We start from the raw sequence: 54,563 nt of genomic DNA on the forward strand, positions 1-54,563 counted from the left end.
CTCCTCTGGGGTGGTAACTGACTCCCACCACTGTAATGCATCCCCAACTAGCTTGAAAGTAGCAAACATCTGCTTCTGAACCTCCGTGCACTGAACCAAATGAAGATGACGCTCAATATCCTGTTTCCACTGGTGAGCTGCTCTCGCATCGGTTGAGCCTGAGAACACAGGTGGACTCTCCTTTGTGAAAGAGCTCCTAGCCTTTCCCCAAGAATCTGTCTGAACCACTGGTACTGGTACAGGTGCCTGCTGAACCTGTGGTTGGTTCCAAAGTGCAGCTGTTACCCCAGCCTTTATAGCCCGAGCAACAAGGTCATTGAGGTGTGGAGGAATCTCTGGATCTCTGACCCGACCCTGAGTTTGTTGAACTTCCTCCTGCTCCTCCTGAAACCCTGGCATTTGCTGCTCTTCTTCCATTTGCTGACGTTGTAGACGTTCCTGCTGTCTACGTGCCGCGCTCCTCTGTCGACTGTTCATGTTCTATCCTCTTCCAGTGTTAACCATGCTGTTAACATAGAAAGACAGACATCAGTACGAGTTTAAACGAACCGTAAAAGAATTCAACGAATCCTAAACATGAGCTCTATATATAAAAAAAATGCAACGCGGAAGTCTTAATACGAAACGTCCTAGAGACACTTGAACCCGGAGTGCTCTGATACCAACTGTGATACCCCTCGGATCCGAGACACGGGTTGATCAGGCCCAGGCCCAAACTCGAGGGAATATCAAACAATTAAATTATTTTAAAACGAAGACAGATGATAAAAAGAAATAATAAAGATAGAATAAAGCTGAAAGAAATAATAATAATAAAACCCTCCATGTGTAATTGAATAATAAAACTCCAATCCTCCCAAAACTTCAAGGTTACAACTTGGGAATCCACTGGTGGACCCCTAACCAAAAGTTCAACTGAAACTGAAAACTGAAAATAGATAATGCTAGAAACGTCGAGAGAAGTCCTACGTAATCAGATGAATGTGAGACTGTCCTCGACAAGCACGATCAAGCTCTAAGGCTGGAACCGTCCTGTACCTGAAAAGAATAATGAAGGAGTCGGTCAGACCCACGAGTAAGTTCTAATCTAACTGCAATCCATACAGTGACCCGATACGCCGATACGCAGATACACCGTAGACACCTCACAATATCTATCTAGTCCATACGTATAAATATATCCACACTAAAGGACATTCATTAGTCTATAATAGGGGTCTCAATTTGAATAGAAGGCAACATGCGAATACGCACCCAAAGGTGGGCATGAGTACCTAAACCTAATAGGGTATACCTCAACCTATTATAACCAGCTATGCATCCACTGCATATACGCACCCTAACCAACAAGTCTGAGACTCAAGCTCAACTCGTGGTACCATAAACATATATATAAAGTCCGTCCAAATCCAGGGTATGTAATTCAATTATTTATTAAACTGACATACAATAAACCAACTAGTTAGTCACTCAACTTATTCAGTTGATATGACTTAACTACCATCCGTTAATCCAGGAAGTCATCCAACTTGGTTACAGCTGATCTGACTTGGTCACAATTAGGATTCGATATCTTTCAATCCATTCCATTAATCCATTAGGTTAGGTTTATGCGTTTTGAGCTAAACCGTCCCTAGTATGTCACCGTCCCATACCGGTGCATACAATCCTCCATGTCCAGATAAATTACAATGTATACATAATGAACAAGTAATTTACAGTCCAAAACCACCATCCAAATAATTGCAGAAAAATATTTAAGATTTCAGCAATTTAAATCCCAGAATTAAACCATGTAATTGCAGGAAACAGTTTAATAGTTTACACAACTAGCATCCAAAGCATGCATTGACCAAATCCAATATATCAATGACTCTATCATGCATTTAGAACAAATTCTATAATCCCATTATAGTCCAACAAATTGCTAGATTAACCTAAACAATTTATTTCGTCCCATCCTATAACAGTGTACTAAGTCATTTGCTTTTATACTGTTTTATCCTTTATCTTAGAGACTTAAACCATGCATCAACTAGTTTAATCACACTTAGAATCAAGTAATTAAATCCTCTGAAAAGTCCCCACAATTCATTAGAAGCATCCCAAGGCTCAAACAGTGTCCAGAAAACCAAACAGTGCCTTAAAACTAAAAAAAAATAAAAATTAAACGTATATTGCAAAAGGGAGCCTGCTCCAAATTTTGGGAGCAGGCTCTTTCAGCCTAGAGCCGGCTCTAGGAGTCCTTAGAGCCGGCTCCATGGATGTGGGAGCCGGCTCCCACAACAAGTAGAGCCGGCTCTAGGCTGAAAGAGCCTGCTCCCAAAATTTGGAGCAGGCTCCCTTTTGCAATATACGTTTAATTTTTATTTTTTTTTAGTTTTAAGGCACTGTTTGGTATTCTGGACACTGTTTGAGCCTTGGGATGCTTCTAATGGATTGTGGGGACTTTTCAGAGGATTTAATTACTTGATTCTAAGTGTGATTAAACTAGTTGATGCATGGTTTAAGTCTCTAAGATAAAGGATAAAACAGTATAAAAGCGAATGACTTAGTACACTGTTATCGAATGGGACGAAATAAATTGTTTATGTTAATCTAGCAATTTGTTGGACTATAATGGGATTATAGAATTTGTTCTAAATGCATGATAGAGTCATTGATATATTGGATTGGGTCAATGCATGCTTTGGATGCTAGTTGTGTAAACTATTAAACTGTTTCCTGCAATTACATGGTTTAATTTTGGGATTTAAATTGCTGAAATCTTAAATATTTTTCTACAATTATTTGGATGGTGGTTTTGGACTGTAAATTACTTGTTCATTATGTATACATTGTAATTTACCTGGACATGGAGGATTGTATGCACCGGTATGGGACGGTGACATACTAGGGACGGTTTAGCTCAAAACGCATAAACCTAACCTAATGGATTAATGGAATGGATTGAAAGATATCGAATCCTAATTGTGACCAAGTCAGATCAGCTGTAACCAAGTTGGATGACTTCCTGGATTAACGGATGGTAGTTAAGTCATATCAACTGAATAAGTTGAGTGACTAACTAGTTGGTTTATTGTATGTCAGTTTAATAAATAGTTGAATTACATACCCTGGATTTGGACGGACTTTATATATATGTTTATGGTACTACGAGTTGAGCTTGAGTCTCAGACTCGTTGGTTAGGGTGCGTCTATGCAATGGATACGTAGCTGGTTATAATAGGTTGAGGTGTACCCTGTTAGGTCTAGGTACTCATGCCCACCTTTGGGTGCGTATTCGCATGTTGCCTTCTATTCAGGTTAAGACCCCTATTATAGACTAGTGAATGTCCCTTAGTGTGGATATATTTATACGTATGGACTAGATAGATATTGTGAGGTGTTTACGGTGTATCTGCGTATCGGGTCACTGTATGGATTGCAGTTAGATTAGAACTTGCTCGTGGGTCTGACCCACTCCTTCATTATTCTTTTCAGGTACAGGACGGTTCCAGCCTTAGAGCTTGATCGTGCTTGTCGAGGACAGTCTCACATTCATCTGATTACGTAGGATTTCTCTCGATGTTTCTGGCATTATCTATTTTCAGTTTTCTGTTTCAGTTGAACTTTTGGTTAGGGGTCCACCAGTGGATTCCCAAGTTGTAACCTTGAAGTTTTGAGAGGATTGGAGTTTTATTATTTCAGTTACACATGGAGGGTTTTATTATTATTATTTCTTTCAGCTTTATTCTATCTTTATTGTTTCTTTTTGTCATCTGTGTTCGTTTTAAAATACTTTAATTGTTTGATATTCCCTCGGGTTTGGGCCTGGGCCTGATCGACCCGTGTCTTGGATCCGAGGGGTATCACAAGAACCGCCCGACTGAGCAGATCAAGCGGAACCAGAGGCCGAACTGTAATACCCCTAATTTTAAAAGGATAGTCTCGGTATTTATTTATTTGTTTTAATTGTATTTTTAATTATTTAAATTATTTGACTAATTGCTTATGTATTTAATTGAATTAGGTATTACTTGATTATTTGATTACGTGTCTATGTATTATTTGTATTTGTCTATGTGTTAATTGTTTAATTAGATTATGTGCTTAAATGGTGTTTTAATTAATTGTAAATTAAATGTTTTCTTTTCTTTTATTATTTTATTTTATTTTTCTTTTATGGTTATGGTTAATAGTAATGGGCCAACCAATTGGGGTCCTATGGACTACTTGGATAGGAGGTTGGATGTGTATGAATTATTATCCATGGATCGTTATGTATGTATATATATAGATATTTATTATATACATATATACAAAGGAAAGTAATTTATTAATTACTTTTATGGTAACTTAGGTAGTAATATTTAATCTGATGTATATGTTTTGTATTTAAATAATAAAAATATACGTAGATTTGATACGTGTTATGTTTTAAGTTACTTTATAATATTATGGTAACTTAAGTATTATTGGATAATCCATTAATAAATAATGGAATGTGTATAATTTATTTATTTAATAAACATATACATAAATTATATACGTAACATATTTTACTTACCTTTTTAATATATATAAAAGGGAAAGTAATTTATTAATGTAGTAATATTTAATCTGATGTATATGTTTTATATTTAAGTAATAAAAATATACATAGATTTGATACGTATTATGTTTTAAGTTAATCTATAATATTATGGTAACTTAAGTATTATTGGATAATCCATTAATAAATAATGGTATGTGTATAATTTATTTATTTAATAAACATATACATAAATTATATACGTAACATATTTTACTTACCTTTTTAATATTTTAATATATATATTTTTTAAGTTGACTTGGATTGGGAAAAAAGGTTAGGGTTATTTTATTTAGCCTATAAATATATAGCTATAGGTTGTAAAAGGGGGTTAGAAATATTCACGTGATATATTCTAGAGAGAGAGTGTTAGAGAAGGAAGGAGGAAATGGAAGGAATGAGGAGAAAAACCCTGCAGAGAGAAGATCAAGGAAGAAGAAGTTTAACTTTCGATCCGAAAGTTTAAGGCAAGTTCTTCTTCTATCTCTTTCCCTTTGATTCGTGTTTCTATACATGCCTAGGAAATTCCAGAATTTATTAAACACATAAAATTAAATAATTATGCATGTTTAATTGGATTAGAACATAAGTTTTATGAATTTTGTTCAAATCTGTTCTTGTGTTATGAATTGATAAATGCATGATTTTGATTTGATTTCCGGTGTGAATTTTTACATGTTTAAATTATGTATTTTTCATATCTGTGGAATGATGGAACGTAGAAACATGCCTAGGATTCCTGAACATTAAATAGGAACTAAGTTTGGGTTTAAATAAATTTAAATAGACTCAATCATAATGATGCTTGCTATTTGAATATTTTAAACAAACGAATACATTTAATCTTTTAATATGTTTTAGCAATTGAGATTAAATGTGTAGGATGAATTGGATATGGAGAATGCTTATTTGACGGTACAATAAAATATCATCATATATATAAGAATCAGTTAATGTAGGACATATGATATAGGAAGCTTAAATAAATAATAAGTCATTCCTATTTTGTGATAACTTGATATCATATTATCATAGTTATTTCTGGACTGTTTAATGTATTTCCTTAATCGTTACATTAATTGTTGGATTGTGTGGTTTAATGCACCGATATAGGACGGTGGCATTCTAAGGACGGATTAACTTATCAGTTAAGTCCTACTTATTTTATATAAGGGAATGGATTAACTAAAATATTAAGTCCTACTTATATTCAAGTCAGATCAGCTGAACAAGTTGAATGACTTATGGAGGATTAATTTATTATATAAGGGAATGGATTAACTAAAATATTAAGTCCTACTTATATTCAAGTCAGGTCAGTTGAACAAGTTGAATGACTTCTGGAGGATTAATTTATACTGGATAGGATGATTACTAGATTTTATATATATAAGTATGGTGCCATGATATGAGCTTGAGTCTCAAGATCAATGGTTAGGGCGCGTATATCGCCAGGGATGTGTAGCTAGATATGGTGTAGTTGTGTACCCTGGTAGGTCTAGGTACTCATGCCCACTATATGTGCGTTTTGCATGTTGCCTACTATTCAGGTTGAGACAACCCTATAGTCTAGTGAGGTTCCTTTAGTGTGTATATATATATATACGGACTACTAGTTACTGTTGGATTGACTAGGATGTATACGTGTATCGGATCTCTGCTTAGACTGTAGTAGAGTAGAACTTGTTTGTGGGCCTGACCCACCATTATTTTTCAGGTGTTTGTCACGAGTAGAGGTTGTTCGTGCTGAGCGGGGATCAATCTACTTCATTCTTCTGATGCTACATAGGAGGTCATTTATGATTCAGTTTCCTGTTTTAGATTACTGTCATTTGTTTAGTTTGGATTTTCTAGGGGTCCACACAGTATGGATTCCCGAGTTGTATTTTGGAGGATCAGTTGTATCAGAAGAGTTTATTAACTAATGGAAATATATTCTGAGGTTTATTATTAGATTATCATTTTAGTTTCTTGTCAGCATTTTATTTATTCTTCTTTATTCTTTTGTACTCTGTGTTCGTTTATTATCAATTTGTTTTGATATCCTCGGGTATTCGGGCGTGGGCCTGGCCAACCCGCATTCAGAAATCCGGGGGTATCACACGAACCCACACAACTCCCAGCCTGTTCGGATTATAAATGCAATTCATGGCCGGCCTGAACAAACAATTGAGTCAGAAGAATTGCTCAGAACACGGTTACGCCAGACCCAGTTGAAAAGGAGGATTGGCAGTGTGCATACTTTGCACCAGCAGAACGCGTTCACACCGATAAAGTTTGATAGAATGGACCTGCTACGTGTTCAGATTCCTCATGAAGATTTATTAGTAGTCAGTATGACGGTTGCAGAATGCCTTGTGCGAAGAGTTCTGATTGATCCAGGCAGTAGTGCGAATGTCATGCCCAGGGTGACGTTCGACCGACTCAAGATCGAACCCGGAAAACTCAAACCCACAGGAAATCCGTTGCTCGGATTTGATGGGAAGCGAGTGGAACCCATTGGAATGGTCGAATTGATAGTACAAGCTGCTGAGCGAGTTTTGACTGAAAGTTTTGTGGTCGTGGAAATTCATCCATCTTACAACCTTTTGATGGGCAGAGGATGGATTCACCGGGTTCAGGGCGTTCCATCAACCCTGCATCAAGTGATGCGATGCTTGGGTCCAGATGGGACTAAGGTGATAGACCTACATGGGGACCAGGTTACAGCTAAAGAATGTTATTCAGTGACTTTGAAATCTGCTGGAAAAGGGAAAAATCCCATCCGTTCTGCCAGTCCAAAATAGCAATTACAGAAACCTCCTCCTAGCAAAGAGGGGGAGGAGGAGCCACCAGTTCTGATCACAGAACCCCTTCATAAAGTGAAGATTGATCATGAAAAGCCGGACTGAACAACAAGAGTGGGAACCAGCCTTACTGCAGAGGAAAAACTAGAGTTGATTGATTTCTTGACTCGGAACGCAGATGTTTTCGCATGTAGCCATTCAGATATGCCATGGATAAATCCTTCTGTATCCTGCCATTCCTTCAATGTGGACCCGAATGCAAAGCCAGTAAGGCAGAAGCAGAGAAGATTTGCTCCAGAACGAAACCAGATTATAGCTGAGGAGATTGATCGGCTGCTTGAAGCCGGATTCATCCGAGAAGTTCAGTACCCGGCCTGGCTCTCCAATGTTATTGTAGTGCAGAAAAAGAATGGGAAATGGCGAGTGTATATCGACTTCACTAATCTGAATAAAGCTTGCCCAAAGGATAGTTTCCCATTGCCAAGGATTGATCAAATGGTAGATCCCACCACAGGATACGAGCGATTAACCTTCCTGGATGCTTATTCTGGTTATAATCAAATTCCCATAGACCCAGTTGACGAAGAGAAAACTTCATTTGTTACTGAACGAGGGACTTATTGTTATTAAAAAATGCTGGAGCTACTTATTAGAGGTTGATCAACAAGATTTTCAAGGGCCAAATAGGAAGCACTGTCGAGGCTTATATTGATGATATGGTGGTCAAGAGTAAAAAGAAGAGCGATCATTTAGCGCACCTGCAGGATGTGTTCGATGTGTTGCACCAGTATGGGATGAAGAGCAGAATGACAGAATGCTAAGGTTTAATCTCGATTTGCTTGAGGAAAAAAGGGATACGACAGCAATAAGGCTTGCCTCTTATCAACAGACGCTTGTGAATAGCCACAACAAGAAGGTAAGGCACAGAGACTTCGCTCTTGGCGATCTGGTTCTGAAAAGGAAGGTGGGGATAGTCAAAAAGATGTTCTCCCCATGGGAAGGTCCATATAGAATAGCAGAGGTCATAGGGAAAGGGGCGTACGTCCTAGAAACTATGGCCGGAAGGGTAGTCAATAAGCCATGGAATGCTACATCCCTGAAAAGGTACTACTAGTAAAAGTAAAGTTTAATTTCAAGCAATATGCGTGCTTTAAATTGCATACTTGCAAGTGTACGAAATTCCCAAGCTTTATAAGAAGTCTTTTCTTTGCTCAAAAATTAATTGACATCCTTCCCATTCAGCAAAGTTAGTGGCAGCTGGCACTTTAAGCCGAACGCCAAACACTTACTCAAAAACAAAAATAAAGCCAAGTGGCAAGTGACGTTCAAGCTGAGCGCCAGGCATTCAGCAAAGTTAGTGGCAGCTGGCACTTTAAGCCGAATGCCAAATACTTGCTCAAAAACAAAAATAAAGCCAAGTGGCAAGTGACGTTTAAGTTGAGCGCCAGGCATTCAGCAAAGTTAGTGGCAGCTGGCACTTTAAGCCGAACGCCAAATACTTGCTCAAAAACAAAAATAAAGCCAAGTGGCAAGTGGCGTTCAAGCCGAGCACCAGGCATTCAGCAAAGTTAGTGGCAGCTGGCACTTTAAGCCGAACGCCAAACACTTACTCAAAAACAAAAATAAAGCCAAGTGGCAAGTGGCATTCAAGTCGAGCACTAGGCATTTAGCAAAGTTAGTGGCAGCTGGCACTTTAAGCCGAACGCCAAATACTTACTCAAAACAAAAATAAAGCCAAGTGGCAAGTGGCGTTCAAGCCGAGCGCCAGGCATTCAGCAAAGTTAGTGGCAGCTGGCACTTTAAGCCGAACGCCAAACACTTGTGAAAATACACAACAAAGCTGAAAATGGAAAACTTGAAGCATGGAAGTCATGCTGAACAAAAGCATTATCATTCATTACAAAAAAGGTCTTAAGGTACATAGCTCGATACATGAAGATAAAAAAAAAAAAAAAAAAAAAAAAAAAAAAAACTGCTTCAGGATGTTAGTTCTGATGATCTTCTCCAGGCTGTAACCTGTCGTTCTCCCCACCATCATCCTCTGGACCATTGAGGTCTTCTCCATTCTCAGCTGCCCTATCATCCTTAGAGGGGGAGTCAAGATGAATCATTCCCTCAGCAGGCATAGGTCTGTCAGCAACAACTGAGGAAGAGGGCACAATGGTAGAAAGGGGAAGAATGTTCAGGGGATGAAAGGGTGGGACAATTCCTGAGGATGCAACCTCTATGCACTCGATGAAAATATTCTCAGCCGGGTCACAGGGTGGGTTTTGATAATTATTTGGGGGGTGGATATCCAGAGAAACATCTAATTCATCTGGACCAGTACAAGAGCTTGATTAACCTTCAAGGGGAGAACGGTCAATAAAACCGTCTCTGTACCCTTCAGCATACCGGATGGCACTAGTTCTGGTGAAGCGAGCAAGGAGAGCTTTCATACCCCCTTCGACTTTGCCGATCATGTTCAGCAAGGAAGACCGTTTGTTTAAGAGCTTCTCTTGTGAGTTCGCATGAGACAACCGTTCAGCAATGAATGAGCGCTGAAGGTCTCCTTTCTCAGCTTTGAGAGAGTCCTTTTCTGTCAGAGCAACACTCTTCTCAGTTTTCAAGACATCAACCTCATCCTGAAGAGAATCCCGTTCAGTCTTCAGGGTATCCCGTTCAGCTCTGAGGGAATCCCTCTCATTTGCCAGACCATCCCTCTCTGCCTTTAAGTCATCAACCCCCTTTTCTGACTCGCTCAGCTTAGACTCCAGCTCAGTAACTTTGGCCTCAAGGAGATTCTCTGCTTCAACAGACCTTTTAAGGCCCACAGAAAGGGATTTAAGCTTTTTGTTCAGAGTTTCAATGGTTTTTTGGAAAGTAAACATCCCGAATAAAGTCTGCATGAAGAAAGAGAAATTCAGGTTAGACCAGCTACTAAGGAGTTATAGCAGAAAAGAAACGTATTTCAATAAAAAGAAGAGTCAGCTCCATAGCAGCAGCTGGGAACCGCTGGAACATTTCACCAAAGGATAACTTGTTCTGAATCTCAAGGTCCTTGGGGGTCTGGAAACCCTTGTAGAAAGCAAAGGAGGTGAGGGGGTCCTTGTATATTGAGTCAGTGGAGCCAATGGTCGATCCATCTTCACGGCTGAGCAAAGGTCGCCATGGAAGAACAGATGGAGTCGGACCAAAGGTTCTGGCCGATTCGCCTTCTGGAATGAAGAACCGGGCAGGGGGCAATGGTTCAGTAACCCTGAAGGAAGCCATCCTGATCCTCCGGGCTGGTGGGATATCACTCCGGTCATGACCGCCCTCAGGCATTGGCCTTTTTCCTAAACTTTTTTCTGACAGACCAGCATTAGCTGACCCTCCATTGTCTTGCGAATTTCCAGCATCCTAAGTGCTCTCTGAGGAAGTATCATACGAGATGTTGGAAGGCATAATGATGGGAGCAGCAGGACGGATCTCAGCAGTATGGCCCACAATAGGGTTCTCAGCATGAGTGAGCTCAGAAGGCTCATCAGCAGAACGGTTTATGACTTGAGTCACAGTTGGAACAATCATAACTTACTCTGGGGCAGAGACAGCAAGGGAAGACGATGTGGAAGCAGGTGTAGATGATGATGTGATAGCAGGAATGTTAGAAGGGGTGGGAGCAAGACGCCTCCTCCTGTTGAAAGATGGGATCTGAATGTTCTCCATTGTAGACCCTAAAAGAGAGATGTCAGAGAGATTGTCAGATGTAAGCAAATCAGTAGCTGAAGGGACATTGTTTAGCACACTATCTTGCAAGGTGTCTAACCTAGCCCTGCAGACGCTATAAACTAGTTCATCATGGGGAATTTGAAGGCATTTACAAAGAAAAGTGCAAAACAACTTTCACAGTGGCATTCAGTAGGATGTGTTTTCAGCTTTTTGTAGCCAGAGACAGAGCATGCTCCAAAGGAAGAAGGGATAGAGCAGGATTAGCAGAGCGAAGTCTGCCAATTCCCACTAACCACAATTAAATTTCGTCTTCAGCCTTTTTCAAATGAGTTCTTATCAGTGCAGATCGACCGTTTGTCAATAGGGAAGAAGTGATAGTACAAATCATTTTGTGAAATCTTATTAATCCGATAGCAGAGGAGAAGGCCAATAATGTCGAGATTGAGACCCCTGTCATGATTCAAGAGTAGGAGGACTGAAATTACCCTAAGATAATTAGGGTTAACTTGCAGGGGGCAGAGCCCCAATTTGTTGAAAGCATAACAAAAGAATGGGTGTAGGGGGAACTTAATGACGTTCAAGTGAACGGCGGAGAATAAAACTTCCCCAGGAAGGAGACCCTCACCAAATCTCCCCTTTAAGTTTAGTGGATAGACTATGAGGGAAATATCGCAAGGAATGCAATTCTTGGATCGAATGGCGTTCAGATTAAGGGGAGACATGGAGAAGGGGAAGAGTCCTAGGCAATAAAGGTTTTTTTTTTTTAAAAGAGATTTAAAAAAAAAAAAACTGACCTTGAAAGTTTGTGACGAACGCAGCAACGGCACAGTAGCTAAAAATCGAAAAGGAAAAACTCGCCGGAGAAATTGAAAAAGGATCGCCGAAGTGTGCAGGAAGGCAGCGGAGAGTAGAAACGAGATATAAGAAGAAGGGTGAAGGTTGAAAGACCGGAGTTTTTAAAGAAGAAAAGTAAAGGCGACATGGAACTCAAAAGGTCAAGGCAAAAAGTGGCGCTGCAGATCTCGAAGCTTGGGTTTTTGTGCCAGCCGTTCGATTCCTCGTGTCATTGCTCCGAGCCGTTAGACCAAGATCGTGTCTTTTCAATAATCTCACCCTCATTAATGAGGGGAGAGATTATTGGGGGCAGATGAGGACACCAAAATGACCCAGGCTTGGTATGATCCGTATTGCAAAGGACGGGTCGAATATGGATAGACAAGGTGGAGCAAGTTCACGCTGGATGGGCCCAGATTCATAAAGTTATTGCAGAAGCCCATGTTAAAATGAGAGAAGTTGAGTCCAGGCAAAAGGGAGCAGATAAGGCCTAGGCTAGAGGAGGTTGTAACCGTCTATAAATAAGGGAGATCGAGAGAGAAAAGAGGTTAGAAAAGATTGGGAGTGAAAAATTTCTCTCTGTAATTGGGGGAAATTCTTTGTACTTTCACTTACACTTAATGATTACAATAAATTGTTAAATCTACTATTTTAATTAATCAATTATGTCATAAATAAAAATTATTCGGTTAGGCAATTCACTGCAAGTGTTCGGTGTTAGTGTTGCCCATTTAACATTTATTACTTCCTTTGATTTCTCTTAAAATTGTTTTTTAACATTTATGATTTTCTTCTTAGGGTAATATTTTCATAACAGGGAAGTGTAGAATTGTCATTTCATAAAATTTTGTGTAACAGATTTCTTAGAAAGCTGTTGGCAAGCCAGGATTTTATTTCAGGGTATAAGAAAATCAACTGCGCCATGCTTTTCATTAATTTAATTAATAATAGTGACCAAACATCAATCAATTTCATAAGAAACATGGAAACTAACAATGCAATAAATCACAAATCCAAATATAGAAGTGTACCTTTCAAAATATATATACAGAGAGAGAAGTGCAATAACAGTGCATTAATTATTCACAAAACTATTACATTAAAAAAAAAAATTCAAAAGTATAAATACACACATAGAGTTCATAAAAGTTAAAAAATAATAATAATAAGGAAGAGGAAAAAATAAAGAAAAGAAATTTTTTTAGAAGAATAAGGAAAAAAAAAAAGAACAAGAAAAAAAAAAAAAGACTTTGAAAGGAAAACAAAATTAGGGTTTAAATAATAATAATAAAAAAATAGAGTCGGTATTCGCACTCCATTTTTCTACACTACACTCTAATTCTCTTTTTCTACAACATAAATGACAAAAAAATTCATAAACTCTTTAATGCATCACTTTTCTTTTATAATACCATAACTATCCTTTACAATATGAACTTTCTGTTTGTTTTTTTTTTTTCCTTCTTTATTTACTACAAGTAGTACTTTTTTCTTTCCTTTTTTTTTTTCTTGAAAAGAGAATTTATTCAAAACTCTTTGACAGCTATTCAAAACAAAAGTAAAGAAAATGGCTAAAAAATTACTGGAGATAAAAACTAGTGAGACAATGTGCTGATGAAAGATTAAAAAGAGAAGAAAGCGACAACCACTTCAATATAAGATACAAATATATTTTTCAAAATATGGTTTAGTTTATTACTATAACACAATATAATACAAAGATTTTATTAAAGGGATATACAAGCTAAAATATACTTGTATATAATACTCTCTCTTTCTTTCTCTCGGTGTGTTATTTTCACAAAATATTTGTTTTTTTCTTTTCTTATCAACAAACTTCAAGATTCAAAGAGATTCCAAATTAATTTTTAAAAATTACATGAAGGAAAAAAAAAATTCAATTATACCAGAGACATATAATACAAAAATAAAAAAAATAAAAAAAAATTACCATTACCGTTAGATGAAGTTGATTATATTTCTCGTGCTTATTTATGACATCAACATTGTTACTTACAAAGATTAATGTCAAATCATAAAAAAATTATAGTAGAAGTGACCAAAACATTAATCGGAAAGAGAGAGGAAGTCTGGAAGAGGAAGATATCTTTCCATAACTTAAAAAAAGTCATTGATAAGAAGAGAGAGAATTGAGATGAAAGTGACCAAAAACTTTTTAATTCATAAGAGAGAAGAAGACAAAAATAGATTTCCATAACTTAATTGGCTCGACTCTGGGTGTTGTGTTGTTGAATATATATCTTTATAATATAAACATTCGACTAATCTTGTTATTATTTTATTGTATATTGGTAATATCGTAAATCATTAGATTCTATCTCATATGAGAGACAATAGTCCTTGCCAAACCATACCAAAAGTGTTTTTTTCTATATAAACTGCTATAATAGATATATTAAAACCAATTACTCTGTCTCCTTAGCTGGGTTATGTCTCGCCAAAGTTTAAATCTTATTCGTTTGATTCTTATTGTTTAGACTCGTATGTGATTAAGAATAACCAAAACTCTAATATAATTTAAGAGTTATCTTGAAAAATAGCAGTTGGTGAAAGAGGTTCTAACAGCATTTCTAATATTCATTCCAAAGATTCTTCCATTGAAACTGTTGAACCCCCAAAATGGATTTTATTTGACCATGAAAACATTGAGTTGGGTCGCCTACCCCATCTGGACAAAAGGATATAGAGTAATAAAAAAAAACAAATTCTAGAATATTTCGTGAGTATCATATCCGCAAGTCTTTCAGTAATTGGATGTGGTGGTGGACTTCACGTGATGAATTATTCAATTGCCCTAGTCATTGGATGTGGTGGTGGACTCCACTTGATGAATGATCGATATGAGAAACCCCAAATTACGATACCCCGAAGTAATGTAGAAGCTGCATTGACGATCACATTTGTAGATGCCACTAGCTTCATAGTGTGTCACTAACACCCTCGCATGGTTCTACATGTCAATTTATAACACCAATTGCAACTATTACCATAACCACAATCACTATTGCATACAGTTTCCATTATAGGCTGCCAATTGCCTGTGCCCCATCTGCTGCTAGTAAACATATTTAATTACTATATATGGCAAGTCCACAACATAATCATTCATTGAATATGTACATAACAGCTACGCTCAGTATAGTTCCTACCATGGTTATGACAGTACTATATATATACACACATATTTTTATTGCCAATATTGTTAACAAATAGAAGTGGAACTATATATATAAAGCTGAGTAATGCTTCAAACCACCATGGTTGTTTTGTGTGACTCTTTTAAGTAGTGTCCAACTGTCTTCTTAAAGAGTTTATCTCACTTTTCATATAAAAATGTTGGTCTGTCAAACATCGCATTAATTATTTCTACATATGATAATGGTAAAATTTCACCTATCGTCAGCTACATATATGTGGATTATCAAGGCGCGCAGTTGTGCCATTACCAAACAACCTTAATAACTAGCTATGTCGATGTGATATAATTTGTATCAGTTTCTATATGGGTTATTGTTTAAGTTGACACTGTAGAAGGGTCTTTTCGTAACACACTGAAAGTTATGTAAATGGTGATATCTATGAACACAAATATGAGGGATCCAAAGAAGGAGATGAAAGAAGGAAGAGGAATAGATTGGTTAGCGAGCTAGTGGAGATAGGGATGTGTACTACTGTGATGACATGAATACTCTCTTTTTTCTACCTTTAATGCTTGCCCTCAGCTCTTATATATAGCCCTCGGACGTTTGGGAAATTACCCTGTGGTCTATGTCATGTATCATGGCTACCTAGGTAGTCATGATCACACTAGGACTTTAAGAGGTCACTTCCTCTTATCGAGCCGTGGAACCTGCTGATTTCCATCCATTGCATTAAATGCATTTTGCCATTTTATAATTGGTGGTGACTAAGTTAATTATGACGATGCCAAAGCATTAAATGTGATGCCAAATTTCTCCGTCGCAATGTACTTTTACTGTCTCACTAACCAGGCTCGTTCCAGAGCATGTTCTAGTTTCTCGTTCATCAAACCAAAATCCTTCTAAATATCCCAATAAGAAAAACTTCTTACTAATTGAGAAGACCTTATCTTTATCTCGAGTAGTTTGAGCACAATGTTTTTCACGTCTACTTCTGATGTATACCTTAAGTCTCGATGGCTGGTGCTGTTGATTAGTGCAGACTTATGAAGTGGTGGCTTGGCCTAGCGCTAAGGCTTGGTAGCTCGATGGCGAGGCCTTTCGAGGTTTTAAGTGACCTAGCATAGTGCTAGGGTTTGGTAACTCGATGGCGAGGTCTTTCGAGGTTTTGAGTGACTTGGCACAGCACTAGGGTTTAGTACCTCAATGACGAGGCCTTTCGAGGTTTTGAGTGACCTTGCATAGCTCCAGGATTTGGTAACTTGATGGTAAGGCCCTCGAGGTTTTGAGTGACCTGGCATAATGACAGGGTTTGGTAACTCGATGGCAAGGTTTTTCGAGGCTTTGAGTGACCTGGCTTAGCGCCATGGTTTAGTAACTCGATGGCGAGGCCATTGGAGGTTTTGAATGTCCTGGCATAGTGCCAGGGTTTGGTAACTCGATGGCGAGGTCTTTTGAGGTTTTGAGTGACTTGGCGCAATGCCAAGGTTTTGTAACTCAGATGGCGAGCTCTTCGAGGTTTTGAGTGACCTGGCGCAACGTCAGAGTTTGATAACTCGATGTCAAGGGCTTTCAAGGTTTTGAAGGACTGCCACAGTGCCAAGGTTTGATAACTTGATGGCAAGGCCTTTCAAGGTTTTAGTGACGCCAGGGTTTGGTAACTTGATGGCGAGGCTTTCGAGATTTTGAGGGTTTAATTGTTCTTTGACCTGCAAAGTGGGACTATATGACTTTAATACACTGCAGATACTAGACATACATGGGAGTATATAGATCAGTTCTTATTAATAAATTAGTAGTATAGCAAGAAACACATAGTTACATACATACATACAATTGTGTGTGTCAGTGTGTGAGGCAAGAAATTTTGCAGACCATAAAGAGCAAACTCAAACTTGAGATTTATGTATGTATGTGTAGATTTTATATACAGAATCAGTCATAGTTAAACAAAATGTCTGGAAGGGCCTTTATGTGGTTGTTCATGGGCTTGGCTTTAGAACTGGACTTACTGTTGTTTTAGTTCAACATCATAGAGTTCCATATTATGGCCCAAAATGTTTCCTTATACCCAAAATAGAACATATCATATAAGAAAAAATATCACACACATTAAACATTTATTTCCACTAAAACAAAACCAGGAAAGGCATAAGGCCTCATAAACTATGATCATAATGATTCAATAAACAATAGATAATTTATATATTCAACTAATGTATCAATCATCAACTACGTGCCATTGAAGAATTTTTCTTCAAATTATACAAGTCAAATTTAATTTCCTGTTAAGAATTATTCGAGTAATCTCCTAATTTAAATTCATTATAACAAGTGTGGATTTCATGTTACTAAAATTTTATATATGTACCTTATGTACTATTTATGCAACACAATCTTGCTCATATATGGCTCATATTTGAGAATCACTAGTTATCAACAATTTATAAGTACCTTTATTTTCTTCAATAGTTATCATAATTGTTTGATAAGGAAGTGGACTGCATGGATTTTTATTAGAGTCCAAATTTCTTATTCCTGGAGTTGAAAAATGTTGTTCTAAGTGTGCGTATATGCTGAATCTAAAGCGCATAAAATAGAAAAAACGGGTTATGTTTATTTTTGACGACGAGTTTTTGTTGAACTCTATCCATTGAAATCGCTATAATAAATGTCCATCACAATCATGCTCATATATGGCTCATATTTGAGAATCACTAGTTATCAACAATTTATAAATATCTTTATTTACTTCAATAGTTATCATAATTGTTTGATAAGGAAGTGGAGTGCATGGATTTTTTATTAGAGTCCAATTTTCTTATTCCTGGAGTTGAAAAATGTTGTTCTAAGTGTGCGTATATGCTGAATCGAAAGCGCATAAATAGAAAAGATGGGTTATGTTTATTTTTGACGACGAGTTTTTGTTGAAGTCCATCCATTAAAGTCGCTATAATAAATGTCCATCACACAATCTAAATTAAATCCGAAAACGAAAAATAATTCAATGATAAAGACTATTCCCTTCTGAGAGGGATTGAAGCTTGTACAGAAAGTTTACTCTCTCTGACTCTTGAGTCTTGAAACTACATTTCAAAGCTATACATGATTGGAAACAGAAACATCATTGATTGAAGTGGTGGACGAGTTTCTAATGATTGTTTGATCTCATAATCTACATTGACACAACTTGTTCTCTTGCAAAGTGAGGAAAAACTTTATTTTAATTCTTATCATTTGGTGTCAATAGGAATTAGACTTGATAACGCTCTGATAATGGAGTATTTCCTAAACACCTAATGGGAATTCGACTTGATAACTTTCTGATGACAATGTAATATTTCCTAGATAACTTTCTAATGACAATGGAATATTTCCTAAAACACCTAATAAAACGACAAATGAGAAACAAACATATCTTGTTATTATTATTATTCCAAATCCAATTTTCTTTTAAATAACCAACTAAACATTGAGCCAAGTCTATCCTCCCTATCTTCCTCTCTCAAATTAACTCATCAGCAGGTTTATAAGTCCCGACTCATTAGCAAGTTTATTAGTCCTGACTTGTAAAAACAAGAGTGGTGAGCCCCACACTTGTGGGACTTGTGGAGCCACCACAATGGTCCGCCCTAATCAAGGGTGGAGTCAGGATCTAAATTAAGAGGGGGCACAGTGAAAAAAAATATAAAAAAAATAAAAAATTAAAGAATTAAGGAATAGAAGGAAAAAGACAAATAAGAAGAAAAAGGGAAAGAAAAATGATTGGACTTTGAAAGAAACTGATTAGATCATGCATGAATAAGGAAAATTTGACTTTTTTAAAAAGAAAATTAAAGAAATTTAAAAAGTAAAGGAAAATAGAAAAGGAAAAAATTTAAGGGGGCATAATATACAAATGTCTATATAAATGTACAAAAATTTATAAAAAAATCATATATATAATATAGGGTGGCCAAGCCAGGGGCATGTGCCCCCCTAAGCATATACTAGCTCCGCCCCTGGATCTAATAGAATAGCTCATTTGAAATTTGGTTGGGCAATCGAATTTAGTGAGATGAGGTCAACCAGTCCTGATTCGCGGCGCTCGATTACGGCTCTATATTTATGAGTGTTTGACAAGCACGAGTGACAATTATCTAATAACCACTGCTCTCGAGGGTACAAAGGCCGCATTAGTTTTTCACCTTTTTTTTTCATTTCGTTTCGTAAGTGCACTTTACTCACTCTTTTCATCGCACCACTGACAACAGGTCTTTATTTGCATCAAAAATAAATATTAGGGAGTTTTGAGAACACATAGGAGGTGGGCAACCCTTGATATTATTCGAGATCCATTTTTCTTTTACACAACCAACTACATTGAGCCATTATCTACTACTGTGATAAATGATGTTCAACAGTTGATTTCATGAAATAGTAGCTTTAAATTGACGTGGGCTCCTAGACAAAGTAATGGTGGTAGCTAATGATTTGAGCAAATGGTCCCCCCAGTACAAAATGCGCTGATCTGCGGTGGGATGTTTGCACTTCATGACTTTCCTTCCCCTCTCAAATTAATTCATGAGCAATGTTACAAATTACTGTCACAAGAGTGGTGGGCCTCACCCCTCTTGTGAGAACACCAGACGGGGCTTGTGGAGTCCACCACAATGTTACAGGGCCTGGGCTAACGTCGGCCCCTAATAGCACAACTCATTTGAAATACGGTTGGGCGGCCGAATTCAGTGAGGTGAGGTCCACCAGTCCTTTTTTGCAGCCATTGGCTACTGTATCACGACTCTACATACACGAGTATTTGACAAGCATGAGTGACAATTACCCAATAACCGCTGCTCATGGCCTGCCTACTGTGTGTTTAGTAGGATTGGGGGGGTCCGGGATCACATGTATGGACATGTGGGTGGGGTTGTTTAGGATGAGGCGAAAACAGAGCCCACCACCCATCTCTTTGCCTCTCTCTTTGGGGCAGATGATCTGCTGCAGGTAGATATGCCTTTCGTACATTGAACACTACAATGCCTGCCTTTAATTTAAGGCCCAAAATTAAAGAAACAACTATATATTTTGAAACTTCTCAAGTCTTAAATAATAGTGTTCCCTTTGGAGACAAGGATAAAAATTAGGTTTTTACCTAAAAAAAAAATATGATAAAAAGTAGGTGGAAAAGAAGGTTGAAATTGAGTGGAACTTGACCGTTCTACCAACTAAGTCAATGATAAGATATAACTTACCTCTGTTCAAGTAAAATAAAGAATGAAAAAAATTAGAAAAAATGAGTTTAATTTTACCCTAATATCCATACATATTAATATAAGGGTTTAGTTTGCAGTGCCAAATATAGGTATACCCTACTTCTGGTCAACTCTCCGAATAAGTGTGTTTATGTTCGAGTCCTCCTCCTCCCCTAATCTGATAGATTATATAAAAACAAATGAAAAAAAAAATTTAAAAATGATATTTTATACCATAATGTATTTAATTTTACCCTTATATCATTATATACGAACATAAAGGTGTAGTTTGGACTGCCAAAAGTGTAAAATAAACTCCTACAATGCAAATTCTAAATGATCCATCTTATCATCATCTTTTCTTCCTTTTTTGAGCAAACCTTTTTTACATCGAAGACTCTCTTCCACTCCTTTTATTTTTTACCGAACAAAACCTAAAAACAGAGCAAAATATAAGGAGACATAAAGCACGTGAAAGAGTTCAGTACTCACTGTCCTGTGGCCACACCTGGCCCCAAACAGGTCATTAATGTGTCAAAAAAAGTGGATTATAAATGTCTCAGCCATGTGTTAGAGAAGAAATGAGGACCCTAGTCTTATTCTGTTGAAGATTTTGCATAAATAGTAAATTTATGAGCTTTTAAGTACTGACCATGTCAGACGCTCTCTAATTAATGACAGAAAATCAATTTAAATTATGCTAGCCTCAATAGAATACGTAGTACATGACTAGCTAAAGTTGCAGTGATACATGGGTGGGGGTGGTGGTGGTTTTTATTTTTTATTTTTTTTGTTGGTTCGTTGAAGGCGTTGGTTCGTACAAATCACCCCTATTGCTACTTTTCTCTTTTCGGTGATTTTCGTTGTTGAACTATAGTTCTTTCTTAACAAATTTGAAACTTGTTCTTCATTTTTCTTATTTTGTTTCATGATTTGTACGTTTCTATACTGTTATTGATGACTTGGCCTTTGTGCCTTTGCAACGATAATAATAATAGTAAAAAACTAATACCATAATCCATGGTTAATTAATTTAAAACTAAGATTGTGCATAAACAAATGTTACTATACTCGCAGGGTAAGTAATGTACTTTATCTGCTAGGTTACGGGATGCATTTTATATAGGTTTCTAGTATACCCTTGTGGGATTCCTGTTGAAGCATATATTCGGGGGTGGGTGTAGGTCAACTCTAGAACATTATGTGACATTAATCTTAACATTGTGTTAAAGTGATATCAAGCTATGTATTCAGACACTCCACGGTGTACTTTGAAGCATATATATGAATTGTTCAATTTCGACCTATGGTTCGCAATTGTGATATTGGTAGTGATCGCGGTATAATAAATTCGGACGAATATCAGTATAACCCGACTAAATCGATCGATTTATAAAAATGTATAATAGTATCATACCGTTAAAAATAAAATATTTGTCCAATTAAATTGTATGATTCACGTATCGATCATGCTAACCGTACAGTCTCACCGGACGAGAATTTACCAGTCTCTTTGATGAAATCATTCATTTTTGGAAACTTTTCGTTACTCAAAATTAATCTTGAAAGAAACGAAAAACCTGCCATGCCTGGGGTGATGGAGAGAGAGCTCAAGTGAGGACCCCCCTCTTCATTGCTTTGCTGAGGCATGAAATAATTGAAATCCAACTGTCAAATGCTAGTGTTGTCCAATCACATTGGAAGGCCACGTTGGCTTTCGGGTATCGTGTGTGATAAAAAAATTGCTACTGTATTCAAAATGGGGAAAGGTGGGTAAAATAGCCTTAAACACTACTCATAGCAAAGCTTACATGCTCCACTCATAACCATTACTACAATTGTACATCAAAAATGGATTATTAGCTACTTACACCAACAACACACATTTAGGATCCATTTAATCCAGCAAACTAGCACAACTAAAGACATTTTGAATACGCAATCTTTCCAAAGAAACCTTATAATGAGACACTCTTATATAAACTCGGTATAATTACAAAATTAAAATAATATTAAAATGCATCTTTTAATTTGACTATTGAACTTATAAATATCCACGTGTGATAGCATTAATTAAAATATTACAGTAGGACCCGCTTAGTTTATAACTCTGAAAAATTCAAATAACAGAAAATTATTTTTATAAAATTATAAAAGACAATTATCTGAAAACATACTTTTTTTACAACTGAGTTTACAGAAAACAATTTTCATAAAACTGAACTAAGCGAATTTTTTTGTACAATTTTCTCTCATCAATTTTCTGAAAACAAAAAATTGTTCTCAGAATTATAAACCAAACATACTCTATGGTATCTCGTTTTAAACAGTGTTTCCCTATATATTAAAAATTTTCAAGTGCTTTAATCCTTTTGTTTTAATAAATAATTATTTCTTAAATGGCGTATAACTTTAGTAATATATCAGATGATCAATTCTAATTCACTTTGTTTTTTAAAAAAGTGCAACTATTTATGAAAAATTAGAGAGCAACTAATAATGTAGCTCATGTGTCACATCTAGCATCATTTCATAATTTATCATCTAAAATGTTAATATGTGGTAGCTCCACCCAAAAATTATCTTCAATTTCTATTTAATACACTTTAAATAATATTTTTCAACACATTTATTTTATATTTTAATACAAAATTAAAATATAAAATAAATGTGTTAAAACATGATTCATATATGTTAAAAAATAAAAATAAAAATAATGTTAAAAATAAATTTTAACATATTTATCCTAAATTTATAAAAAAAAGCTACATGTATATATTTAAGGGATATATAAAAATGCAAATGTTCATCTTATCTGGTTGGGGACAGCAGTTGTAGATGCTGTTTGCCTGTTGGCTCCAATCCCCGTCAACACTCACGAGCATTTCATCTCTCTCTATTATTATTATTTTTTACTATTATTTTCTCTCTCCTCCACCTCCTCCTTTTTTTCGTTTTTTCTTTTTTCTTTCCTTCTGTGAGCTGCAATTACAAAGAACTGATAGAGTGGTGAAAAACCAAGCAAAGCTCACCCAATCCCCGATGCTCAGATTCTTCACCTATTGAAACCCTCCTTTGATTCCCGAGTCCATCACAAACCCCAACCAACCAACCTCCCCTGCCCAATACCAACCATATCATGAAGCGAGACCACCGTTTTCCTCCTTATCAGGAACAATCCGGCGGCGGCAGTTGTTCTAATTCAATGGCGGCGGATGGAAAAGCTAAGATGTGGGGGGAAACTGAACAAGACGATGAGCTTCTGGCGGTTTTGGGTTACAAGGTCAAGTCCTCAGACATGGCTGTGGTGGCCCAAAAGCTCGAACAGCTCGAAGAAGCCATGGGTAATACCAGTGAACAAGATGAATTGTTATCTCACCTGGCTTTGGACACAGTTCACTATAACCCTTCCGATCTCTCTTCTTGGCTCGAATCCATGATTTCCGAGCTCAACCCTCTCCCTCTCCCCAATTTCGATTCCATTCCGTCTCAACTTCGGGCGATCGATGACCCATTTCTAGCCCCAGCCGAATCATCCACTATCACCTCACTCGACAATAATAATCGCTCTCCATTTTTCGAAGACCCATCTTCAGATTACGATCTCAAAGCGATTCCAGGTAAAGCGGTTTACTCCCAAATCCAATCGTCTCAATCGCAGACGTCAAATTCAAACAAACGGTTGAAACTCTGTTCTGGGTCTTCATCCTCCACTGCTTCTTCGATGCCGGCGGTGGCGGTTGGGGGCTTGGGTTCTCCGTCGATTGAATACAATACTCGCCCAGTAATCCTGGTTGACTCGCAAGAAAACGGTGTCCGACTCGTCCATGCTCTACTGGCCTGTGCAGAAGCTGTTCAACAGGACAAACTCAAACTCGCAGACGCACTGGTGAAACAAATTGGGTTTCTCGCCATCTCCCAAGCCGGTGCTATGCGAAAGGTTGCTACCTACTTCGCCGAAGCTCTGGCACGACGAATCTACAGATTATACCCTCAAAACCCTCAGGACTCAACCTTCTCTGACCTCCTTCAAATGCATTTCTACGAGAGCTGTCCCTACCTTAAATTCGCCCATTTCACAGCCAATCAAGCTATCCTTGAAGCTTTTGCTAATAGGAAAAGTGTTCACGTTATCGATTTCAGTATGAAACAGGGTATGCAATGGCCGGCTCTGATGCAAGCTCTGGCTCTCCGACCCGGCGGTCCTCCGACGTTCCGGTTGACCGGAATTGGGCCTCCTACTCATGACAACACAGACCATTTACAGGAAGTTGGGTGGAAATTAGCTCAATTGGCCGAGACCATTCACGTCGAGTTCGAATTCAGGGGCTTTGTTGCCGCCAGTTTAGGCGATCTGGAAGCGTCGATGCTTGATCTCCGAGAGGGTGAGGCCGTCGCTGTCAATTCGGTGTTCGAGTTGCATCAGTTGTTGGCCCGACCCGGTGCGATCGAGAAGGTGTTGTCTGCAGTGAAGGAGATGAAGCCGGAGATAGTGACGGTGGTGGAGCAAGAAGCGAACCACAACGGATTAGATTTCTTGGACCGATTCACCGAGTCGTTGCATTACTACTCGACTCTGTTCGATTCGTTGGAGGGTTGTGGTGGGTCGTCATCTCCGGTGAGTAATCAAGACAAGGCCATGTCGGAGGTGTACCTGGGGAAGCAGATCTGTAACATTGTGGCCTGCGAAGGGTCGGATCGGATTGAGCGTCACGAGACTCTGACTCAGTGGCGAACTCGGTTTGGCTCGGCCGGGTTTGAGCCAGCTCACCTGGGTTCGAACGCGTTCAAGCAGGCGAGTATGTTGTTGGCTCTATTCAATGGCGGCGATGGGTACAGAGTGGAAGAGAATAGTGGGTGTCTCACACTGGGTTGGCACACTCGCCCACTCATTGCCACCTCGGCTTGGAAACTCAGTTAGCAGCTGAGCCAACCCAACTCACCAAACCAAACCAAACCCTAGGCCTTCGCTGGGTGGGGGCCTTTAGTTTAGTGTGAGGGTGAGACCCACCACTAGTCCAAAGCGTGTCTCCTTTCTTTTTTCACTGTGCCAGTCTTTTTTTTTTTTATAATTTGTTTCTTTATTTGGGTGGAATCTTGTAATTTTTGGGTGAATCTAAAAAGGTCAATGTGTTTATATATATATATATATATGGTAGCTTTTATTTAATAATAAAAAAAAAGACTTTATTGGAATTTGAAGTGGAGACTAAGGCATGCATGTACTTATTTTTAGAGAATATGGTGGGGGTACGTTGAAAAGTATCAATGAAGCCTACTACTCTATTTCAACCTTTATATATATTAAACTTATACACCAAGCCTTATCAAACTTTAGGACTTCACACAAAAGCTTAAAATTAAATGCGCGGTGTAATCTAAGTCAAATAAAGCGCAAAGTGAATTAAGTAACATAAAGTGAGAGTGAAAGCAAATTTAAGAATGGGAGTATAAAAATGGTAAAATTAAATTAGAAATAATGAGAATTCGAACGAGAGTCAGAGCGTGAAACCGAGAGTACACTCGGAACATGAAAGTTAGAACGCTTTCGTAACGTGAAAGCGACACCTAGTGAAAATAATTGTGTGACCTAGGGTGTAATATTATTATTTTGAAAATTCGATACCTATACTTTAAAGATACATGTTTATGAATTTTTTTTTTCTTTTTTTTTTTTTCTTTTTCGAATGGTAAAGTAAATACATATCATTTTGTTTATGTTCGGGTTCGAACCCTTCTCTTCTTTTTTGATGATAGAAAAGTTATATCGCTATATCAAAGTCTACGATGTGAATTATGAAGTTATCTTGTAATTGTAAATTGTTTTTGCATTTCATGACTTCAAATTACCTAACATGGTCTTTGATTATTTATATGTGTGGAATGGGCCATGTGGAAGGAAGGTGCCTGTAAGAATAATTGTTAGTATTTATAACCTTGGAGAAATAATATAAAAACTTTTATTGAGTTGAGTTGAGTTGAGACTCAGCATGAAAGCTACATTGATTTAAGCTAACTAAACTTTAAGCTGATAATAAATTAATTTTAATTAATTGGATGGCGATATGGCCGGCGAGAGATATTTTATAGTAGATTATAGGCTCCCTTTCACCGAAGAGTTCTATATTGATACGTTTTTTAATAATTGTTATGTATTTAGGAGAGATATTTTCTGGTAGATTATAGGCCCTTTAAACGAAGAGTTACATATTGATACTTTTTTAATAATTATTATGTATTTAGGATTACCGAATCAAATTTAGCTCAAAATTGAAAGTGAAATTTCTCAAATTTTAAATCTAAGGTGCCTATACAATAGATGTGGCAAAGTTTGACACCATCCGTCAACACGACTTGAATATGACACAAGTTAAACGAATTTGGGTTGATTTTAAATGGATTCGGATTATAAATGGGTCGACACAATTAATCCGTTTAGTTAGTTATATCGCGTTTGAGTTGAGGGATTTAATCCGTTTATACCCGTTTAACTGTACGTGTCATAAGCAAATTTCCATTTAAGTTTCAAAATAACTATCTAAACTTGTATGTTATAATTTATTCTTTTGTAGATAAAAGATTATTTAGTAATTTGGTTGGATTGAAACTTATATTTTTCTAGTATTTAATGTTTGATCTAGTATTACTAGTAATTTAAATATTAAAATATTTAATTTTATTAAACAGGTCATTAAACGGGTTACACGCGTAACCCGTTTAAAAAATAGGTCAGATTAGTGTTAAGGGTTTCTGACACGATTATTAAACGTGTAAACCGTTTAAAAAACAGGTCGAGTCAGTGTTGAGGTTTCTGACATGATTATTAAACGGGTCGTATTCGGATTAAACTGTTTAATAGAATATTTTTATATCAATACGACACAATTACGACCCGTTAACACGAATTGCCACACCAATATGAGTGTACAATACTCCCAAATATAGTCCAATTTTTTTTCTTTCGATTTGGCAATTCATATGATATATAACTTGCATATATATGAGCAGTGTATTTGCATATAATGACGGTAAAACACGGACACATCTTATATGCAACAAATATTATACTAATTAGCTAATTTATATGTAGTACTTGTCTTAATGCATAGATTAAGACATATATATATATATATATATATATATATATATATATATATATATTTTAAACAATTTGGGATCAGTTTAAAAGTTGATTCCAAAAAATGCTTAAGAAATGGTCAAAACTCACTCATATTATATATAAGCTTTGTGTAACAAATTAGGAAAGGATAAATTACACTCACACCCCAAGTTTGGGTTAACAAATTATGAAAGGTAAGTTTACAATTTAGAGGCTTTTTGGATAATGACACCCTCAAGTTTGGTAAATTAAATAAAGACACCCCAATCATGATAAAAGTACATAATTGTCATTTTACTATTGAATTGACCGTGTGAATTATTAAATTACCTTTATAACCTCCTTTTAAATGACCAAAATGACCTTTAGGAATGTATACAATCTCAACCACCTACCCATAGTGCTGCCGCCACCACCTCATAGCACCACAAACTCTTCATTCGTCGTTTCCATCTCTCTAAAATATATAAACACGCGTGCGCGCGTGCGCACACGCACACACATATGTACACACGATAAATATTTGCAAACCTAAACCCAGCTCTTCAAAATCTAAACATTGCAAGAACTTAAAAGGGCCATGTCCAAAGAAGAAGTTAGCGTCACGGGGAGAGAAGAAGGTGAAGGCCTCATCGTTGGGATCTGGTATCAGAGGTGTTGATTGAAATCGTGTTAATGCAGTGGCCATTGATCGTATTTATGTGATCGCATTGCGATCACCGTCGGTTTGAAGTTATCGACGACGAAGAAAATGAACCGCACCAGCAACGTTGAGCTGATGTATGTGTGTATATATACATATCTCTGTCCATCTTCATTTTCCAAATTAAACGCACCAACAACAATATTTACACATACATACACCCCTTGTATCTATCACCCACAATATGGTGGATTTAGATTTGAAAACCAAGTTGGTGCCCTCCGATTTGCCTAATAAATCACCCAAACTCTCGAATAAACTGAGAATTTTAGCACTATCTCTATTTTGTGCCACCGATTTGCCGCCGGTGTGCTTTGGTTACGAGTACAACAGTTTTTCACTCGAATTGCTGAGAGAATCGATTGCAGAGACTTAGAAATAGCTTCAATCAACTGTTTCTTACTCGAAACGATTTGAAAACTTTTAGCTAAGATTGAAGATCTCCATTTGCTGATGGATCTAAACAAATTTCTCCGATTAAAGAACCAGCTTGCCCTTGGTTAGTACTATCGCCATTCCTCTTCGATGCTGACGTCGCCGAAGCACTTCGATTGCTTATGCTTCATCGCCCAAATCGACGACTCCTTCGGTTACAACGTGAGGGACTACACCGTCAAAATTCACTACGGTGTGACCACAATTATGGTAGGAGAAAAATTAACTCCCTCCAACTCACTCAACGGTCGATTGTTGTTGAGAGTTAAATCCCTCTTTCATTACACACAGTGAAAGTATCATCACATCACATCAACACAAGCATATATAGAGATAACAATCACACATATCCACGCACAATACAATATTTTACATGGTTCACCCAATTCTAGGGTTACGTCTATAGGAGAGATAAATTTTACTATTATGAATCAAGGAAGATAATATACAACCATATGTCAAAACTTCACTCACTCACTTATCATCTCTTTTGAAGTTACATGTATATACTCGGGAACTAAATATACTCTCTTATTTCCTCACAACACTCACCCTTAAACCTGTTACATCTTTTCTCTCTTCTCTCTCTCTCTAAACCTTTCATACCCATCTTTATTTATAAAGCCTTTAAACCCAATTCCTTGTTGGAAAATGATCAACTTGCTTATAAGGAGTTACCATATCCGTCTTCAACTTTAAAATAGCAGGTACAATTTCTTCTCAAAATCTTCAGCCTTTTCCCCAAGTCTTCTGACTTCCAAACCTGATTAGGAAACTATTTCCCGCAGCTTCCAAAAGGAGTTGAACCAGTTCATCAACACTTTAACTAGTTCAACTTTGTTGCCCAAAAGTGTTACAACTCACTACCTCACTTGAATTAGTTCAACTAAGGTAGTAGTCAAAGTCCAACTCATCACTCCAGTTAAATTGGTTCAAAGTTCTTGAACGAGTTTAAACATACCAGTAGCTTAGACTCCACCTCGAATAAGGATCTCTTCATAACTCCACCTCAATTAAAGATTTCTCTACCTCAAATAAAGCACTATGATGAACTTGAGAAACACTTTAACAATCTCTACCTTTTCTCAAATTCGTCATTCTTCATTTTTTTTTTTCTATCTTCTTTATTCATCCCGTTGGTGTTCAATTGCTCACGCATGGCAACCCACCAATTTTTAGCTCATCTTCATTAATTACTTTTCTGACTTAAAAATAAAAAATAAAAAAAACCTCTCATCTTCACTTTTCATATTCCTCTTTACTCTTTATCGGACTTAAAGTAAACCCCTTCATTTTTCATACCCCTTGCCACATCTTGAGAACTAGCACTCACTCTTGGCTTGTCCCTAAAACTTGTTCCTCGTGGGCTTTTACTCTATCACATTTGCTCCATCTTGAAAACGAGCATCATCCGGCTTGTCCTAAGACTTGTTCCCCATGGGCCTATGTCTTCACACCATTTATCTTCTTTATGTCATTATCAACTCTAATTGAATCTCCATAGCCACCTTACAATCATCCTCTGCCTGACAAACTTCACACCAATTTTCTGGACTGATCTTTAGGACCAATCACAGGCTCTGACCTACCATCGGCTCTGATACCAGTTTTTGGAGAAATTAACTCCCTCCAACCCACTCAATGGTTGGCTGTTATTGAAAGTTAAATCTCTCTTTCATCACACACAGCAGAAGCATTATCACATCATATCAACACAAGTATATATGGAGATAATAATCACACATACGCACGTACGTACAACACAATATTTCACATGGTTCACCCAACTCTATGGTTACGTCTATGGGAGAGAAAAAAAATTTACTATTATGAATCAAGGAATAAAATATACAACCACATGTCAAAACCCCACTCATTCACTCATCATCTCTTTTGAAACTACATATATACACTCGGCAATTACATATACTATTCCCCCTCCTCACAACACTCACCCTTAAATCCCTTACATCTTTTTTCTCTTTTCTCTCTCTCTGTAAACCTCTCATACTCATCTCTATTTATAGAGTCTTCAAACTCAATTCCTTATTGGACAAGGATCAACTTGCCTACAAGGAATTACCATATCCGTCTTCAACTCTACAATAGCAGGTACAACTTCTTCCCCAATTCTTCAGCCTTTTCCCCAAGTCTTCTGGCTTCCAAAACTAATTAGGAAACTATTTCACGCAGCTTCCAAAGGGAGTTGAATTGGTTCAGCAACACTTGAACTAGTTCAACTTTGTTGCCCCAAAAGTGTTGCAACTCACTACCTCACTTTAATTGGTTCAAGTGCTCTTGAACTAGTTCAACTAAGGCAGTAGTCAAAGTCCAACTCATCACTCCAGTTGAACTGGTTAAAAGTTCTTGAACTAGTTTAAACATGCTAGTAGATTAAACTCCACCTCGAACAAGAATTTCTTCATTGCTCCATCTCAAGCTCTTCATAGCTCCACCTTAACTGAAAGTTTCTTCACCTTAAATAATGCACTATGATGAACTTGAGAAACACTCTGACATATTATGGTCAGAGGCGGTGGTGATGTGATGAAATTGTTGTTGGATGAGCAGGTGGTTGATGTGGGTGAGGATGTGAGACAGAGGAGGTCCGAGTAGGTAGATAGAAAAAGGTTTAGAGGTAATAATAAATTAAAAAAAATGCGGTGTATATTGATTGAGGGTAGTTTGGTCATTTTAGGTGGTTGATATTTTTGAATGAAAATATATAATATGTTATTGTGGGGCATATTAGACATTTTGTATCACTTAATGCAGTGTTTGGCTCCATATTTATAAAATGGGATGTCATTGTTTAAGATTGCAAACCTAATAAGGTGATTGAATTACACTTTTCCCAAATTGTAAATAAGTATTTTTAATCCAAACATAAGGGGGTGTGAGTGTAATTTATTCAATTATGAAAATTGTCATTGTTTAGCTGGTGACGCAAATTTAATTATAATCCCAAGTGCATTATGGAATTGGATTAGGAGAGCCAAGAATTATTGGAGAGAGTAGATTCGTCAAGATTTGCCAAGATGGAAGGGGGAGTTAATAAAGCGTTCACTGACCAGTAGATGAGTGAATGAATGAAAGAAGCAAAAAACCATATTAGTCTATACAGATTGGGCTATATTATATTTTACTATATATATATATAAGGGTACACCAAGGCCATGCAATTCTTTAATTCAAACTTATCAACTCGTATGTATTTTCAATTCCTGGCCTAGCCGCTTTCACTAGTTGTTGGAGATCACATCAGCCATTTCAAATGTAACCCCACATGTCTTTTTATATTCGTTTTTTTTTTTTTATTTACCTTAATAATCATCACTTGAAAAATAAAAGAAGGGTTCTTTAGGACTAAGCTAAGAAGCCAAGTCAAATTCAAATTGTTGACAGTTGAAGACCCCGGACCCTACTCTCTTCGTTACAGATCTTGCGGGGTGATATATTGTATCGAACCGTTCATAACAAATCATATCCGTGCTGTACTACACCAAATCGTAAGGTCGGTGAAATCATATATATATATATATATATATATATTTACTAATAGACATGAGAGAGGTGTGTCATGCAATACGAATAGTGTTGCAATTTTTTCTAAAAACATTCTATGAAACTAGACGTGGTGAGAGTTTGAGGGTCAACATCACTCGTGAGGTTCTTTTAGATAATATGTCGAGCCTTGAAAATGACTTCCTTTATTAACAATTGCTTTTTGAGTTTCACATTTCATTGTTCAATCGTACGAGCTCATTTGAATGTGTGTCGCATTGGATAAAATGCTAGCATAGCCTTTGAAAAAGAATAGTTGTGCAAAGAATTCAACTCTAACTATTAACAGAAAATAACGAAAATCATATTAAGATCTTACAGTATATCTCTAGCTCACTATTTTTCCTATGATTTTAACCTAAAGATCATATATTATATATGGGTCCACAACACTAAACAGGGAGAAAAACTTAATTGTGCAATGTAATTTTCCTATGCCTTTTATCTTCCTTCATTTTAGGGCCAAGGCTAGGCGAGGGCCAACCAAGAATCCCTTTGCCTTGTTATCTTCTTTATTTTTTTGTAAAGGTGTTTGGAGAGAAATTATTATACGGTCTCTCGACCATTGGTCCTTGTTGACATTTTATTTAAGCAAAAAGTGAATCAAAATATTACAAATTTCTAACACATTTGCTTAGATGTCGGTGATTGGCCTAGAACCAATGATCCCATATCATATAATAATTTTTTAGTATTTTAGAGTTATTTCTCTACTTTCCTTCTTGTTTTAAAATTATTCCTAAATGCCACAAGACATCTCTTTGGTCTCTTTTTCTTGAAAGTTCTCTTCATGCTATGTGTTGTGTTGTATGATAAAATTGAAATTTAAACACTGAGATTTTTAAGTGCGCGGAAGTTTTAAGTATAATTAAAATTTAATTTTATATATATATATATATATATATTTGAATTTAAGTATTTGATATTAAGTAATAAGTGAAGCTATTGTCACCTCAAATTTTGTCAAGTTTTAAGTTGGGTGCGAAATTTTTTTTTTTTAAGTGATATTCAAATTTTATTATTAAATATTATTCAAAATGGGTTATTAAATATACTTAATTCGATTAAACACTTTCATTTAAAATTAAGTATTGAATTAGGTTACTAAACAACTTTCATTATCCTGATCCAGCTCTCCTTTTTCTATATTAGAAACATTTGCTCCATGCAAAAGTTAAGGCTAGGTCTCAAATGAATAGAGTTAAGTCTGTTTGAAATGAACTTGATTATTCACGAGTTAAGCTCGCAAGCTCAAGAAATTTGATGCTCTAAAATTTATATTTTACTCTTTCTTTTTTTTACATTTTAAATATATTTCATTATTTTTTAATAATAATGTGACACTTATTCAAGATTACTTACGAAAAAAAAAAAAAAAATTATTAGTTTATGAGTTGGAAGAACCAAACAATTAGCAATTACTATCATATCAGATCAATGGAAACAATTAGCACTTGCTATCATACTAACGTGACCAAAATTTCCAAAAGCCCAAAACAATACGTGCCTGACCCGTTACTGCATCACAAACTTCCATCATGTCAGGTTCAGAAGCAGGGGCCAGTGTATTAGTTTTTTAAGGCCAAGTATTTTCCTTTTTTGTTATTTTTAGATACTTCTTTGGGCTATAATCTTTCATGGGGTTAGCGGAGTATTTGATCTGCTCATGCCTTGTTATGTCAAGGAGTCCGATCGTTGATTGGGAATGGCACCTCTGCCCATGTTTGGAATGATCATTGGGTCCTTACACTTCCACACAAACTTCCATCACCCCCGGTTCCTGCTCCCTTCTCTTCTGTGGCACAATTGATTGATCCTGTTATGTCTTCGTGGAAGGTGGATATTTTGTCTCAATTTTTCTCTCCCTCTAGGGTCAGAAAATTCTTAAAATTCACATCAATTGGTGGGATAAACCGGATGAAGTCATTTGGATTCTAGAAAAGTCGGGTAAGTTTTTTGTGCTGTCTACGTATAAATTGGCCATTTCCAAGGCTCATTTTTTGGGGGTTGCTTTTCGTACTAGTTCTTGGTCTTCTATTTGGCGACGCTGTACTCCGTCTAAGGTGCAACACTTTATTTGGCGATGTTGTCTTCATGCTTTGCTGGGTCTTCTTCCTCTACTGCTTCTGGGTCTTCATCCTCCACTGCTTCTGTTCTGGGACTTCATCCTCCACTGCTTCTTCGATGCCGGAGGCGGCGGTTGGGGGCTTGGGTTCTCCGTCGATTGAATACAATACTCACCCAGTAATCCTGGTTGACTCGCAAGAAAACGGTGTCCGACTCGTCCATGCTCTACTGGCCTGTGCAGAAGCTGTTCTACAGGACAAGCTCAAACTCGCAGACGCAGTGGTGAAACAAATTGGGTTTCTCGCCATCTCCCAAGCCGGTGCTATGGCACGACGAATCTACAGATTATACCCTCAAAACCCTCAGGACTCAACCTTCTCTGACCTCCTTCAAATGCATTTCTACGAGAGCTGTCCCTACCTTAAATTCGCCCATTTTACAGCCAATCAAGCTATCCTTGAAGCTTTTGCTAATAGGAAAAGTGTTCACGTTATCGATTTCAGTATGAAACAGGGTATGCAATGGCCGGCTCTGATGCAAGCTCTGGCTCTCCGACCCGGCGGTCCTCCGACGTTCCGGTTGACCGGAATTGGGCCTCCTACTCATGACAACACAGACCATTTACAGGAAGTTGGGTGGAAATTAGCTCAATTGGCCGAGACCATTCACGTCGAGTTCGAATTCAGGGGCTTTGTTGCCGCCAGTTTAGGCGATCTGGAAGCGTCGATGCTTGATCTCCGAGAGGGTGAGGCCGTCGCTGTCAATTCGGTGTTCGAGTTGCATCAGTTGTTGGCCAGACCCGGTGCGATCGAGAAGGTGTTGTCTGCAGTGAAGGAGATGAAGCCGGAGATAGTGACGGTGGTGGAGCAAGAAGCGAACCACAACGGATTAGATTTCTTGGACCGATTCACCGAGTCGTTGCATTACTACTCGACTCTGTTCGATTCGTTGGAGGGTTGTGGTGGGTCGTCATCTCCGGTGAGTAATCAAGACAAGGCCATGTCGGAGGTGTACCTGGGGAAACAGATCTGTAACATTGTGGCCTGCGAAGGGTCGGATCGGATTGAGCGTCACGAGACTCTGACTCAGTGGCGAACTCGGTTTGGCTCGGCCGGGTTTGAGCCAGCTCACCTGGGTAACGCGTTCAAGCAGGCGAGTATGTTGTTGGCTCTATTCAATGGCGGCGATGGGTACAGAGTGGAAGAGAATAGTGGGTGTCTCACACTGGGTTGGCGCACTCGCCCACTCATTGCCACCTCGGCTTGGAAACTCAGTTAGCAGCTGAGCCAACCCAACTCACCAAACCAAACCCTAGGCCTTCGCTGGGTGGGGGCCTTTAGTTTAGTGTGAGGGTGAGACCCACCACTAGTCCAAAGCGTGTCTCCTTTCTTTTTTCACTGTGCCAGTCTTTTTTTTTTTTTTTTATAATTTGTTTCTTTATTTGGGTGGAATCTTGTAATTTTTGGGTGAATCTAAAAAGGTCAATGTGTTTATATATATATATATGGTAGCTTTTATTTAATAATAAAAAAAAGACTTTATTGGAATTTGAAGTGGAGACTAAGGCGTGCATGTACTTATTTATAGAGAATATGGTGGGGGTACATTGAAAAGTATCAATGAAGCCTACTAATCTATTTCAACCTTTATATGTATTAAACTTATACACCAAGCCTTATCAAACTTTAGGACTTCACACAAAAGCTTAAAATTAAATGCGCGGTGTAACCTAAGTCAAATAAAGTGCCAAGTGAATTAAGTTACATAAAGTGAGAGCGAAAACAAATTTAAGAGCGGGAGTATAAAAATGAAAAAATTAAATCAGAAATAGTGAGAATTCGAACGAGAGTCTGCGCAGAGCTTGAAACCGAGAGTACATTCAGAACATGAAAGCGAGAACGCTTTCGTAACGTGAGAGCGACACCTGTTGAAAATAATTGTGTGACTTAGTGTGTAATATTATTATTTCGAAAATTCGACACCTTTACTTTAAAGATACATGTTTATGAATTTTTTTTTTTTTTTTTTTTTTTAGCCCTTGTTCGAATGGTAAAGTAAATACACATCATTTTGTTTATGTTCGGGTTCGAACCCTTCTCTTCTTTTTTGATGATAGAAAAGTTATATCGGTAGATCAAAGTCTAATAAATCACCCAAACTCTCGAATAAACTCAGAATTTTAGCACCATCTCTATTTTGTGCCACCGATTTGCCGCCGGCGTGCTTGGCTTACGAGTACAACAGTTTTTCACTAATATTGCTAAGAGAATCGATTGCAGAGACTTAGAAATAGCTTCAATCAACTGTTTCTTACTCGAAACGATTTGGAAACTTTTAGCTAAGATTGAAGATCTCCATTTGCTGATGGATCTAAACAAATTTCTCCGATTGAAGAACCAGCTTGCCCTTGGTTAGTACTATCGCCATTCCTCTTCGATGCTGACGTCGCCAAAGCACTTCGATTGCTTATGCTTCATCGCCCAAATCGACGACTCCTTCGGTTACAACGTGAGGGACTACACCGTCAAAATTCACTACGGTGTGACCACAATTATGGTAGGAGAAAAATTAACTCCCTCCAACTCACTCAACGGTCGATTGTTGTTGAGAGTTAAAAAAATTATTAGTTTATGAGTTGGAAGAACCAAACAATTAGCAATTGCTATCATATCAACGCAATAGAAACAATTAGCACTTGCTTTCATACTAACGTGACCAAAATTTCCAAAAGCCCAAAACAATACGTGCCTGACTCGTTACTACATCACAAACTTCCATCATGTTCTGGTTCAGAAGTAGGGGCTGGTGTATTAGCTTTTTAAGGACAAGTATTTTCCTTCTTCGTTGTTTTTAGATGCTTCTTTGGGCTATAATCTTTCATGGGGTTGGCGGAGTATTTGGTCTGCTCAGGCCTTGTTATGTCATGGAGTTCGATCGTTGATTGGGAATGGCACCTCCACCCACGTTTGGAATGATCATTGGGTCCTTACACTTCCACACAAACTTCCATCACCCCCGGTTCCTACTCCCTTCTCTTCTGTGGCACAATTGGTTGATCCTGTTACGTCTTCGTGGAAGGTGGATATTTTGTCTCAGTTTTTCTGTCCCTCTACGGTGCATTAAATTCTTAAAATTCACATCAGTCGGTGGGATAAACCGGATGAAGTCATTTGGATTCCAAAGAGGTCGGGTAAGTTTTTTGTGCGGTCTACGTATAAATTGGCCATTTCCATGGCTCATTTTTTGGGGGTTGCTTTTCATACTTGTTCTTGGTCTTCTATTTGGCGATGCCGTACTCTGTCTAAGGTGCAACACTTTATTTGGCGATGTTGTCTTCATGCTTTGCTGGTTCGTGTTGCTTTGTTGGATCGCGGGTGTGAGGTGTCGCCTCTTTACCCTCGCTGTGGCTTACAAAAGGAGTCTGTTGTGCATCTTATTTTTCTTGCCCTCATTCTATTCGAGTGTGGAAGTTATCTCCGATGCGTCTTGATTTTTCAGATTCTTCTTTTTCTTCTTTCCGGGTTGGCGGGAGCTTTCTGGTGCGTCGGGCTATGCTCTCCTCGGAATTTGTGGATGTTCTTAGTCTGATTTCCTTTTGTGTTTGGGGTATTTGGAGGCCAGGAATTGGTTGGTCTTTGAGGGGGTTTTATGGCGGCCAGAGGTTGTGGTGTAGAAGGCTGTCATCAGTTTTTGGAGTTTCATGATGCTCGGTCCCTCTGTTCTTCATTGCAGCCAGGGCTGGCTAATGCTTTAGTGGATTCGTGGAATCCTCCTCCATCTGGAATTGTTAAGTGCAATTTTGATGCTTCTTCTTGTCGGCAGTCTTTACAAGGGGGTGGTGGCGCTGTTTTCTATGATTTTCGGGGTGAAGTGCTTCAAGCAGTTATTTTCAATTCCTTTTCTGCTGTTTCATCTTTGGAGGCGGAAGCATTGGTGTGTCAGCGTGCTATCCTTTGTGCTTTCGAGTTGGGATTTTCTTGCTTATGGTTTGAAGCAGATGCCAAAGTTGTTGTGGATGGGGTGTTCTGTGGAATGACTTGTCCGTCGAAAATTGCTTCTATATGTTTTGACATTAATCGGGACTTGAGGCGGTTTTCATATGCTACATTGACTCTTGTGCGTCGCCAGTGTAATCGGGTGGCTCATGCTTTGGCAACTTTTTTACGGCCTGGGGTTTTCTCTACTTCCTTCCGTTATCCCATTCGCTATGGCGGATGTTGGGTTTTAGTTGTTTTGGTGGCTTTCGGGTTTCCTTGTCTTGAGGTTGTCTTTGCCATGAAAAAAAAAAAAAAAAAAAAAAGAAAAAAAAGAAAAAGAAAAAGAGAAGACTAGTCACTACATCCATATGCATCCGTACAATCGCGTCTCCGATAAATGGTGATTTCTCCAATTTTTTCATCTTTTTCTGAAAATTAAATACTATTATCAAATAAATCATTATTTTTACCAATAGAATATTAGATCATTACGGATATTCGCATAAAGTGACATCACTAGAAACCTCAAATTAGGCTTTATTGCACTAAACTCTCTTTATTTTTTTTAAAGAATCGCAAAATATTTCTTTTAATACTATTATTATTATTTATAAAAAACAAACATTTTCAATTTATCAACAACTCAAATTATCCCCTTTTAGTTGCAAAAGATCAACAAAGTTATAAATATAATTGTATTCAAATAAGGCATTATCCTAGTTACTTATGTTGCATTTGGTGTGCAGAAATGAAATGGAATGGAATGTCCATTCCAATCATTTATTTATTTGGTATATAATTTAAAGTAGAAATGGTCATTCCATTCCACAACTAAACCTATAGAATGGCCATTCCATTTTTTTAAAAATCAACTTCCCAAAAAACTCTCATGTTCCAAATCCAAAAATCACCAACATCTTCCACCACAGCCACCTCCACCTTTCACCACCACCACTACTACCACCACTACCACCGCTTTCTATCACCGTCATCGACTTTCACTACCACCCAACGCTTTCCACCACTGCCACCGACACTGGCTTCCTTTGTCCCAACCGTTGCCGTCGCCACTACCGCTTCCCACCGCCACCACTACTGCTTTCCACCGCCACCACCTTCCATCACCTTTCACCACCGCCATCACCTTTTACCACTGCCACCGTCTTCCACCACCACCACCTTTCAACACTGCCACTGCCACCATCTTACACCACCACCACTACCTTTCACCACCACCACCACCACTACCTTTCACCACCACCACCACCATAGCTGTTACCACCACCACCGCTTTTCACCACCTTCCACTACCACCGCCACCGCCTTTCACCACCGCCACCATCATCACCGTCTTACAGCATTACCACCGCCGTCGTTGCTTTCCACCACTACCTTTGGCCACCACCACCTTCTACCATCGCCACCTCCTTTCACCGCCACCGCCACCGCCACAAAAGTTATCAATATAATGGTATTCAAATAAGGCATTATCCTAGTCCCTTAGTGTAAGGAATAGACACTTGCTCACTGATTCCAAATTTTAAGTTATCGGGTAATGTTACATACTCATTCATTTATTCATATGTGCGATGCGTTTAACATTCTTTCTCATCCGAGCTCGCAACGACTCTTTCAGGTCGGGCCATCTCGTCTGGGTTCAGGCGTTTAGCATGACACCGGATCAAGAATTAAGTCTGACTCTAATATCTAGGCACAGATCTAAGAGTGGCTCAGTGGGGGCGATTACCCCACTGAGTTTTTATTTATTTATTTATTTTTATTATTATTACCATTTTGCCTTGGTATTTTTCTCATTTTGATATATATACTTATTAAAATTACTATTGTGCCCCTTAAAATTCCTAAAAATTTCACAATTGCCCCTCCTCATATTTTTTTCTGGATCTGTCCCTGCTGATACCAACTTTAATGGGTGAGCGTTTGCTCGCTGATTCAAAATTTTAAACTATGAAATAGTGTTACATATCCACCCATTTATACTCATTAACTTTATATCCGTATCTGATGTACGAGTCGTGGAACACTACTAACATTTAATTAACATAGTGTCTAACTTTCTGAACTATTGTGTCCCTAAATTTTACTTACTCTCGTACTATATAATATTGACACGGACACGCGACATAGATACGACACGACACGACATGGATACGTCGACGCATCAAAATTTTAATAGGTATGACACGGATACGACTATAAATATAAATTTTTATTTATATACATTTATCGAGTAATATTATTATAAAACTTAATTTATTTCTAATTTTTAGACTAAGAGTTGTAATGACTTATATATCACGTATATAATTATTCCACTACTTTGTCAGTTTTTTTATTTTAAATGAACAAATACTATTTAATGCTTCGTTTGTGATCATGTGTATAGTGTCAATTTTTATTTGAAAAAAAAAAAGTTGGAATACTTTAGAATGTATTAATATTATTTTCAAAATTATTGGTTAGACTTGTGTTAGAAATATTTTAAAGTGTCGACTTAAGTGTGGGCAAATTGTTTGAAAAATATCTAAAATAATAAAAAAAATTATTTTTATTTATGTACACAAAGTGTTGAACACGTGTCTAAAAAGTATCGGACAGGGACACGATAGGCACCCTCTTAAAGGTGTCCCTGCTTCATAGCTTTCGTAAAATGTTTGTTGTCCCGTAAAACTGAAATTCTTATTAACTTTCTGGTTCTAATATTTGTCTCCATTGGAACAGAGACTAGAAACACACTCAAATACACATAGATATAAGGTAGAGGTAAGTGCAGAAAACATTCCTTAAGTATACTTTGAGTAGCACTTTTACCCCCTATTTGTAAAGGTGTGCAATAAACATCCCTAATCTTTTGAAATTGTGCAAAATTGCCTCTCTGTGCAATAAACACCGCTAAATTATTGTTGTAATACCCATTTTACCCTTTTAATTTTCCTAAAATACCCCTCATTCTCTCTCTACTCTGTGCCGCTAGTTCATCCCACCACCGTCTTTTCCACCCAATTTTGCTTTCACTTTTCTTCTTTATCACCATCACCAAATCAACAGACATCCAATTAGGATCAACCCTCTACGCATGTGATACCTTTCGATTCTAGAGTCACGGGTGATCAAGTCCGAGCACAGATCCGAGGGATACCAAACAATTAAGTATATAAATAAGCATTGAGTAGAAAAGAAATAAGAATAAGTAAATAATTAAGCGGAAACAAAACTAAATAATAAATCCTTGAAATACTAATTAAATAATCCTCCAATAAAATTTCAAAAACTTCCAATACTAAAACAACTCGAAAATCCATCTAGTGGAACCCTAAAAATCCCAACTGAAAATAAATTGAGCTAAAAAGGAAATCCAAAACTAAAACATAAATAATAGTCCTACGTAGTCGGAAGAATGAGTGATTGTCTCTGCTCAGCACGAACAAGCTCTAAAACTGGAACCGTCCTATACCTGAAAAAATAATAGTGGGTTAGGCCTATGAATAAGTTCTATTCTACTATAATCCAAACAGAGACACGATACGCAGATAAATCCTAGACAAGTCAATAATAGCTAAATAGTCTATATAAATATAAATACACACTATAGGACGCTCACTGAACTATAAATTTGTCTCAACCTGAAAAGAAGGTAACATGTAAATTGCACGTAAAGTGGGCATGTATACTTAGACCTACTAGGGCACCCAGATGTCTACTATATCCAGTTATCCATCATAAACAATATACACACCCTAACCATAATCCTGAGACTCAAACTTATATCATAGTACCATAATCATATATATATAAATCCATCCAAAACCAAGGTATGTCATTCAACTGTTCATTGACCTGACACAAATATAAGCAGAACTTAACTTTTATAGTTAATCCATTCCCTTATTCTAGAATAGGTAGGATATAGTATTTTGAACTAATCCATCCCTAATATGCCACCGTCCCATACCGGTGCATATAATTCACAAAATAATCCAATAATTGATAAACAGAAATAAGCAGTTCATCAATTAAAGTCCAGAGAATGATATAACGAAAATCAGATAACTAATTGAGCACATTATATTGAATTATACAAGAGTATAGTCATACTATTCTATTTAACTTACTAGAACAATAACGAACAATTAAATCTTCCATAATCATTGACAGCATACAAATCAGTATTTAAATTCCATGATGTCCACTATCTTAGCATAATAGCATAGACTAACAATTCTAGGATTTTAACATGTTTGTTTAAATCATTTAAAACCCCCCATTAAAGTCCAAAATTTCATTTTAGCCTCTGAAGTTCAAAAAATTACCAAAAATACAACTACTGGTGTATTTCAACAAGGGAACCGCCACCCCTAAAAAGGGAGACGGCTTTCTCTCTTCTAGAGCCGGCTCTTTCATTTGGAGAGCCGGCTCTCTCTCTCCCAGAGAGCCGTATGCGGTAACCCATCATCTTTTTCGCCTCGGGCGATGTGCTCTGTAATATTTTGTTAAGGTTCCTAGGGGTTCAATCTATGTCCCAAATAAATCCCAAAAACTCATAAAAACACAGTATGAATCATTATCAACAATTTAAAATACTTAAAATGAAACAATTGATATGATACATCAATTTTCAATTAACAACACATAATACAATTAAAACTCTAAATTAATATGCATACAACATCAGTTTTAATGTTCGATTAAATCCTGGAGATTATCTAGGCATGCATAAAACACTTATATATATATAGGTTTATACAAACCCTAATCCTTCTTTCACTCCAAGTCTGTGAACTTAAGGAAAAAACATAATAAAGAAAATAAATTAAAATATAATTACATATACATAATGTCCTATATGTGATAACCAATTATATACATATAATTTATAATTTATATATATATATAACATACTAACATAATATTACTATTATTAACATTAATAATAAATAATTAATAATAATAATACTCTATTCTCTTATACGTATATACTTAAGTATATATACAACCAACCATATATGGGTAATTATCTGTACCCATCATCAACCCATATTCAAATAGTTCATGTGACCTAATTGTTGGTCCATTACTACTATCCATGTCAAAATCCTTTTTTAAAATAAAAATAAAACTAAACACATTTAATCAACAAATAATTTCATATAAGCAAACACACTTATTTAATATATCAAATAAATAATTACTTCAATTACTACATAAGCATACAATTTAAATTAAAACAAATAATTCAATTAAACAATTAAACAACTAAACAAAAAGCCAAATAATCAAGTAATGAAAGTAAAAATTTACTTAAACAATTAATTAAATACCAAGACTATCCATTTAAAATTAGGGGTATTACATTCTTCCCCCCTAATAAAAGGAATTCCGTTCTTGAAATTCGCTCTTACCTTCTTTCAGTATTTTAGGAAACTGCAAGTAAATGACATCCTCCCGTTCCCAAGTAGACTCAGCCTCATTATGGTGACTCCACTGGACCCAAAAATCTGCTCTCTCCAACCTCCATCCAATAAACAGGAGATCGACATGGTCGGCCGTACAATGCCTCAGATGGTGTCATACCAATGGTCTTCTGGAAATTATTATTATACGCGAACTCCACCAATGGCAAATAATTCTCTCAATAGCCCTTGAAATCAAGAACACAAGAACGAAGCATTCCTCCATGATCTGATTAACCCTCTCGGTCTGACCATCTGTCTGAGGATGATAAGCAGTGCTAAGATGCAACTCTGTACCCAAAACTTGCTGAAAACTCTTCCAAAATCCTGACACAAAGCTCGAATCCCTGTCCAATATAATTGATAACGGAATGCCATGTAACTTCACAACCTCTGTAATGTAAAGTCTCGCCAACTACTCCGAAGTGAAGTCAGTGTGAATAGGTAAGAAATGAGCTGATTTAGTCAATTTATCGACGATGACCCAAATAGAGTTGTGATCCTTGAATGAATTAGGCAATCCCTCCACAAAATCAATAGAAATGCTCGCCTATTTCCACTCCGGAATAGGTAATGGCTGTAAAACTCCTGGCGGCTTTTGATGATCAATCTTGACCATCTGACAAGTACTACACTGAGAGACAAAAATAGCAATGTATTTCTTCATACCGGCCCACCAAAACTGTCGCTTCATATCCTGATACATTTTGTCTCCTCCTGGATGAACAGAAAACTCAGAATGATGAGTCGCAGTTATCACATCATTCCTCAAATCATCAGCAGAAGGTACTACTAAACGCCCTTTGTACCTCAAACCTCCACCAGTCCCAACATAGTAAAATGGAACTTCCCCCGAAGCTATCTCTATAACTTTGTCAATGCACTGCTGATCCGTGAGTTGTGCCTTCAGAACCTTATGAATGATAGAAGGTGTAATTACCATGCAAGCTATAAAAGTATCAGATAACTCGTTAACGATTTTCAAAGCATTCCACTCAGTGCTGAATAAAGCAGAAAGACTTGTATAGGGTCGGCGATTGAGTGCATCTGCCACCATATTCGCTTTCTCTGGATGATACTGTATAGAGAAATGATAGTCTTTCACAAACTCTAACCATCTGCGTTGTCTTATATTTAGCTCACGCTGAGTGAACAAATATTGCAAATTCTTGTGATTACTAAATAATCTGAAGGACTCTCCCAACAGATAATGTCTCCAAATGCGTAAGGCAAAGACCATAGCTGTCAACTCCAAATCATATGTTGGATAATTAAGCTCATGAAGCTTAAGCTTACGAGATCCATACGAAATTGGTTGTTCCTCCTGCATTAAAAGACACCCACGACCTTGCAAAGAAGCATCTGTATAGACAAGATACTCTATCCCGCTCTGTGGCGTAGACAGAATCGGTGTAGAAGTCAACTTGCTCTTTAGCTCATCAAAAGCTTTCTGACAGTGTTTATCCCATACGAACTGTACACCCTTCTTAGTCAGATGAGTGAGTGGTTCTGCTATCTTTGAGAACCCTTGAATGAACCTACGATAATATCCTGCCAATACGAGGAAACTCTGAATCTCAGTAGGTGAAGTAGGCTGTCCCCACTCTACACTGCTGAAACATTGGCTCGATCTACTACTATTCCCTTTTCTGACACTACGTGACCTAGAAACTTCACTTCACGCTGCCAAAATTCACACTTCTCGAATTTGGCATATAACTGGTGTTCACGAAGCGTTTACAACACTGTGCGAAGATGTCTAGCATGATCATCCTTTGACTTAGAATAGATCAAGATATCATCAATGAAGATAATGACAAACTGATATAAATAAGCCCTGAAGACTCTGTTCATTAAATCTATGAAGACTGTTGGTGCGTTAGTCAATCCAAAAGGCATGACACGAAACTCATAAAAACCATATCTAGTAAAAAATGCTGTCCTAGGAACATCCTGCTCCCTAACCCGAAGTTGATGATATCCAGAACGCATATCAATCTTAGAGAAATATGTAGCTCCCTTTAATTGATCAAAAAGATCATCAATCATGGGTAAATGATACTTATTATGAATAGGAACCTTGTTCAATTCTCTGTAATCTATGTACAGGCGAAGTGAACCATCATTCTTTTTCACAAACAAAACTGGTGCTCCCCAAGGTGAAGTACTCCTACAAGTAATACCCTGACTGAGCAATTGCTGAATCTGATCCCTCAGCTCTCGCATTTCCACTGGTGCCATCCTGTATGGTGCTCTAGCAATATGCGTTGTACTTGGAGCTAAGTCAATAACAAAGTCTATCTCGTGACTAGGTGGCAACCTTGGAATCTCTTGAAAAACATCCAAAAATTCCTATATAATTGGTATGCTAGCCAGTGACACAGTAATCTCCTTCTCAGTTTCCTCCTCCACATAGAACAAATTAGTGCTAGTAACCCCATTAGAACGTGGCATAGTGACAACATACATATTCTGATCAGGTATAGTGAATACAATAGACTTATCATAACAATTAACTTGGGCATGGTAGTGAGATAACCAATCCATCCCAAGTATCACATCATAAATGTGCATGTCCAGGAACAATATATTGGCTAGAAATCCGAGTCTACCAATATCTAGTGTCACTGGCCCATCACTCTCATGTAGAATGGTAATATCGCCTAAAGGTGTAGAAATACCATGAGGTTTATTACATACTCGCTTCGTCATCCCAGATAATGCAAAAAATGATTTAGACACGAATGAATGTGTAGCATCCGTATCAAATAAAACACGACCCGGTGTATCATAAATAAGAAACATACCCTCAACAGCCTGAGGTGCCTGAACATCCTGTGGCATGAGGTTGTACACCCTGCCATAATGCAACTGCTGCGGTGCCTATCCCTGAGGCGGTGGCGGTGCCTATCCTGTGGTAAAGCCGGATATGTCTATCCTTGAATCCGTGGAATCTGTGGAGTGGGTAAAGGTACTAGTGCCCTCTGTCCCTGCTGCATATGTTATCCCTATCCCTGTCCTGCTTTAGGATACTACCTAGAAGTGTGATCAAACTCTCCACAAGTGTAGCAATTACCCTAGAAAGTGCCAAACGGCCTTCTCTATCAGTTAACCTGTGGCTGACCCCGTCTTGCCTGTGGTCCCTCATCCTGCTGCTTCTAAATAGGTGCCTCATTCCTGTGAGCATCTGAACCACCTTTGTGCTTCTTCCAAGACTACTGTCCCTGGAATATGCACTTATCATTATGTCGGTGTCCATTGCCATTCCCTTTCTCCGCTGACTGATTAGCAGAGTCTCTGTCACCCCGTTTTTCACCCCTAGCCTGTCTGAAGTCTACAGTCAACTGATACTGTTGTAGAGCAGCATTTACCACCCAAGCATAAGTAGTGTAGGTTAGACTACCTGTAATAACTCGCTTAATAAACCACATAAGTCCCTTAATGAAACTATTACGTTTCTTCTCCTTTGTATCCATCTCCTCTGGAGTAAAAAGAGATAAACGCGTGAACTGTTATTTATACTCTGCCATTGTCATGTTCCCTCGATCTAGATTACAGAACTTTGTCTTCATAGCTGTCCTGGCTGCATATGGAAAATACTTCTCATTGAAGCGAACACTGAACTGATCATAGGTCAATGAAGTCCTCTCTTCTACGGTGGTAACTCACTCACACCACTGTAGTGCATCTCCGACTAGTTTGAAGGTAGCAAGCATTTATTTCTAAACCTCTGTGCGCTGAACTATGCGAAGATGTTGTTCAATGTCCTTTTTCTACTAGTGAGCTACTTTCGCATCGATGGAGCCTGAGAACTCAGGTGGGCTCCTCTTTGTAAAAGAACTTCTAGCCTTTTCCCAAGGATCAGTCTGAACCACTAGTGCTGGTATAGGTGCCTGCTAAACTTGTGGCTGATTCCGAAGTGCAGCTGTCACACCTGCTTCTATAACCCAAGCAATGAGGTCATTGAGATGAGGGGGATACTCTGGATCTCTTCCCTGACCCCGAGCCTTCTGAACTTCCTCCTGTTCTACATGCAACTGACCACCATTTTCCTGAAACCCAGGCAACTGCTGTTATTCCTCCATTTGCTGACGTTGTAGAAGATCTTGCTGCCTACGTGCCGATTCCCTTCGCTGCCTATTTCTCTGATCGTTTCGTTTGGTTCTAGCGTTAACCATACTGTTAACATAGAAAGACAGACATCAATACGATTTTAAACGAACTTTAAAGGAATACAACGAATCCTAAACTTAAGCTTTAAATAAGAGAATACGCTACGCGAAAGTCTTATTACGAATTAACCCTAGAGACACTTGAACCTGGAGTGCTCTGATACCAATTGTGATACCCCTCGATTCTAGAGCCACTGGTGATCAAGTACGAGCACAAATCCGAGGGATATCAAACAATTAAGTATATAAACAAGCATTGAATACAAAAGAAATAAGAATAAGTAAATAATTAAGCAGAAAGAAAACTAAATAATAAATCCTTGAAATACTAATTAAATAATCCTCCAATAAAATTTCCAAAACCTCCAATACTAAAACAACTCGGGAATCCATCTAGTGGATCCCTAAAAATCCCAACTAAAAATAAACTGAATTAAAAAGGATATCCAAAACTAAAACATAAATAATAGTCCTACGTAGTCGAAAGAGTGGGTGACTGTCTCTGCTCAGCACGAACAAGCGTTAAGACTGGAACCGTTCAATACCTGAAAAAATAATAGTGGGTCAGGCCACGAACAAGTTCTACTCTACTACAATCTAAACAGAAACTCGATACGCAGATACATCCTAGACAACTCAACAATAGCTAAATAGTCCATATAAATATAAATACACACTATAGAACGCTCATTGGACTATAGGTCTGTCTTAACCTGAATAGAAGGTAACATGCAAGTCGCATGTAAAGTGAGCATGTATACCTAAACCTACCAGGACACTCAGATGTCTACTACATCCAGTTATCCATCCTAGGCAATATACGTACCTTAACCATGATCTTGAGACTCAAGCTCATATCATGGTACCATAATCATATATATGTAAATCCATCCAAAACCAAGGTATGTCATTCAATTGTTCATTGACCTGACACAAATATAAGCAGGACTTAACTTTTATAGTTAATCCATTCCCTTATTCCAAAATAGGTAAGACTTAGTGTTTTGAACTAATCCATCCCTAATATGCTACCGTCCCATACCGGTGCATATAATCCACAAAACAATCCAATAATTGATAAAACAAAAATAAGTAGGTCATCAATTAAAATCCAGAGAATGATATAACGAAAATCAGATAACTAACTGAGCACATTATATTGAATTATACAAGAGTATAATCATACTATTCCATTTAACTTGCTAGAACAACAATAACAAACAATTAAATCTTCCATAATCATTGACAGCATGCACATCAGTATTTAAATTTCATGATATCTAATATCTTAGCATAATAGCATAGACTAACAATTCTAGGATTTTAGCATGTTTATTTAAATCATTTAAAACCCTAATTAAAGTCTAGAATTCCATTTTAGCCCCTGAAGTTCAAAAAATTACCAAAAATACACATACTGGTGTATTTCAACAAGGGAGCCTCCTCCCCTAAAGAGGGAGCCGGCACTCCCTTTTGTGGAGCCAGGTCTCCCTCATGGACTGCCGGCTCTTTCTTTTTTAGAACCGGCTCCCTCCTTTGGAGAGCCGGTTCTTTCTCTTCCAGAGAGCCGTATGCTGTAACCCATCATCTTCCTCGCCTCCGGCGATGTGCAGAACCCTCTATAATATTTTGTTAAGGTTCTTTGAGGTTCAATCTATATCCCAAAATAAATCCCAAAAACTCATAAAAATATAGTATGCATCATTATCAACAATTTAGAATACTTAAAATGAAACAATTGATAGGATACATCAATTTTCAATTAACAACACATAATACAATTAAAACTCTAAATTAATATGCATACAAGATCAGTTTTAATGTCCGATTAAATCCTGGAGATTATCTAGGCATGCACAGAACACAAGTCTAAGGGAAGGAGTAAGAGAAAGAACTTGCTTTTGAGATTTCGGAAATCTCAACGTTGTCTTCCTAGATTTTTTGGCAAACCTTGATTGTTCTCAACTCCTCTGTTGCTCCTGGTTCAACCCACAAGCAGACCTTCTTCCTTTCTCCTTGGTCCGGTCTTCAATCTATGGCCAAACCCTAACTTGTTCTCTCAAACCTCTCTGTATATTTTTTTGGCCTTTATGTGTACGTGAAAAGAATTATAAACCCTCGGCAGACTAAACTTATATATATATATATAAATTTATACAAACCCTAATCCTTCTTTCACTCCAAGTCTGTGAACTTAAGAAAAAAATAGAATAAAGAAAAGAAAGAAAAAAAATATATATATAATTACATATACATAATGTCCTATATGTGACAACCAATTATATACATATAATTTATATATATATATATAACCTACTAACATAATATTACTATTATTAACATTAATAATAAATAATTAATAATAATAATACTCTATCCTCTTATACGTATATACTCAAATATATATACAACCAACCATATATGGGTAATTATTTGTATACATAATCAACCCCTATTCAAGTAGTCCATGTGACCTAATTATTGGTCCATTACTACTATCCATGTCAAAATCTTTTTTTAAAATAAAAATAAAACTAAACACATTTAATCAACAAATAATTTCATGTAAGCAAACACACTTATTTAATAAATCAAATAAACAATTACTTCAACTACCACATAAGCATACAATTTAAATTAAAACAAATAATTCAATTAAACAATTAAACAAATAGCCAAATAATCAAATAATGAAAGTAAAAATGCACTTAAATAATTAATTAAATATTTGATACTATCATTTTAGAATTAGGGGTATTACAACGCCTCAAACCAAAATAGCAATTGGAACTCACCAAACGACACTACTCTGGCCGCGAGTTCACCATCACGATATCCTATTCATCGTCACAGCCGTCGCAAGTTCACCATCACAGCCCGGTGCTCGCTGGCCTCCGATTCAGTCCAGCCCTCCACTGGCCGAGCTCTCCTTGTTGTTCTCCATCTCTTGCTCGTCGTCGCCGCCTCCATCACGGCCGATTACCGGCGACTGCTAGGCTTTTCCCTGCTCACTGCCATCACTTTCCTAGCCGTGTATATCCATCATCGCCATCAATCATCGGTACCATCACGCCACGAGCCGCCGTCTTCATCACGGTTGAGTTTAGTCCAGTCGATTCCACCGCCCCTTACTCATAACCGCCGTGAGATCTCGTTGGCCACTCGCCCATCCCTGGATCCATAGTCGCCGGTGGGTTCTTCTCCATCCATCAAGCTTCTTCTTCACGGCCAGATTCACAACGCCGGCTGATGAGCGCCGAATATTGCATATTCAAGCGCCCTTAATTGCATTATTTAAGTCCATTGTTTGTTTAATTATGTAGATTACCTTCATATGCACGTTTTTGCATATTTTCAGGTTCATTGGCCAAAAAGAAGCAAAAAGGATGCTTTGTGGAGTTTTGAACATCAAAGGTCACAATGCTGAATTTCTGGCAGCAGTGGAACCTGGACTTTGCTCGCCATTTTGACCTTGAAAACTCGAGATCTGGACTTCCATTATAAAATGGAATATTTAGAGCTCTAAATTAGCTTTCTAAATCTTCAAACATTTTGTCATTCGGAGCTCGGAGCAGAGAGTTATGGCCTTGTTACCAGAGGTGCACAGAACTGCCTGGCAGCAATGAAATTCTACCTTGATCTTCATTTTCGACCAACCATCCTTGAGAATTGGATTTCCACCAAAACATGAAGTATTTAAAGCTCTGAATTAGCTTTCTATATCTTCAAACAGTTCATCATTCGGAGTTTGGAGCGCAAAGTTATGGCTGTTTAACCAAAGTAGGTCTGGGCGGAGCAAGTGAAGCATGGAGCTTTTTACACTAAATTCGAGTGCTCGAGGCCTTGCTTCGAGTGCTCGAATTTTGGGCAGAATGCCCTTCAGAAATGGCTCATTTCAGCCCACTTGCACCTTGGTTTCTTCATTTTGTTTTCCTCTTTAATGAAGTGGTTGGAGATGTTGGTTGGTAGCCTCTTGGAGTGGATAAGATATCTAATAAAGGGAAGCAAGGCCACACATATAAAAAAGCTTCATTCTAGCAAGATAGAGGAGAGAAAAGAGATTAAGGAGATAGAGTTCTTCAAGCTTGAAAAAGGGAGCACGAAAATGGAGGAGGTCTTCAAGATTCTTCCTTCTTCCATTTTTGTATCCATGGATAACTAAGCCTCCATCTAGGGAGGTGATGAAGCTCTTTCTTGTAAGCATGCTTTAATTTCATCTAATTTGGGGAATGATTCATGTACATGGTAGTTTCATGATTTAGAGCACTTACACTTGTTGTAATGGATTTCAATGCCTATAAATGATCATGTTGAGTTCATTATCTTGTCTTAGATTTTATCCTCTCATGATTATATAACTTGCATCTTCATAGTAAGAATGGAAATGAAATTGTGAAATGGGTTTAAAGGCATGTTGTATGAGAAATTTGTTAATCCATAGCTTAAGACTTCCTTTTGATAGATTAATCTTATATCTTGACTTCATGGGCTATTACCATAGTGATTGAGGGGTTTGATGGTCCCTAGCTTAGTGAGCATGTTATGGCTACACCTTAATCTAGGTAGTTCTAGCATGTGTCTCTTTGAGGGATTATACTTAAATCTTGATCCTATGATTTTCTTGAGGATAATGTAGCAATCTAGTATTGCTACATATCATTGCCATGTAGTGAAATTGTTTCCCAAGTTAATAGAAATTTAGTATGTTTATAGGATTGGTGGTGAATTCACTTCCCTAGACCTCATTTTCTAGACTTCTTCCTCTTAAATTCCTTGCATTTATTTCTTTAAGCACATTTCAATTCTAGTGACTAAGTGACAAACCAACAAAACTCTATATACCCCCTCATCATTCTAAAAGTAATCTAGACTCTTAGGTTGCCATAGACTAGCGCAGTCCCAGTGGTTCGACTTATGTAATACCCCGATAATTTTAAAAGATTTATTAATTATGATTAATTATTTTATTTTATTTTTCAATGATTTATTTTATTTTATGAGTGCTAGATTAATTATCTTATTTTAATTAAGTTATATTTCGTGATTATGTATGATGATTGATTGTTTGTGTGGTTGATTATTGATTGAATTATTGGTGTGTTGATTTTATTGGTATTATATGACTTAGTTGTAAATTCTTGTTTGTTTATGTGCTTCATGTAATTAGTTATTTTAATTTCTGTATTTAATTAATTATCTTATTTATTTAAATTAATTGGATTGGGCTTAAGGAAAGTTGGACCAAAAGATGTGGTCTTGGGCTTGTATGAAATCTTATTGGGTTAATTAATGAAGGTCCGCGGTTATTTAATTATTTAAATGATCACTTTTGTATCAATTATATATATATAATTATATATATATATAATTAATTAATAATTGTTATGGAAAGATATATATATAGATATATATTTATTGATATTTATAAGTATATATGATTTAATTAACTAATGAGTTAATTATGGAAGGAATATATATTTATATATATATATGTTTATAGATATAAATTATTTAAAGATTATTATTTTAATTTATAATACTAGTTGGAATAGGATTTGGAATTTAAGGTATATAAAAATACACATAAGGCTTTAGGGTTAAAGGTTTTACACGTTAGAAAAATAAAACAGACAGAGAGAGAGGAAGAAGAAGGGCTGACAAGGAGGAGGTCGGATCTGAAAAGGAGGACGTCGGAATTGGAAGAGATAATTAAAGCTTAAAGCGTCGGTTTCGTTTCGAAACCTTCAGGCGAGTTTTCTCTAACTTTCCTCTTAGAACTCATAAGGATTTCACCTTGAGTATCAAGGCTTTAATTAAATTTATTTGTTTAAAAATTATGGTTAGATCGGAATAATTAAAAAGTATAAACTATTATATTTGATTTTTAGATTATTGGATTTTAATTGATATATATAGGTGTTATGTATATTTTAAAATCAATCTATAGGTGGATTTGTGACCCAAGAGAGTTAATTATGGTTTCTTTATTTTCTAGAATTGTTCTGTAATTTTCTGGAATTTTTCTGATATTTTTAGGAATTTATTAGGATTTATTTTCCTATTATTTGTTAGGAAAATAATTATATATATATATATATATATATATATATATATATATATATATATACTAGGTAACTGGCGCATGTGGAGCGGCGGCACAATAAAGAATTGATCCAGTGCGGCGCGGTGTAGGATAATAGGGTGTATACGCCAATTAGGGCCATTTGATTAATTAAACTTATGTGAATTGATATGGTGCATCGCAGCGCATAAAACTTTGATGCGCATGTGTATCTGGACCATAGAAGTGGTCTGGTCAACTATGGGATTATTTGGTGTATTGCAGACCATGAGAAGATGGTGCACTCGCTGATCTGGACCTTAGATCTATTATAGTTAATAGAAAATAATCTAGTGTGAGCGTGTTCATTTGCGCACTCATTTATGACCATTGGATGCGGCATAAAGGAAGTGATGGATTCAGTGTGGTGAGCTCACGGTAGCTGAAAGAGCTTAACCAATACAAGCACACAAGGAGGCTTGAATCCAGCGCGTGCAAGTGCATAGTAAGCACGTGGGCGCGCGTGGGAAACTATGTTGGCCTAATTCGACACTAGAAATTAAAACGGTCATAACTTAGTCATTTTAAATCGAAATTGGGTCATTCTTGAGCTCAAATTCAAGGATTTTTCGTCTTCTTTCCAATGGTACCAATTTCATTATCAGATTCCCATCCTACTAGGAGATATTTATGTTTTAGTGAGAAAGTGTCGGAA

The 54,563-nt window shown here is 37.2% G+C and overlaps 2 protein-coding genes and 1 pseudogene across 2 annotated transcripts; all 3 read left to right on the top strand.

Annotated features, from left to right (window-relative positions):
* Positions 1-6,858: 6,858 nt before the first annotated feature.
* LOC132304619 (uncharacterized) lies at positions 6,859-7,359 on the top strand. Its single transcript, XM_059802368.1, has one exon. It carries the CDS (start codon positions 6,859-6,861, stop codon positions 7,357-7,359), a length of 501 nt encoding a protein of 166 aa, XP_059658351.1.
* Positions 7,360-23,124: 15,765 nt separating this feature from the next.
* Positions 23,125-25,474, top strand: LOC132302507 (DELLA protein GAI1-like). The gene has a single exon (XM_059799392.1). The coding sequence runs from the start codon at positions 23,418-23,420 to the stop codon at positions 25,197-25,199; it is 1,782 nt and encodes a 593-aa protein (XP_059655375.1). The 5' UTR covers positions 23,125-23,417; the 3' UTR covers positions 25,200-25,474.
* An 8,105-nt stretch (positions 25,475-33,579) lies between these two features.
* Positions 33,580-35,720, top strand: LOC132302508 (DELLA protein GAI1-like; annotated as a pseudogene).
* The last annotated feature ends 18,843 nt before the right edge of the window (positions 35,721-54,563 follow it).

The sequence above is a fragment of the Cornus florida genome, unplaced genomic scaffold, assembly GCF_030987335.1.
Source record: "Cornus florida cultivar Cherokee Brave unplaced genomic scaffold, ASM3098733v1 CherokeeBrave_3.0.0_Hap2_Chr04, whole genome shotgun sequence".
Taxonomy (NCBI): domain Eukaryota; kingdom Viridiplantae; phylum Streptophyta; class Magnoliopsida; order Cornales; family Cornaceae; genus Cornus; species Cornus florida.

Excerpts from the sequence above, each read along its gene's own strand:
- LOC132302507 (XM_059799392.1), top strand. The coding sequence starts at position 23,418 with ATGAAGCGAGACCACCGTTTTCCTCCTTATCAGGAACAATCCGGCGGC.
- LOC132304619 (XM_059802368.1), top strand. The coding sequence starts at position 6,859 with ATGGACCTGCTACGTGTTCAGATTCCTCATGAAGATTTATTAGTAGTC.